Source organism: Nicotiana tabacum, chromosome 11 (genome assembly GCF_000715075.1).
Source record: "Nicotiana tabacum cultivar K326 chromosome 11, ASM71507v2, whole genome shotgun sequence".
Taxonomy (NCBI): domain Eukaryota; kingdom Viridiplantae; phylum Streptophyta; class Magnoliopsida; order Solanales; family Solanaceae; genus Nicotiana; species Nicotiana tabacum.
Genome location: NC_134090.1, coordinates 2,018,882 through 2,090,970, shown reverse-complemented (window position 1 = coordinate 2,090,970; position 72,089 = coordinate 2,018,882). Strand labels below are relative to the sequence as shown.

The 72,089-nt window shown below is 37.7% G+C and overlaps 2 protein-coding genes and 1 long non-coding RNA gene across 5 annotated transcripts; 1 reads left to right on the top strand and 2 right to left on the bottom strand.

Annotated features, from left to right (window-relative positions):
* Positions 1 to 8,659: 8,659 nt before the first annotated feature.
* On the bottom strand, positions 8,660 to 24,446 carry LOC142166169 (7-deoxyloganetic acid glucosyltransferase-like). The gene is made up of 2 exons (XM_075224627.1): positions 23,844 to 24,446; positions 8,660 to 9,739 (listed from the first exon to the last, which is right to left on the bottom strand). The coding sequence occupies exons 1-2, from the start codon at positions 24,406 to 24,408 to the stop codon at positions 8,808 to 8,810; spliced, it is 1,497 nt and encodes a 498-aa protein (XP_075080728.1). The 5' UTR covers positions 24,409 to 24,446; the 3' UTR covers positions 8,660 to 8,807.
* Positions 24,447 to 44,370: 19,924 nt separating this feature from the next.
* On the top strand, positions 44,371 to 47,806 carry LOC142166480 (uncharacterized). 3 transcript variants are annotated; one of them, XR_012696895.1, is made up of 3 exons: positions 44,371 to 44,512; positions 45,998 to 47,155; positions 47,241 to 47,806. It is a non-coding gene; the product is annotated as an uncharacterized LOC142166480 (long non-coding RNA). The 3 variants fall into 3 exon arrangements; XR_012696896.1 differs by having other exon boundaries at positions 45,715 to 47,155; XR_012696894.1 differs by having other exon boundaries at positions 44,371 to 45,907.
* Positions 47,807 to 58,144: 10,338 nt separating this feature from the next.
* On the bottom strand, positions 58,145 to 58,801 carry LOC142166464 (uncharacterized). Its single transcript, XM_075225848.1, has one exon. It carries the CDS (start codon positions 58,799 to 58,801, stop codon positions 58,145 to 58,147), a length of 657 nt encoding a protein of 218 aa, XP_075081949.1.
* Positions 58,802 to 72,089: the final 13,288 nt, after the last annotated feature.

Genomic DNA, 72,089 nt, shown 5'->3' with positions numbered 1-72,089 from the left:
CTTGAGGAACATTATGAGTGATTTGGGATGTAAAATGGATAGTGACTAGGTCTTCGGACTTAATTTAGAATATTGGCTGCTATATTGAGGAAGATTGGATAAAACAGGAGGGAGTTGCTTGATATAAAGAAGGATACAACATGACTTTGGATTGGAATGTATTGTCGCACCTTTAGTTGACGTCCATGAGGAGTGAACGGACTGGTGCAGCTGGTGAATGAGCTTGGACTCAGGATGATCTACTGATTTCGTAGTAATTGCACCCAGTGCAGCGACGTTGGAATATGTCGGCATGTAATTTCCACAGATGGGTTATCTCCTGTGATCAGGTTAGCAGTCGCGTGGTGTTGACGAAGCTTCTGCGAAGAATTATACTGCCTACCCGATAAGAGGTTTAATATGTAAATGTGGCTAGTGGTTCAGAGTGTTTATTAAAGGTTAATGAAAGGAATTCGAGGAAATTTGGTGAGTTGCGTGTACAGGATCATGTCAACGATAAAGAAAGAATCTCGGTGGATTCCAGAATTTTGTAATTGTAGCTTCAAGCTAAGTGGGAGAGCCCCATCGTCTATGATTGGATTGCGTAGTGTCAAGTTGTGCGGTTTCTGGTTATCGGTGTATTGGTGGGTCATTGCAACTAAGGAAAGAAAACATCAGTGGTAATTTGAGCAAAGGATTTGGGGAATGTGTGCCATATTTGGCCTTATCAATTCATATTCAGGTTTTTGGAAGGCTCAGAGTTTATGCTTCGTGTAGATGTAATGCACAGGAAAGTGAGACAGTCGGATATTTCCTTAATAAATTGCCCATGTGCTAGCAGGGACTTGGAATTGATCATGTTTGGGAACAAGTCAGAGTAAGTGACTCTCAATAACGGTCTTAGCAGGTTCAAAAATTTAAAGTGCGGTGTCTAAGAATCTCGAGTTCGTAGTATGGTTAGGTATCAAGCTTTTACAGCAGATTATGAAACAGGGCTTGGAGTACTCTGCGTTATCTTTAGGTTGTGGTGTATCATTTGAGAAATGGAAGAAAATAACTTCGGATTCATAAAAGAAGTATCAGAATGGGTGTAACAGTTGAAGATGAAAAAGTGCGCACAAGGAGGGGTATGAGATGATTTGTGGATTTTGAAACAGCGTGGTCTCGTGAAATAAGGTCACTTGGGATGAGTGCGGATTTGAGTTCGTGATGTAATGAATGAAGCTATTATTATTTCTAAGGCAAGTTGAGAATAAATTGAGAAAAAAACGGGTCGGCTAACAATGGTTGAATCGGCATGATGGTGGCAATGACCAGTTCCTTCAGCGCATAGAGTTATGCATGTAATTTGTGGCGGTACGTGCGAGGCTTGGCGGCCGCCGTAATTGATTTTATCTGGAGGAATTCAAGTATTATGGCATGTTATGTGTAGAGGGATCCCGGAAAAGTTATGGTGGCTTAGACCACTACTTGAGGTCGGTATTTTCTACGGATATGGAAATTCAGTCATGTGTTGCAATGGTTCTCTTGAAATGAGTTAAGAAGAAGGTTTATATATGATGAAGTGTTTACTCTATTAGTGATTCGGGAGTTATGATGGAATTCTTGTACTCCTGCGCATTGGCGTGGTTAAGTGCACAAACTAGCATGGGATTCGAAAGTTGAGGATTTAAGATTTCGGTTCGGTGTTGACAAGGATGTCATGAACTCGGATGAACAGGAAAGGGATTTAGATGTTTAAAGTAAGATGGTATTGTTTTTGGCATCATCTAAGGTCGATGTCAGGTGTAAGAGACCTTGTGTATTGATTTGTGGATTTTTGATATGCTTTACAACATTAGTGTAACCGGTAGCATGGATGTGCAGACTTGTTACCTGGTGCGAAAGGTCGTGGGAGCGTGTCTCACGAAAATATTGTGTAAGAGTGACATGTAGTCACTTGATTGAGTGAAGATTGTAACCAAGTATGAAAGCTCCCTATATCAGAGTGACATGTGTCTCTATATCAGGCCGGATGTGTTTATTTCAGCATAAAAGGTCCCTATGTTGGAGTATTCGGACGTGGGATGTCGTTTTGTCGACGGTTATTTCATGTAATACTATAGTGTGCCATGTGAGTTATGAAATGGCTTGATAAATTTCTTATATGATGAGGTTCCGCATAGCGATGGTGTTATGTGAGCAGGATGGCTCTCGAGATTCAGATCATATATCGTACCTTAGTTGTGCTTGAGTTTTGTAGCGTATGGCGCTGTCGGTTCTTCCAGGGATGATATTATGCACTGAGCGTGCTTATGTCCGATATTCGGATATTTTGTAGTAATGAGCATTTTAGCTCGGTAAGTATTTTCTTATAGATTCTTTTTGTGCGGATCGGGTGGCACGCCGCCACGGGTATGTTGTTTGGATCGGGTTGCACGCAGCAACGGTATCATGTGTGGATTGGGTGGCACGTCACAATAATGTGATGTTGAGTACAGTCTCCTATATTCTATTTTGTGTGTTTGTGTCCCTTTTTCTAAGGAAGGTTCATGACACCTTTTTCAGTTGTCTAATTAGTCACGTGGGTTGAGAAATCCTTTACAGAGTTCGTTTTTCTTATGTATCGCAATCGAGTCCGTAGCTTATTAGCTCATCGTGGCATCATATGAGGCTTATTGGTTCGTTTTATCGTGTCTGAGGTGGTTTATTGCCTGAGCAGCTTATACTTGGTGAGACAAGATTATTGGATTTTGGATATGTGCGATCAGATTATATGGAGTGTAATAAAGAGCAAATACCATTATTTGGTTATAATGAGACAATGGTTCTTGTCATAAGGAGAAACTCAATAATTGTTGACTCGACAGTTGATTATGAATTTCTGCACATTTCTTCTATCGTGGAAGAATTTCAAGAGTTCGAACATGACTTATATGTATCATGAGGTGTGTTGTGAACATCGGATTCATGAACTTTTGGCTATTATTATCGGAGGATGTTATTATAGTCATGTGAATGATGCGGTGCATGGTCTAAATTCAAAAAAAGGTATGCAATCCTGTATTAGTGCATCGTGTAGTGATTGATACGACATTCATAGGTTGGAGACAGGCATGGTGGAGAATTCTGGATGTTAGAATTATGCTCTAAGGCTTATTTGCTTAAATAAATGAGAGAATTTTAAGATTGGCTCGAGTTAATGTGCTCAACTAGGTGTGGTAGCACGGGTAGGTGCACGAGGTGTTAAACAGTAATTTTGGATAACTCCAGAATACTCCTTAGCACGTTCGAGGACGAACGTATATTTAAGTGGGAGAGAATGTAATGACCCAACCGGTCATTTTAACTTTTAGAACCCCGTTCCCTAAAATAAAACTTTCTGTAGGTGCTTGTAATGATTTATGACTTGCGAGGATGGTTGGTTCGGGAATTGGAAGTGTTTGAAGTGAAACCGGAACACTTGGTTCCTTAAGTTGGCCTTAAAGTGCTAAGTTTGACTTCGGTCAACATTTTGAGAAAACGACCCCGAAATAAAATTTTGATGATTCCAACAGTTCTGTATGGTGATTTTGGACTTAGGAGCATGATCGAAATTTTATTTGGAAGTCCGTAGTGAAATTAGGCTTGAAATGGTTAAAATAGGAATTTAAAGTTTGAAAGTTTGAAAGTTTGACCGGGGAGTTGACTTTTTGATACCGGAGTCGGAATCCAGTTCTGAAAGTTTTCATAGCTCCATTATATAATTTATGACTTGTGTGTAAAATTTGAGGTCAATCAGAGTTGATTTGATAGGTTCCGACATCGAATGTAGAAGTTGAAAGTTCTAAGTTTCATTAAGCTTGAATTGGAGCATGATTCGTGATTTTAGCATTGTTTGATATGATTTGAGGTTTCAAATAAGTTTGTATGATGTTTTAGGACTTGTTGGTGTTTTGAGTTAAGGTCCCGAGGGCCTCGGGTGAGTTTTGGATGGTTAACGGATCAAAAGTAGGACTTAGCTGCTGCAAAAGCTGCTGCAATTGTTCTGCTGGAAATGCTGTCAAAATCGGGCTGCCTGTCAAGATCGAACTACCTGACAAAAATCGAACCCTTGTCAAGATCGAGCTCCTAAGATCGAGCTCCCAAGATCGAACTCCCAAGATCGAACTGGACAGATCGAGCTCCCAAGATCGAACTGGGCAGATCTGTAAGTTATAAAAACAGAGGCATTCAACCCATTTGCAATTTTTGACAAACTTGAGCTTGAACAGAGGCGACTTTTGACATATTTTCAAGGAAAGACATTTGGGGTAAGTGATTCTAACTCGAATTTGATCAATATACACGAATATATCATTGTTTTTACAATTTAATTAGTGTTTTGAGATTGAAATTTAGAAAAGTTTAGAAATCTCATAGAAATGAAATTTTGAGATTTCGGTATCGATTCGGAGTCGGATTTGAGTGAAACTGGTATGGTTGGACTCGTAATTGAATGGGTTGTCGGATTTCATAACTTTCACCGGATTCCGAGATGTGGGCCACGCGAGCGAATTTTTAATTAATTTCGGATCTTTTCTTTAAAATGTAGTATTTTCTTATAGAATTGATTCCTATAAAATTTAGTGATTGTATCAAATTATTTTGTCTAGATTCGAGCCAGATGGAATTGGATAATCGTGGAAAAGGCCTTATAGTGGATTAAATTAGAGCAAGACGAGGTAAGTCTCTTGTCTAATCTTGTGAGGGGGAAATTACCTCATAGGTGATTAAGATTAAATAATTATTGCTAATTGTGGGGGCTACGTACACACGAGGTGACGAGAGTCCGGGCGTAGCTACTATTAATGCTAAAGTCCGGGTAGTTTAGGACTCAAAGCATGTATTACTTATGTAAATTGTATTCTTTGATTAATTAATATTAATTGATATATATGAATATATTGTGAATTGTTTGATAAAGATATTAAAGGATGAAAATCTCATAGGCTTGATTTCTATTTAAATCAATTAATTGTCAAAAGAAACTGTTCTCCTCCCAAATTTATCTTATAATAAACATACTGTCCTTCCGGAGGCACATAAGAAAATATCCTCCTTTCTTGTGGAGCGGGCCGAACGCCTCGGCAGGATAGATGCATCTATGGATCGCGCCGCATGTCCCTCGGCAGTGTACACGACACTCTGGATCGGGCCGTACGTCCTCGGCAGAAATCATGCTTAATAATAATAATAATTACACGATACTTGGACAGTTCATTACAGCTTGTAAAGCTATTTGATAAACTGGAATTTTTATTGAAATTGAAGGATTTACTTAATAGATTAGAAATTATTTGAATTGAAGAAATTTAATTATTATATTGAGAATTGTTAGAATTGAAGGAATTTAATTACTTCTACTGGTTCAATAAATTATTGTTAATTATGTGAATCATCGTTGATATAAATATTTCTATTTTCATGATTATTTAATATTACTAACCCATAGTGAGTGTCATAGTCGGCCATCTCGTCTCTACCTCTTCGAGATTAGGCTTGATACTTACTGGGTACACGTTGTTTTCGTACTCATACTGCACTTGGTGCACATTTTATTATGCAAGTACATATATGTATAGCGGCCTTGTGGGCGCAGAGGTTTTATAATAATTGTGAGGACATAGGTGAGCTGCATTCTATATTACGATCCGCAGTTAACAAAATCTCCTTCAGAGTTATTATATTTTCCTGTCTAATTTGTATTCTGGACAGATGCTGTATTTTATTTTAATTTCCTAGTAAATGCTCATGCACTTGTGACACCGGGTTTTGGGAATAGTTGTGAATTGTTTAGAAATTTAGCTGCAAAAATATTTATCATTTACTCTATGAGTTTTTATCTCTACAATTTTATTAAAGAAATTTTTATTTCAAAAATACTAAAATAGGTAATTAAGTTAATTGATTATGGTTGGCTTACCTGACAGTGGTGTCCGGCGCCATCACGACTTTTTGGATTTTTGGTCGTGACAACTGTACTTGTCATTTTCATCACCGCAGACTATGTACTTATTATGTTGATATTTTGTTTTAAAAGACTTATCACAGTAGCATGAAATTCAGTGTAATTAAAAATATGTTGAAAAGGGATAAATAAATAGTAGTTTCACTTATGGGCTTAACTAACGGCGGCGTTAGGTGCAATCTTGACCTAGCAAGGAATTGGGTCGTGACAATACCAATCCGAGGTCATTTACCAAAAACGTTGACTGTGGTCAACTCTACTTATTCTTAAAGCCAAAAATCATATTTTCTTTAAAAATTTACATATAAATTTTTCTGGAAACTGACACAGACTACGCACACAAATCATAAATTATCAAATAAAACTATGAGAGGTCTCGGAATGCTGAAAAGTTAGAACTCAAAATGACCTATCTGATCGTTACATAAAAGGACACACTTTAGCGATGAGCACCATTAGTCACACATACGTCCTCACCGCAGGGGCGGCCCGTCCATAAAGCGGGTAAAGCAATTGCTTTAGGCCCCATATTTATGGGGGCCCCATTTTTTGGTTATATCTATATTATATTTATAAATTAAAAAATATATAAAATGAAACGGGAAGTTTGAACACAAATTGAGATAGTGGACCACAAGTCCACAACTTTCTCAAACAAAACTTTGTTGAGCAAAGTGAACACAAGCAGACAACGTGTGCACTGTGCACTAATAGCTATGCCATTATATTATATATTATACTTTGTTCTTACTCACAAAACTTTGTTGAGCAAAGTGAAGACAAGTAGACAATGTGTGCATTGTGTACTAATAGCTATGCCACTATATTATATTTTATACTTTGTTTTTACTCCATTTTTCAACGGTTCATTAATCACACTCCATTCTTCATTCTTCATTCTTCAATAGCCAAAGATCAAAGCTTTATTTTGGATCTTCAGACTTCAGAGTTCAGTGTATTGATTCAAGAAATAGTGGAGTGTTTTGTTTGTTCTATTTTCATGATTCAAGTCTTACAAGTTACAACAAGCATACTCGAACAGAAAATTTAATTTCATATCAAGCTATCCATTTTTGAATCAGGTTCTATTATTCTATCTTTTATTATTTTCTCATCTAAAATTTAATATTTTGCTATTTATTCTATCTTTTTATTATTTTCTCATTTAAAATTTAATATTTTGCTATTTAGTGCATTTTTAGATTATTTATTATTATTAGAAGATAAGTATGTCAAATAGAAAGTGTGAATCTGGTTATGAAAAACTCAAGAAAAGAAGAAGAATTCAAAATCTAATACAATCTCAAAAAGGTGCTCTTGACAAATTTTTATTGAATAATAAAAATCTTGAATTAGAAAAGTTGGGAGAGTGTTCTCTAGATGAGCAAGTTAGTAATTCAGTTGAGTTAGATAATTCGAAAATTAATAATATTCAAGTAGAAAAAGAACAAGTAAGTGACAAGTCGGAAATAGATCCTCAAAATAATACATTGATGCTTATGAATGAAATAAATAATTCAACTCCTATAAATATATATGATCCTAGTCAATGGACTAATATAGATACAAAGTTGAGAGATCTATTAGTAGAAAAGGGGCCAATTAGAATAATTGACACAAATTTTCCGAGTGATACATTTTCAAAATATTTTTCTACTACACATTATATTCAAAAATTGGTGAATGGTGAAAGACATGATAGAAGATGGTTAGTTTATTCTAAAGACTTAGATAAAGTATTTTGTTTTTGTTGTAAGTTATTTAGTTTGAGTTCCGGAACTTGTAGTAGTAAACTAGCTAGTGAAGGTAGTAATGATTGGAGAAATATTAGTACTAAGCTCAAAACTCATGAAACAACAAATGAACATATTATTAACATGGCTGCATAGATTGATTTAGAATTAAGGCCCCTCATTAAAATTTGACTTTAAGCCCCAAAATACGTCGGGCCGCCCCTGCCTCACCGAAGTGTTGTTCCTCTGTGTCTGCACAACAGTATAAATTTTTGTTTTATGTCTATCAACAAAATATTTCACTGGAGAAGCCCCTCTAATATGGGAAACAGGTAATCCAATCGTAGGTTGAGAACTTGTGATGAATTATCACTTCAGACCCCGTACAAACACATGTCATGGTCACTCATGAATCTATTTATTTGGTGTAGACATTGTCGTGTGGACAAGTTTTTAACGGCAACACCGTATACATTTTCTTCAATAATTCGAGGATTCTCTTTAACAAATATATCTTTCTTATACTTGTCGCATATTCATTTCTTTCAATAGTTGTGGTCTCCTGATATATAACTTACTTCCACTTGAGAGAGCATTTGAATAACTTTCAACTGAGAAAAATCAGACTTATTTACCATTCAGTATTTTTCAAAATTTTCCACTCTCTTTTACATTATTGAATTTTTTACAAGAGTCGTCGTAATGACCCTCATGATAATAATTGAATAATATTGTGGAATATTTTCATATTCCACGTTTTGCCAATAACACTTGCACTGAGAGCCAGTCATAAATCAAATAATCATCCACAACCTAATATAGACGATGCAACACTCATATCCGAAAGAAGATATTACTACCTTTGTCTCAGTTTATATGATGGGTGTTTGAGTACTTGGACAGAATAAATAATAGATTATTGAACTGACTACGGACTACCTTAAGAATGACAAATCGGTCTCATACGGACAAAACAAAATTAAACCAAAGCCATCAAATTATCCATTTTAAGAGTTTGTAATTTAAAACAAAAATTCAAGTCATATTCAACACTATTTATACACCAAATGAAAGAAGAGTAGCCATGCACCATGAAAAGCCCATAGAATTCTAGATCCATAAGAGGGTTATATCCTCATCAGCCTAATATCCTCAACCAAACGGTCCAAATCTTTGTATGAAGAGCCACCTTCATTAACACTTTCTATTGCCAAGTTTCTCATCTCCCTTACCCTTTCCAAAAATTCAATTTTCCTCACTTCCATCATTTCTCTCACCATCTTCTCAACTATGGCTCTATCACATATATCTTTCATGTCTAACCCAAGCTTCCACACTTCCCCAACATATCTACTGTTCACTTGTTGATCAACAAAGTAAGGCCAACAAATCATAGGCACTCCCTCTACTATACTTTCCAAAGTTGAGTTCCATCCACTATGGGTTAAAAACCCACCAACTGATGGGTGAGCCAAAACTTCTTCTTGTGGAGCCCAACTAACAATACATCCCCTTTCCTTTGTACTTTTCGACAATTCCACTGGAACATCGTTGTTCTCTTCAAGCCCAATCACTGAACCAGGCCTTTGAACCCACAAGAACCGAGTCTTGCTGTTCACCAAACCATACCAAATTTCCAAGAATTGGGCCTTGCTAATGGTTGCAAGGCTTCCAATGCTGACAAATAGAACTGATTTCTTCGGGTGCTCATCGAGCCAATGCATACAACTCATATCCTCTTTCCAAATACTGTTGGATAGTGAAGTTTTTGGCACACTACATTTTGAAGATAGACTTTTCTTCAGGTGAATGTGGAGAGGCCCAACGGAGTAGATGTTTGGACACACAGCTCGAAATTGTGAGAGAATGGGCCCTTCAAGGCCCTCAAATGTGTTGAATATTAGACCTTGGGCTTGGAAAATATGTTTCCCCTCCTTGATAAAAAATTGGAGAGTGGGGTTATCAAGGTCAGGTACACGACAGAAACTGGGCAGGTCTCGACGCCTGATCACACCTTCCATTCCAGGCACATTATTTACTAAAGCATCCAAGTCATTTCCTGCATCAAGCAAAAAATATATAGAAACTAAATTATCATTTTAATAGTTTATGTACTTCCATTTTATCAATTGACGTGAACTTATATGATGGACATTTGAGTTTAAAACAATAAAGGATTTAAAAATTATTCCGTTTAAATATACTATGATATTGGGTGGGCATTAGTAGTTGAAAAGATCATAAAGATATATATATATAAGGTGTAAGAATGATTTTAATGATACGATGAATTTAGGAAAAATACATGAGAATTTGACCCAAAGCAAATAATATAATATCATGTGAAGAGCATATTTAAGGAGGCTTCTTAGCCCATCAATGTTGTATAGTTATAAGACTTTATTAAAACTCCCCGTATTAAATATTTAATAATATTTGTGTAGTTATAAAGTAAAAAAGAAAGTGTTTAAGTTATATTATTTTTAAATTTATAAAGATTTCAATTTTCTTTTAACATATTAAAAAGAAAACAATCACATAAACCAGAACAAATATGGTAGACTATATATAAGGAAAAAGCAAAAAATATATATAATATTATTAGTTAATTGTCAAAAGATTTAAGTAAATAAACTATAATTAATAGGTCAAGAAACGATCATGGATTGGGTAAACCAGTGTACTTACTCATTTCTACTATGGTGCTTTCGAAAAAGAAAACGACAATAACGTATGAACTCAAACAAATTAGGGATAATTCATACCCGAATCATACAATGTCGTGCTTATGTGATCTCCTACTCTCTTAAGTAAACATACAATGTCATCTTAAGTAAATACAATGTCGACAAACACATTAATTTATGTTATCACAGATGTCTTATCAGCCTTTGTGACATTTAAATATTCGTCTTTGTTGTAAGATATATGTCTCACGCATAAGTTGAGTTTAATAAATAAAATGGAAAAGGTCTAAAAATGCCACACAACTAATAAAAATGGCTTATCTATGTCATTCATTAAAAAAAAATGCCACACAACTAACAAAAATGGCTTATCTATGTCATTCATTAAAAAGTTGGTTTATTCATGCCACTAAGTTATACTTTTGGCTCATTCATGCCACTCAACTAATAGAAATGGCCTATTTATGCCATCCGTTTAAAGGTTGGTCCATTCATGCCACTAACATTATAATTTTAGCTCATTCATGCCACTCAACTAACAAAAATGGCCTATCTATGCCATCCGTTTAAAGGTTGGTCCATTCATGCCACTAACGTTATATTTTTGGCCTATTTATGCCAGCGTCTACTAATAGTTCTATTTTATGGTTTTTCCGTAATAAGAATTAATTTTTTGATCCTGGCTTTGCAACGTGTCTTTATATTACTAGTTCTTCTTTACTTGACCCTACATTTCTTTGAACTCTGATTATGTATAATTAACCATGCTCAAGCCGATAAAATCCAACTAGTCGTGATGACACCTAACCCAACCTGTTAGGTAAGCCAATTAACAACTATCCAATTTAATGAGATTTTTTTAAAGAAAAATAAATGATAAACTAAATGACTAGTTGAACTTTTTAAAAAAATCTCATTAAATTGGATAGTTATTAATTGGCTTACCTAGCGGGTTGGGTTGGGTGCCATCACGACTAGTTGAATTTTATCGGGTTGAGCATAGTTAATTATACATAATCAGGATTAAAAGAAATGTAGGGTCAAGTAAAAAAGAACCAGTAATATAAAGTGGCCTTAAGAAATTGGACCCTTTGATTGTTGTCTTAGAAGCTTAAGTTGTTTGTGTTGACCAATGGTTGAATTTTGTGAAAACGGCCCTGGAACGGTGTTTTGATAATTCTGATAGCTTCGTGTCGTAATTTTGAACTTGGGCGTATGCCCAAATTCGAATTCGGAAGTCCGTAGGTTGATTTGTGTTGTTTTGTCGAAAATTGACAATGTGAGGTTTATAAGTTTTACCGTAGGTTGACTTTTGGCTATCGGATTCATAATTTGATTTTGGGTCTTAAAATAGGTACGTTATGCTATTTAGAACTTTTATGCAAAATTTGGTTTCATTTGGAGTTGAATTGATAGGATTCAGACACTTAGTTGCAATTTTAGAAGTTCTTGAAATTTACTTTAAAATTCATATTTTTTGGTATCCGATTCGTAGTTCTAGATGTTATTTTTGTGTTTTGATTACGCGAGCGAGTTCGTGTGATATTGTTAGATCTGTGTAGATGTTTGGTTTGGAGCCACGAAGGCTCGGATGAGTTTCGGACATGTTTCAGAATACTTTGGACTGAAAAACAGAATCTGGTGTGATGATGCCTCTAGTGTCGCATTTGCAAACACCAGGGTCGCTATTGCGACCTTAGCAGGGGAGGGTCGCATTTGTGATGTTGACTTGGGCCTGGGCTAGGTTCGCTTTTGCGACAACTTTGTCGCTTTTGCGTCGGGAACATGCTTCGCAATGCGAACCCATCTTTGCATTTGCGAGAAATTCCCTAAGCATGTCCGTGCCGCAATTTCGAGCCTTTCTTCGCAATTACGAGGATTCGCAATTGCGAACCCATGTCACAATTACGACAACTGCAACTGAACAAAAGGTTAAAAAAATCGGGATTTAGTCTCATTTCTCTCATTTTAGAACCCAAGACTCGGTAGGAAGCGATTTGGAGAGGAGATTTTCATCTACAAATATTGTGTAAGTGATTCTAATCAATTTTTAACTATATTTAATGATTATATCTTAGATTTAACATCAAATTTATGTGAATCAAAGAGAAATAAATGGGAATTTTTGTCAAATGTTTGAAAAATGAGAAGCTGAGCTTTAAGAGACGATTTGGACTCGGATTTTGAAACTAATCGTATATATGGACTCGTGGGATTTTGATCGGGTGGCCCCCGAGTTGACTTTTATTGACTTTTGAAAAAAATATGTAAAGATCATAGCGTTATCCATTGTAATTATTTTTTCTTGCATTGTTTGATGATACTAAGTCAATTTTCGTTAGATTTGAGCCGTGTGGAGGCAGCTTTTAGGGGAAAAGTCATTTCCGAGGGTTGAGTTGGCCTAGTTGAAGAAAGTATCTTGCCTAACTATGTATGGGGGAACTACTCCTTAGGAATTAGGATTGATTGTGTTATTTGTATTATGTTAAAGCCGTGTACGCAAGGTGACTATTGGGTACACCGGATTATATGTAGTATTTGACCGATTTAGGTTATTTAGACTATTTCCATGCCTTTCATTGAATTTTCATATCATGTTTTAATTCTCATTGTTAATCTATTCTTATATGTGTTAGTCTATCCTTACATGCCTTATTTGACTTGTTAACACTTGTTCTACCTCTTACTTCTTGTTTTGCTCTTATATGTCTGGTTGAAGTTATTGTCTTCCATATTATGCCTTTAATTGCTGAATTACTTGTAATTGAAGTAATTATTTTGTGAAATGCCTTCTTGTTGAGTTATTGGTATTGAGATTGTGAAAGTCGTGATCACATTGACGTGAAGTTGTTAATTGTTGAGATATCTTCCTTATAGAGCAATTCACATTCATTGTTATAGTTGATATTCTTGTACACATTGTGGCAGAGCCATGAGCTATTGTTGTGGAAATATTGATATTGTTAATTTTTGGTAAGTTGTGGCATATGGGCACTTGTAGTGCGAGTTGTTATTTTATTGTGATATTTATGCACATGCGACGGTATAAAAATAGGGGTTAATGTGCATGCGGCGGCATAAGATGGGCTAAAGTGCATGTAGCTATTTCGGAAAAAATATTTTCAAAACTATCTAAATGTAAAGCTCATGGGGCGGTATAAGGAAAGATTGTAATTGAATTTGAGAAATGTGAATACGAGGCAGTACATCGGTTGCGATTTTTATTGTATACGAGGCGGTGCCTCGGTTGTGATTCTTGTTGTGCATCTCATGTTGGAAAGAGTTATTGATTGAACTATTCTTGTTGCTTTTATTCTTCCTTGTTTTATTAGTTTGTTCCGTATTTGACTAATTGTAGTTCTCATTCATTGTTTCCTTATCGTTGTCTTTATGCTAATAATTTTGTCATTACTTTACATTATTAAACTGCTTCGCTATTATTCATCTCTCCGTTTTCCATTACAGCTAGTTATTATATTTCTATTCTGTTTATCTTATCCTAGTAGGTGTCTTGACCCGACCACGTCACTACTCTACCGAGGTTAGGCTTGATACTTACTACGTACCTTTGTAGTGTACACATACTACGCTTCTGCACATCTTTTTATGTAGATCCAAGTACATCTGCCCGTGTTAGACATTAGTGATTGGCTGTTAGCTGCCTTCCGGAGACTTCAAGGTATACATGCTCGGCGTCCGCAAGCCTCGGAGTCACCATCCATATCATTTCATTTTGTTGTATTCTTAATCGTACAGTGTTGTAATAGACATTCTAGATTATTTTGTAGAGCTTATGACTCATTTCTACCGGTTTTGGAATTAGTATTGTTGAGATCATATTTTGGAAGTTTTTATGAGTTTATTAGTCTTGACTTAGTATTTCTGTTGATTATTTCTGTTAAGTTATTGTTAAATGTTAGGCTTGTCTAGTCTTAGAAACTAGGTGTCATCACGACATCCTAAGGTGGAAAATTGGGATCGTGACAACCCAATACTTTTACGTGTGTCAAATCAAACCTTTTAGTTTAAAGATATGTATAGTGTAGTCTTGTCCCACATTGGAAGAGGAGTAATATCTCCTTGTAGTGTATAACTATAAATAGGGACCTCTTATATTGTATTTATCATCTAATATCAATAATATATTTTCTCCCGTACTTTCTCACATGGTATCAGAGCATTAGTGAGAAAAGATCGTTGTGCGTCATTCCAGCGTTAACCGGGAAGAAAGAACTTATTCATCGTGCAATTTTTCCGGTGACCTAAGGCTTGTCTAAGTGAAAGTCATTTTTTTGTCGGTGTTGTGCTAAAACCAACACCACCACGAGGTAGATCACCCTCCGACTACCAACCCTTGAAATTTTATCCGGCAGAAAAGCCGTCACGCTCCTCCACGCACCGGCAACAACTTTTCCGGTGAGGATTCCGGCCACTTTTCGACCATTTTTTCACGAAGCTTCTTCAGGACAGTGTGCTCTACTCAAAATTCCGAGCCTACCCATCTAATTCAAATCAAATTCCGGCCACTTTTATATTTTTCCAGCGTGAACAATGACCTTTCCAACCATTTTTGAAAATATTTCTTCAAGACAGCTTGCTCGCAAAGGAATTCCGAGTCTATCCATCATGGTTACGATAAATTCCGACAACTTTGGAGTTTATTTGCGAGCTACAGTGTTTCCGGCATGAACAGTATTTCCGGTACAGAACAATGTTCGATTTTCCTGCTGTAAATAGTGTTTTTCAAGCTATTTCTTCAGTTTTTTCACAGGAGTTACTTATTTTCACTATTTCAAGTTAACCCTACTACTACAAATTGTAGCGACATGGGAACCGATGCTTTGAATAGTCGGATGGTTTCTTTAGCAGAGTATATTGAGTTCCTTCAGCATAAAACATGTAAGCAGATATCTTCTGAGATAGCTTCTGTTGTTCAAACAGGTAATAGCGTGACTTTTTTCTCCTAATCTTCATCCTCCGAGTCTTGGGTCATTGATTCAGGTGCATCAGATCATATTTCTGGTAATAAATCTCTTTTCACTACTATTTTATATTCTCAATCTCTTCCAAAAGTCACAATGGCCAATGGGACTCAAACCATGGCAACTGCAATAGGTCAAGCAAGCCCACTTTCTTCCTTACCTTTAGATTCAGTCATTTATGTTCCGAATAGTTCTTTTAATCTCATAGCTGTTAGTCGCTTAGCCAAATCACTTAAATGCACTGTTTTATTTCGTGATGATCATGTTTTTATACAGGAACGCAATACGGGGGGGATCATTGGTACCGGACGTGAATCAAACGAACTTTATTACCTTATCCTTGCTAAATCACATGGACTCACATCTTGTCTTCCATCTACAACTTGTCATGTTACTGATTCACTAGATTTATTACATAAACGGTTGGGACATCTCAGTTTGTCAAAACTTTAGAAAATGGTATCTGGTTTATTTCACTTGTCAGCTCTAGAGTGTGAGTCATGCCAGCTCGGTAAGCATACCCGCTCTCATTTCCCTCGGCGTCTTGATAATCGAGCAGAGTCACCTTTTACTTTAGTCCATTCAGATGTTTGGGGTCCTAGTCGGGTTAGTTCCACCTTGGGATTCCGCTGCTTTTGTCAGTTTCATTGATGATTATTCCAGGTCTACTTGGATATTTTTGATAAAAAATCGATCTGAGCTGTTTTCTATTTTCCAGACCTTCCATGTTGAAATTCAAAATTAATTTGGGGTTTCTATTCGCACATTTCGTAATGATAATGCCCGAGAGTATTTGTCTTTCCCATTTCAGCAGTATATGAAATCTCATGGGATTATTCATCAAATATCTTGTCTGTACACATCTCTACAAAATGGGGTAGCTAAAAGAAAGAATAGACATCTTATTGAAACTACTCGTATCCTACTCATACAATCTCATGCTCTGTTGCGTTTTTTGGGGGATGCAGTTCTTAAATCTTGCTATCTTATTAATTGTATGCCATCTTCAGCTATCCAGAACCAAGTTTCATTCTCTGTCATGTTTTCCCACTTACCTTTGCTTTCTCTTCCACTCCGTATCTTTGGAAGCACTTGTTTTGTCCATAACCTTACTCCAGGAACAGATAAGTTAGCTCCTCGTGCTCTTAAGTGCATATTTCTGGGTTCCTCGAGAACAAAAAAGGGGTATCGATGCTACTCTCCTGACCTCCAGCGGTACCTTATGTCCGTTGATGTTACTTTCTTTGAAACCCAATCATACTTCACAAGTTCAGGTCATCACTTAGATATTTCTAAGGTACTACCAGTTTTATCTTTTGGAGATTCAGTTACTCCAGTTCCACCACCTATAGCTTCAGTTCCTCCACATAATCCAGTTCAACCTTCTGCAGTTCCACCACTCTTGACTTATCATCGCCGTCCACATCCAGCATCAGGCCCGGGTGATTCACGCCCCGCATCAGATTCTGCACCTACTGCGGACTTGTCTCCTCTTAGTCAACTAATTGCACTCCACAAAGATGTACGATCCACACTTAATCCTAATCCCCACTATGTCAGTTTAAGTTATCATCATCTGTCGTCACCTCATTATACTTTTATATCTTCTTTGTCCACTGTTTCTATCCCTAAGTTTACAGGTGAGGCACTATCTCATCCAGGATGGCGACATGCTATGATTGACGAGATGTCTGCTTTACATGCGAGTGACACTTGGGAGCTTGTTCCTCTTCGTGCAGGTAAGTCTACTGTTGGTTGTCATTGGATTTATGCAGTCAAAGTCGGCCCGGATGGCCAGGTTGATCGGCTTAAGGCTCGTCTTGTTGGAAAAGGATATATTCAGATTTTTGGGCTTGATTATAGTGATACTTTCTCTCCCATGGCTAAAGTAGCATCTGTTCGTCTCTTTTTGTCCATGACTATTGTACGTCATTGGCCTCTTTATCAGTTAGACATTAAGAATGCTTTTCTCCACGGTGATCTTGAGGAAGAAGTTTATATGGAGCAACCACCTGGTTTTGTTGCTCAGGAGGAGTTTAATGGTTGTGTGTGCAGATTGCGCAGGTCACTATATGGTTTGAAACAGCCCCCCCGAGCTTGGTTTGGTAAGTTCAGCACAATTATTCAGGAGTTCGACATAAATCGTAGTGAGGCTGATCACTTTGTATTTTATCGGCATTCTGCTCCTAATCTGTGTATTTATCTAGTGTTTTATATTGATGATATTGTTATTACTGGTAATGATCAGGATGGTAATACTAATCTGAAGCAACATCTCGTTCAACACTTCCAGACTAAGGATCTGGGCAGATTGAAGTATTTTCTAGGTATTGAGGTCGCTCAGTCTAGCTCAGGTATTATTATTTCACAACGGAAGTATGCCTTAGACATTCTTGAGGAGACTGGAATGATGGGTTGCAGACCTATTGACTCTCCTATGGATCTGAATGCTAAGCTTCTGCCTGGAGAGGAGGAGCCTCTTAGAGACCCTACGAGATATAGGAGGTTGGTTGGCAAATTGAATTGCCTCACAGTGACTAGACATGACATTTCTTTTTCGGTGAGTGTTGTAAGTCAGTTTATGGATTCTCCCTATGATAGTCACTGGGATGCAGTTGTTCGCATTCTTTGGTATATAAAGTCAGCTCCAGGCAAAGGATTACTATTCGAGGATCGAGGCCACGAGCATATTGTTGGGTACACAGATGCTGATTGGGCAGGATCACCTTTTGATAGACGTTCTACGTCTGGATATTGTGTTCTAGTAGGAGGTAATTTGGTCTCGTGGAAGAGCAAGAAACAGAATGTAGTTGCTCGATCTAGCGCCGAAGCCGAATATCGGGCCATGACTATGGCGACGTGTGAGTTAGTTTGGGTCAAGCAGTTGCTCAAGGAGTTAAAGTTTGAAGAAATCAGCAAGATGAAACTAGTATGTGATGATAACCAAGTTGCTCTTCATATTGCGTCAAATCCGGTGTTCCAAGAGAGGACTAAACACATTGAGATCGAATGTCACTTTGTCAGAGAAAAAAATACTTTCAGGAGATATTGTTACAAAGTTTATAAAGTCAAATGATCAACTAGCAGATATTTTCACTAAGTCTCTTATTGGTTCTCGTATTAGTTACATGTGTAACAAGCTCGGTATGTGTATGCACCGGCTTGAGTGGGAGTGTTAGTTTACAAATATGTATAATGTAGTCTTGTCCTACATTGGAAGAGGAGTAATATCTCCTTGTAGTGTATAACTATAAATAAGGACCTCTTGTATTGTATTTATCATCTAATATCAATAATATATTTTCTCTCGTGCTTTCTCACAAAACCTAATTGAAATTCCTTACAATACTTGGTGGATTGACTCTAGTTGTACTGTTCATATTTCAAATATGATGCATGAATTTCTTACAACTCAAGCCATATATAAAAAATAATTATGTACATGGGGAATATAGTGAAGGTTCCGGTTGAAGCTATCGGAACTTATCGTTTAATCCTTAATACTCGCATCACGTAGACTTGTTTGAAACTTGCTACGTACTTTCTATTTTAATAAATTTAATTTTCTTTTCTAAGTTGGATTAAGCCAGATACCTTTTTATTTTTGACAATAAATATATTAGTTTGTCTAAACATAATCATCTCATTGGGTCTGATATTTTGTGTGATAGTTACACAAACTAAATCTTGATAATCTATTTTCTGAAAATCTTGGAATCAAATGTAGTCGGTGAATGAAAAGTTCTACTTATTTGTAGCATAAACATCTATGTCACATATCCAAAGAAAGACTTGTAACGGACCGACCGGTTATTTTGGGAGAAATATGCACTCCCCCGTTGTGACACCTATTAATTTTCCTCAATTCCATCCACGGCGAGGCTAACCCGAGCTCAAATCTTGGACAGCCATCACTGCGAAAACACTTGTACTCTCACAAAAATCATTGGATGCCATCAGAAGGCCCCTTTGGCCGAGAGTCAGCAGACCAAAGGAAAAACAACCGAAAGTGGGAGAGTATCTTTGACATTCTGGGCCATGGTTGATAGCAAGATCCCTCTAGGCTGCCTTTCCAGCTTTGCTAGGATGGAATGCACCAGGAAGCTGGCAGCTTTCCAAGCTGGAATGCACTAGGCTGCTGGATAGCCTTGCCAGCCCTGCCAACCCCCCCCCCCTGTACAACCCCTTTTGATTATATAAATAGCTTTTAGGCTCATTCATTGTAATCAGTTCATAATTGATAAATACAACAGAAAAGGGCACTTGCCTCCCATATCTTGATCTTTTTCTTTCATAGCTTTCTTACTTGTTTCGTGTGATTGTCATTGCTTCAACATGATTGTGTTGTTTATTGTTTAGGACTGAAGCTAAGAGTAGCATACAAGCTATCTTTGTTGTCCGCACGGAGCCCTCAGAAAACGGTCTCGTGACAATTGGTATCAGAGCCTAGGTTCTTATATGGCTAAGAACTCACATCACAACGTATGAGAAACCACCGTTGAAGAGAACCCGGAAGCACAAAGAGGCATGGGCCTAAAGTGCGACAAAAGTAGGGTTAGAGACGCATATCCACCACTTGATAGCGAGTTGCTTCCCTACGTGGAAGCCAAAACTTCCGAAACCAGAACTCTCGATGAGAGGATTGTTATGGTTGATAAGGGTCCGACGGCCTTACACTGTCACCACTGTAGAAAGCGATTTCTGTTCCCTTGAGTATATTGCCCTTGATAGACTTGGCAAGTCAAAGGGAACATTCAGGAGCAAGACGAAGGGCTAACCAACCATGAACTCAAGCTCACTGAGGCTTTGTCTGCAATGTAGGCAGAAGTTGAGGCGTTAAAACTGCGTCTAGAAGGGACAGCAGAAGCTAGCGGGCGAGGTTCCGCCACTGTCCGAGAAACACGTATTGAGGCTCCTAAACCCAAAGATTTCGGGGTGAATGAAGTACTCAAGACGTGGAAATCTTCTTGTGGCAATTGGATGCTTATTTTGAAAATATGAGCATAGCCAACGATGCTGCCAAGATCCGAATGGAAGCCATGTATTTGACAGAGACCTCAATGCTTTGGTGGCGCAGGAAGAAGACAAATATGGAGAAAGGAACATTCTCCATTGACACATGGAAGCAGTTTAAAGAGGAGCTAAAATGACATATTTACCCTCAAAACGTTGTACACGAGACTCGCCGACAATTAAGGGAGCGTAGGCAAACATCCTCCATCCGTGAGTACGTGAAGGAGTTCACCAAACTCTCCATTCAGATCCTCAACTTGACCAGTGAGGATCTATTGTTCCATTTCTTGGATGGCTTATAGAATTGGGTCAAACAAGAGTTACATAGGCGACAAATCGATATCGTCGATGAAGCTATCGTAATAGCCGAATCATTGTCAGATTTCTGGACCGGAGCATCTAAGGGAAATAACAACCAGAGCGAAGTTGTTGCTGCTCCCAAGACGGACACCCACTGAGGTAAAGGCAAATATGTTCCCAATTGGAAAAATGATAACACAGGCAACCGCAACCACTCTTCCCACTTGCACGAGAATTATAAGGAGAAGACAAAATGAGGTGCGCAACGGGATGTTTGCTACCTTTACGAAGACCCTTCTCATGCTGCTCGATTTTTCCCTACACTGAGCAAACTAGGAGCAATCGTTGGAGCCTACCAGCAGCAAGGACAAACAGCTGCGCCAACTAGCAGGCAACCCGAGGAACATGGAGCACCACCTGATGGTGTAGGACAAGGGAAGAACAAAGTCATGGGCTTGTTCAATCATATGGCCTTATTCAACCACACGACCCTTGCTGCTATTGCTGCCAAACTGCCTCGTGTGAAGCCACGTGAATCATTATTTGTCGATGCCAAGTTGAACGGCAAAGACTTGCACATCATGGTCGACACAGGTGCGACATATAATTTCGTGATAGAGGAACGAGCTAAGGAGCTTGGACTTGTCTTTGTAACCAGCGACACGCTGTTGAAGACCGTCAATACCTTTCCCACTACCGTTCACGGCTTTGCTCCTAACGTGCACATTGCATTAGGAGGCTAAGGATTAACGGACTTCAGTGTTTCCCCCATGGACGTCTTTGACATCATATTCGGATTATATTTTTGGTACGAGATCAACGCACTTATCGTGTCGCGTATAAACCAGCTTCACATAAGTGATCTTAGAGGCTCGTGCGCAGTGCCATTTGTTCGAGTACCATAAAATAGAATGCATCTGTCTGCGATGCAACTTGTGAAAGGTTTCAAAAAGGGGAACCAATATTTCTTGCAACTTTGACGGGACTCGTAGAGAATTCCCTTGAGGTAGTAGCATTGCCTCCCCGCATTGAACAAGTCCTTGATGATAATAAGGACGTAATACCGGAAGAACTTCCCAAACAGTTGCCACCACGAAGGGAAGTTGATCATCAGATCGAGCTTGTTCCAGGGGCAAAGCCACTTGCCATGTCGCCTTATCGCATGGAACCCCCGGAATTAGAAGAATTGAGGAAGCAACTCAAGGAGTTGCTAGAGGATGAGCCCAAAACTTGTGTTACACGCTATAGGGCTTTCGAATGGTTGGTAATGCCATTTGGGTTGACCAACGCTCCTGCAATATTCTGCACCTTGATGTACAAATTGTTCCATCCCTTTTTAGATCAGTTTGTTGTCATCTATTTGGATGACATTGTCGTTTACAGCAACAATATGGAAGACCATGCGGACCACCTTCGTAAGGTATTCAAGGTACTAAGGGAGAACGATCTGTGCATAAAACGTGAAAAGTGCATCTTCGCACAGCCCATAGTACAATTCCTTGGGCATACCATCAGCCATAAGGAAATTCGGATGGATAGAGACAATATGGTAGCTATCCAGAACTGGGAAGCTCCGACGACAGTACCGGAACTTCGGTCTTTTCTAGGCTTAGCCAACTATTATCGGAGATTCATCTTCGGTTACTAGGCTATTGCAGCCCCACTCACCGACTTGCTGAAGAAGGACCGGGAGTGGGAATGGAGTGACATATGCCAGAAGACATTTGAGAAACTTAAGGAAGCAATCACCAAGGAACTCGTATTGGCCCTGCCTGATTTCTCCAAAGTCTTTGAAGTTCAGACTGATGCGTCTAACTTTGCTATAGAAGGCGTACTGATACAAGAGGGCCATCCTATAGCATTTGAGTCAAAAGCTGAACGACGCCGAAAGGTGTTACACTGTCCAAGATAAGGAAATGACGGTCGTAGTCCACTGCCTAAGGACATGGCGTCACTACTTGTTGGGCGCTCATTTTGTTGTCAAAACAGACAACGTCGCAAAAGGAAAAATACATAAGTTACTCCTTGAACTTGTGCTGAAAAGTGAGTTTTCATCCCAACCTTTACGGGTGTTATTTTTCCATCCTATATTTGTGCATACTGAATTTAATTCCTCCATAAAATACATAACCATTCTTGTGGAGAGTAGACTTGTGGAGAGTAGAGTTTTACACGCTCTGCCACATCAGAACTATGTTAGAGTCAAATGCTTTTTTGTTTTATAGTTATTTTCCTTTTTTATGTCTCACCCCTTTATTTACTTTTTTTTTACACAATCCCCCCCCCCCCCCAAACACATATAGTGGCGGTTGCAGCCATCTCTATTTTTCCGGCAAGCGAAGAAAAAAAACCTATAAAATGATCAACTAGTGTTGTTATTTGAGTTTGAATTGAAGTATAGTTACTTAAATTGTTGGACCACCATAGCATGCCCCAAAACTCCTTTCCACCAACAAAACACAGCTTCCACCATAGACAGATCCAGCAAAAGGACCCAACAAAACAACACTCATTTTTATTCCTTTTTTCTCCCTGTTCTGGTTAATATTCAGTACCGGTATGAATGAATAAAATATTTCTATAGAGTTGACTAGCTTTTGATTTTATGGAAAAGACAGTAAAGAGGGTTACGAGAGTGACAATAGAAATTTGGAGAAGAAGCAAAGTAAAAAAAGAATACTAAAAAGTTGCTAAAAAAGAGAGGATGGAGCCGGGACAGTCTGACAAGGTGGACAATTAAGCTACTTTTAAGGTTTTTTTTTGCATTTTATCCTATTTGAAGAGAGTAACTTCACTTAATCACCTCATTATTTAAGGAGGAATTAAATTAGTATGAACAAGTATAAGATTGAAAAAACGACACATATAAAGGTTGAGATGGAAACTCACTTTTCGATACAAATTCGGCAACAACTTATGTATTATCCCAAATTAAAAAGATAAAGTGGTACTGGAGCAGAATTTAGCTTTTGCACAATCGGACACCTCGGACATGAAAAGAGTCTTCGATAAAATCTCTATAACACTAATTAAATTTGTAGAATTCAAATATATAGTGGAGAAAGCAGTAAGCAATTAAAATTCAAGGGTCTTTGACAAAGAACAAGTCAAAACGTTTTAAAAAAAATATATATATATATATCAATCTGTAAATGAAAACCAAAAAAGCTTAATCACTGACCTTTGAAAGGAATTTCTCCAGCTTCAATGAGTTTTGGAATACATAAGTAAGTCCAAAGAGCACAAGGACTTATAGTATCAAAATAAAGAAGTGGGATCCCAATCTCTTCGGCAATATCAACAGCAAAGGGAAAAATTCCATCAACCAGAAGACAAGTCACTGGCTTCTCAGAATTTGGACTTAGTGAACCAGAAGTTACCATCTCTCTGAACAGTGGGCTGCTCACATCTTCTACACCTTTCACCAGATTTCTTACTTGATCTCCAGTTCTTGGATTATCTTCTGGTAATCCATCCGGAATTGTCATAATTTTGAAGTTCGGGTATTTCTTGAAGCGGATTTGAACATCCGTGCAATTCAGCAGACGTTGCTGGATATGTTCAGAATTGAGAAAAGTGACATGAATATCTTGGTGAAGGCAGAAGAGCTCAGCTAGTTTTAGCATGCAATTCACAGGACCTTGCAAAGGTAAGGGGAAAATGAGTACATGAGGAACTGCCATTCTTTCTTCGCCACTCAAAAATCCCGATTGACCCTTCAATAGATATAATCTTGATATGCTCATTATTAAAGGAGCTTTTTTGTCCTGTCGGTTTGGTGGTTTCGATGAGTTGTTGAAGTTGTGAAAAAAGAATCTCAACATAAAATAATACTTAGTAGGTGAATCAATAATACATAGTTGTGATTTGTGAATATGAATAAGAAAAACTCTTGCTAATAATGTTCTCCATTTTATTTTTTCACTGCGTGATAATTCCTAAATTATCATAGCTAAACACTTAATTATTTGTGCCCAATATTTACATTAAATCAAATGAAAGCAAGACTTATATATACATATTTATCACCCCATCATGGTTAGATGATGTGTATTATAAAGGTTAAAACTTAATTTGGTGTAAATATTGAGTACAAATAAATTTTTATCATTATTATTCATCATATAATATTTATTTGTATATAATTCATCACAAAAATAATCTCTACATTATAATTCTTCATACCTAGTTCGCTAATCAAATGACAAAAATGAAATATGACCTGCACCATATATTTTTATGGTTCAAATCTTTGTAAAATATCTGCTCCAACTCTTTGACAATATGAAAAACTCAAAAGCTTTGTCCTCCCGGCATTGAAAGCCAACAAAACACACTTCTTTTTTTCCGAATTTATATGATACTTTTCTACTTTCGAGATTCATACTTCTTGATTTTGATAAATATATGAACATAAAAATTTTAAATTTTTAAAATAAAATTTATATATTTGAAAACTACGTAAAAAGTATTATAAGTTACAATAATTAATGTTTCCAAATATTACGTTCAAAGAATAACTCTTTTGATTCTCGAATTCCTAACACCTCCATAAATTAGAATGGAGGGAGTAATTGTAATCAAATAGAGTGGAAACATCAAGATAAGGTCATAAATTGTTTATAATATGGACGCAAAATTCGACCGTGCTGTTTTATACTTCAATGCCACGCAAAAGAGGGGGTAATTTATGTGGAGTCCAATTTTTGCGTGCATTGATTATAGAAGGACCTGGTTTTTCTATTTGTTCCTTATACTACTATTGCGGAAATAGTAAATGCGGAAAGTAAAGAACACAAGTATTTTACGTGAAAAAATCTCGGCTCATAAGGTAAAAAAAAAATACAACCTATTACTCAGTAGGATTTTTCTCAACACTTCACTCAATCACTAAGCCAAAACAACATTTACAAAACTCTTTGTAAACCTAAGGATTACCTCTAATCCCGTTGTGACAACCAACCTCTAACTGTTGCGACAACTTCAAGTTAACTCTAATTTGAACACTCACAATGCCTAATACAATTGCCTCTAGATAAAGAACAAAGGTATAATTTGAAAATATCTACTATAATGAAACTAGAATAAAAGACAGAAACTTGAAACTGGTTTTTCTATCAGATCATGTAGCTTCAAGTTCGCACACTTGAATCACATAGCAATTGCTTGCAAAATGCCTTGCTATTTTTCTCTCAACTCAAGTTTAACTTTAGCGTTTGTGTGTCCTCGTAAAACGAGAACATCCTACAATTTATAGAGTTAGTAGAATAGGAAATAACTAGAGTTCTAATGTTATACTCTTCCATGGTGGAAGAGTTCTAGTTATCTTCAACTTCTAACTCCTCCCTTATCTTGGATAAAGTTCTCTTCGAATAAGGAGTCTTTTTCCTTATCATTTATGCAACATTTTTTATCATGAGATATTAGATATAACAACTTAAGCTTATCTCCTTCACGTGTATCCCTTATGCTCGAATCTACTCGTGTCTGTGTACACTGTGGATAGACCTCGTTCATGTTTAAATTTTTTTTTTTTTGTCAATCATAAAAACAAATTTCCGTGCAATTCAGCAGACGTTGCTGGATATGTTCAGAGTTGAGAAAAGTGACATGAATTTCTTGGTGAAGGCATAAGAGCTCAGCTAGTTTTAGCATGCAATTCACAGGACCTTGAATAGGTAAGGGGAAAATGAGTACATGAGGAAGTGCCATTCTCTCTTCGCCACTCTAAAATCCTGATTGAGCCTTCAATAGATATAATCTTGATATGCTCATTATTAAAGGAGCTTTCTTGTCCTGTCGGTTTGGTGGTTTCGATGAGTTGATGAAGTTGTGAAAAAAGAATCTCAACATAAAATAATACATAGTAGGTGTACAATATTTTATTGGAGGAATAAAAACTAATATTCGCATAAGCGATGCATTATTTAATTGGTCGTATAAAAAATTAATTTTGGCGTAACATGCAACATTTAGTAAACGGTATCAAATAGTGCTCGCATTACGTTATGTGAAAATTTAATTTATTATTTTATGTGTAATAAAGAATATAAAATATGAATATGCATGTAAACAATATGAAAATAAAAATATATAAAGTGAAAATATAGTTATTAAACTAGTAGCACTTCATAGAAGCATCCCCTAGAGTAGTTTTGATTTGTGAATATGAATAAGAGAAACTCTTGCTACTAATGTTCTCCATTTTATTTTTTCACTGCGTGATAATTCCTATATTATCATATCTAAACACTTAATTATTTGTGCCCAATATTTACATTAAATCAAATTAATGCAAGACTTATATATACATATTTATCACCCCATCATGGTTAGATGATGTGTATTATAAAGGTTAAAACTTAATTTGGTGTAAATATTGAGTACAAATAAATTTTTATCATTATTATTTATCATATAATATTTATTTGTATATAATTCATCACAAAAATAATCTCTACATTATAATTCTTCATACCTAGTTCGCTAATCAAATGACAAAAATGAAATATGACACGCACCATATATTTTTATGGTTCAAATCTTTGTAAAATATCTGCTCTAACTCTTTGACAATATGAAACACTCAAAAGCTTTGTCCTCCCTCCATTGAAAGCCAACAAAACATACTTCTTTTTTCCAAATTTATATGATACTTTTCTACTTTCGAGATTCAAACTTCTTAATTTTGATTAAATATATGAACATAAAATCTTTAAATTTATAAAATAAAATTTATATATTTAAAAACTACGTAAAAAGTATTATAAGTTACAATAATTAATGTTTCTAAATATTACGTTCAAAGAATAACTCGTTTGACTCTCGAATTCCTAACACCTCCATAAATTGGTACGGGGGAGTAATAGTAATTAAATAGAGTGGAAACATCAAGATAAGGTCATAAATTGTTTATAATATGGACGCAGAATTCAACCGTATTGTTTTATACTTCAATGTCACACAAGAGAGGCGATGATTTGTGTGGAGTCCAATTTTCGCGTGCACTAATTATAGAAGAACTTGGTTCTTTTATGTGTTCCTTATACTACTATTGCGGAAATAGTAAAGGCGGAAAGTAAAGAACACAAGTATTTTACGTCGAAAAACCCCGGCTCAAAAGGTTAAAAAATATGACCTATTAGTCAGTAGGATTTTTCCCAACACTTCACTCAATCACTAAGCCAAAACAACATTTACAAAACTCTTTGTAAACCTAAGGATTACCTCTAATCCCGATGTGGCAACCAACCTCTAACTGTTGCGACAACTTCAAGTTAACTCTAATTTGAACACTCACAGTGCCTGATACAATTGCCTCTAGATAGAGAACAAAAGTACAATTTGAAAATATCTACTATAATGAAATTATATTAAAAGACAGAGACTTGGAACTGGTTCTTCTATTAGGTTCATGTAGCTTCAAGTTCGCACACTTGAATCACATAGCAATTGCTTGCAAAATGCCTAGCTATTTTTCTCTCAACTCAAGTTTAACTTTAGCGTTTGTGTGTCTCCGTAAAATGAGAACATCCTACAATTTATAGAGTTAGTAGAATAGGAAATAACTAGAGTTCTAATATTATACTCTTCCATGGTGGAAGAGTTCTAGTTATCTTCAACTTCTAACTCCTCCCTTATCTTGGATAAAGTTCTCTTCGAGTAAGGAGTCCTTTTCCTTATCATTTATGCAACATTTTCGATCATGAGATATCAGATATAACAACTTAAGCTTATCTCCTTCACGTGTATCCCTTATGCTCGAATCTACCCGTATCTGTGTACACTGTGGATGGGCTTCGTTCATGCTTAACTTTCTTTGTCAATCATAAAAACAAACTTCCGTGCAATTCAGCAGACGTTGCTGGATATGTTCAGAGTTGAGAATAGTGACATGAATTTCTTGGTGAAGGCAGAAGAGCTCAGCTAGTTTTAGCATGCAATTCACAGGACCTTGAATAGGTAAGGGGAAAATGAGTACATGAGGAACTGCCATTCTTTCTTCGTCACTCTAAAATCCTGATTGAGCCTTCAAAAGATATAATCTTGATATGCTGATTATTAAAGGAGCTTTCTTGTCCTGTCGGTTTGGTGGTTTCGATGAGTTGGAGAAGTTGTGAAAAAGAATCTCAACATAAAATAATACGTAGTAGGTGTACAATATTTTATTGGAGGAATAAAAACTAATATTCGCATAAGCGATGCATTATTTAATTGGTCGTATAAAAAATTAATTTTGGCGTAACATGCAACATTTAGTAAACGGTATCAAATAGTGCTCGCATTACGTTATGTGAAAATTTAATTTATTATTTATGTGTAATAAAGAATATAAAATATCAATATGCATGTAAACAATATGAAAATAAAAATATATAAAGTGAAAATATAGTTATTAAACTAGTAGCACTTCATAGAAGCATCCACTAGAGTAGTTGTGATTTGTGAATATGAATAAGAGAAACTCTTGCTACTAATGTTCTCCATTTTATTTTTTCACTGCGTGATAATTCCTATATTATCATATCTAAACACTTAATTATTTGTGCTCAATATTTAACATTAAATCAAATTAATGCAAGACTTATATATACATATTTATCACCCCATCATGGTTAGATGATGTGTATTATAAAGGTTAAAACTTAATTTGGTGTAAATATTGAGTACAAATAAATTTTTATCATTATTATTCATCATATAATATTTATTTGTATATAATTCATCACAAAAATAATCTCTACATTATAATTCTTCATACCTAGTTCGCTAATCAAATGACAAAAATGAAATATGGCACGCACCATATATTTTTATGGTTCAAATCTTTGTAAAATATCTGCTCTAACTCTTTTACAATATGAAACACTCAAAAACTTTGTCCTCCCTCCATTGAAAGCCAACAAAACATACTTCTTTTTTCCGAATTTATATGATACTTTTCTACTTTCGAGATTCAAACTTCTTAATTTTGATTAAATATATGAACATAAAATCTTTAAACTTATAAAATAAAATTTATATATTTAAAAACTACGTAAAAAGTATTATAAGTTACAATAATTAATGTTTCTAAATATTACGTTCAAAGAATAACTTGTTTGACTCTCGAATTCCTAACACCTCCATAAATTGGTAAGGGGGGGGAGTAATAGTAATCAAATAGAGTGGAAACATCAAGATAAGGTCATAAATTGTTTATAATATGGATGCGGAATTCAACCGTGATGTTTTATACTTCAATGCCACACAAGAGAGGCGGTGATTTGTGTGGAGTCCAATTTTCGCGTGCACTGATTATAGAAGGACCTAGTTCTTCTATGTGTTCCTTATACTACTATTGCAAAAATATTAAATGCGGAAAGTAAAGAACACAAGTATTTTACGTGGAAAAATCCCGGCTCAAAAGGTAAAAAAATACGACCTATTACTCAGTAGGATTTGTTCCAACACTTCACTCAATCACTAAGCCAAAACAATATTTACAAAACTCTTTATAAACCTAAAGATTACCTCTAATCCCGTTGTGGCAACCAACCTCTAATTGTTGCGACAACTTCAAGTTAACTCTAATTTGAACACTCACAGTGCCTAATATAATTGCCTCTAGATAAAGAACAAAGGTACAATTTGAAAATATCTACTATAATGAAACTAGAATAAAAGACAGAGACTTGGAACTGGTTCTTCTATCAGGTTCATGTAGCTTCAAGTTCGCACACTTGAATCACATAGCAATTGCTTGCAAAATGCCTTGCTATTTTTCTCTCAACTCAAGTTTAACTTTAGCGTTTGTGTGTCCACGTAAAATGAGAACATCCTACAATTTATAGAGTTAGTAGAATAAGAAATAACTAGAGTTCTAATGTTATACTCTTCCATGGTGGAAGAGTTCTAGTTATCTTCAACTTCTAACTCCTCCCTTATCTTGGATAAAGTTCTCTTCGAGTAAGGAGTCCTTCTCCTTATCATTTATGCAACATTTTCGATCATGAAATATCAGATATAACAACTTAAGCTTATCTCCTTCACGTGTATCCCTTATGCTCGAATCTACCCGTGTCTGTGTACACTGTGGATGGACCTCGTTCATGCTTAACTTTCTTTGTCAATCATAAAAACAAACTTCATTTGAGCCAACAAATTTCCCCTTCTTGATGTTGACAAACTCTGTGCTTTTTCATAAGCATAGGCCCTGTGTCAACTCAGCTCAACATCAACACAATATTAGAACACTTTCCATTTTAAGTCATAAATTATCAAGGACGTAGTTTATTAGGTTATAAACATCACAGTCCAATGTAAGAGGCACGGCCTATCTCCCCACTTTTGGCATCATCGAAAAGTTGCATAATTATGTTAGATAACCATATTTTAATAGAAATTACTCATAGCCACTTGGGCTACTTCAAATGTAATCATGGAGTCAAGCATCATTTATCAAGCTAATAATATTAGTCATCTAAGAAGCATCAACAAGCAGTTAGAGCACAAAAATAATTGATTATCATTGATACTAGTCATCCACAAAGCATAAAGAGAAATAAAAATACTAGATCATGAGCAAAATGATCAAAAAGAAATCCATCTGGGTCACTGGTTTGTTTAACTAGGCTAGGAAGGTTTTAAGGATGGGAAGGACTAGGTTCTTGATTTTTGGCTTGAAACAGTTTCAGCATATCATGAAGAATACCATCATTCTTCTCCTTCTCCTTTGTAAGCTCATCTCTAAGAGCATCTCTCTCAGTTTTTACTTCTGCCAACCTCTTCTTCAGCTTTTCAATTTCAGCATCCTTAGCCCCACTCTCTTGCACCAAGGCTCGCACTTTGCTATTCACAGGTATATTTTTGGATGAACCAGGTTCTTTAGGAGTGGTGTGGACTTCATAGTCACAAACAGTCAAAGTGTTTGTCCCAAAATGATCTTTGCTTGTACCAACTTCCCATTTCTTGATAGGTACCTTGAAGTGTGCAAGTACGGACGTGAGAATGAAACCATAGGGTATGGCATGAGTTTTGGTGCCAGTCAGAACCCTATCGAGAAGTTGGATGATAAATTCATGCCAATTGATTTGCCTTCCACTATCCAGACATTCCATAAGGACCAGGTCCATGAATATGGAAATGTGCCTCCTTTCCTGCCTAGGCAGCAAAACTTTATTAACAAATTCGAACAACACTTTGTGGGGTGACTTCATCTCACTTTTGTATATAGCCTTGGGCTGAAACTCTTCTTTATTGTCACCAAACTTTTGTATATACCATTGGGCTGAAGCTCTTCTCCATTGTCCTTGTAATGGCAAGGGAAGAAGGGAGATTTTCTAGACTTGGCCATTTGAGTTCTTGTAATCATTGTACCCTTCAACAGGTACACCTAAGATCTCTCCCAGTTCCTTGTCATCAATACTCAGTGTCACCCCATGACCATACTGGTGACTCTGCCATTTTTGATCTTACAATTTGACATGAACTCCACAATCTTAGTTCTAGCAAGCTTTCCATCAATCTGAAGGACCATGTCCTTCCAATCCTGCAGTTGTAATTTTTCCAGCAGCAGCATTATGTCTTCCTCCTCTAAGTCCTTGAGGAGTCTACCTTTCAAGATGGTTCTTTTTTCAAACTTAACCATCTTTTCCTTCTCTACATCAGATTCTTCTTCTCTTTAACTCTCTTCTTCTTCCATCATTTTCACTTTTCTAGAATTCAAGCGAGACTTGGTTCTTTTAGCCAAGGTAGAGGGTCTGCAGACTTTGTCTTTGAAGCATACTTCTTTGTGGAAGTCTTGATTTTCTTTGAATTTGGAGTCACAACCTTCATTTCTTCTGCCTCATCTTCATCACGAAGAACCAGGTCCATCTCCTCAATTTCAACTACCTCAACAAGCTCAACCACCTTCTTTTTTCCCTTTGCAGCGACTTTTCTCTTACTTTCTTCTAGGGCCTTTTCCAGTTCAACCTCACTCTGCGTCTTCTAGCTCCTTATAGATCTTCCTATTGTAGGAGGAGTCTCTACAGGGATAGAAGAGGCAGCCTTTCTCTTCTTGTTTGCCCTAGCAGTACCAGTGACTTTAACTCTTGAACCCTTTTTCTTTTTAGGATTGTAACTTTCAGACACTTTTCTCAGTAGGTCCTCGAGGAGTTTCTACACAGATGGAACATGATCTTGAACATTCTTCCCCAATCTAACCAACCCCTCAATAGCTTCTCCAGACCCGCTTCCCCCTTTTTATCTCACATTTTCTTCTTCTCCAGCAGATCTCTCACTCCATACTTCTGTAACTCTTGTTTCTTCAGTCAAACTAATACTTCTGTAAACCCTAAACTCTTGTATACATGGTGATTTTCCGTTGTTTAATTATTGTAATTAGTGAAAATGAGGGGTTAGGTCTTGGAATTATTAAGAGTTTAATTCAAAGATTTGAAGGACCAAACGATGTCGGACTTTGATGAATTTGGTGTGGCTAGACTCGTGAGTGAACGAGCTTTCTAGTTTTGTAAATTTTGTCGAATTTCGAGACGTGGGCCCGGGTTTGAGCCAATTTCGGATTTTGGTCTAATTTGATAGTTTTTCTTTTGGAATTATTCCATTAGCGTATATTGATGGTATTGTACTAATTGTAAATAGATTTGGAGCATTTGGAGGTCGAGTCTAGAGACAAGAGCATTACGGGGTAGAGATTTGACCGGTTTGAGGTAAGTAACGATTGTAAATCTAGTCCTGAGGGTATGAAACCCCGGATTTCGTATCATTCTACTATTTTGAAGTGACGCACATGTTAGGTGAAGTGCGTGTGGGCGTGCACTGTTGGGGATTGTGACTTGGTCCGTCCCATAGCAACTGTAAAGTTGCATATTTTGTGGAAATTATATGACACTTATGTGTTTAATGAAAGAGTTTATGTTAATTAGGTTGAATGCTATGTTTGGGCCTTGTGCCAGTGTTGTTTGGACCCTTAGGGGCCTTTTCTTACTATCCTCTCACTGTTTTCGATTGAAAATCTATACTTAGTCATGTTTATACTTGTTTACCGCATAACTCAGATTTTTGACTCTATTTTAATGCATATAAATGTTTTGGGCCGAATGCCCTGTTTTACTGAAATTCCCGAGTGGCTTGAGAGGTTTATGACTGAGTGAGGCTGAGGGCCTGATTTGTAAGAATATTTATGGGATCGGGTTATACGCCGCAGCATGTTGCATATTTATGGGATCGGGCTACACGTCGCAACATGTTTGATATAGGCCGAGGGCCTAAGTAATTATGCCATAATTTGGCTTGATATAGCGCTTGGGCTGAAGGAGCCCCTCCGGAGTCTGTACACACCCCCAGTGAGCGTAGGTACCTACTGCGTACGAGTGCCGAGTGCTGAGTGACTGAGAGGCATGAGTGATTGTGAGGTCTGCCCAAGTGGCAAAGAGTGATTGCGGGGCATGTCCGAGTAGCACGAGTGACTGTGAGATTTGCCCGAGGGGCTGTATATGAGTGATGTTTTGCCCGAGGGGCTATTTATGATTTTATCATTTTTTCTCACATTTGCATTCTTCCTCTGTTTGAAAATTGTTGAAAAATATCTTTAACTGATTTTTTTTCTGGAACTGGGTTTAAACGAGATGTTTTGATTCAAATCCTAATTTTAAAAGCATGTGGTATTTTACTGAGATTTCCTGATATGGATGTTATATGCTTTATTTCTCATCACTACTGTTCAGTCTTTATTTGTTGTTGTTACTTATTGAGTTGGCGTACTCATGTTACTCCCTGCACCTTGTGTGCAGATCCAGGTGTAGCTGGACACGGTAGCGATTGTTGATTGTTCTGATTACAGATTTTCCCAGGGATAGCAAGGTAGCTGCCTGGCGATCGCAGCCCTGCTCTTCTCCCTCTTATCTTTCTCTAGTTGTATTTAACTATTTTCCAAGCTGAGTTAGCCTTGATATTGTTAGACGGATTGTAGTAGATGCTCATGACTAGTGACACCCCAATGTCGGGCTTTTCCTTCCGCACTTTTGTTTTAATTTGAACTCCCTTGCGAAGGTTTTTATGTTAAATAACATTGAAATTATCTTTGAAATGAAAATATCGGTTTGTTTTGGAAATGAGTCGTCTTGCCTAGTCCACGATAGATGCCATCATGATAGGGGTTTGTTTGGGTCGTGACAGATTGGTATCAAAGCCTAGGTTATATAGGTCTCACGAGTCATGAGCGGGTTTAGTAGAGTCTTGCGGATCGATACGGAGACGTCTGCACTTATCTTCGAGAGGCTGCAGAACCCTTAGGAAAATTTCACTTTCTTGTATTCTATAATGCGAAATTGATTCACCTTGAAACATAACTCTTTGAATTCCTTCCACGTATTCATATACGCATATGAGCGCTCAGTATCAGTTGTGCGTCGTCGTCTTGTGATTCTATGAATGAGGTTCGAGATGTGTATTATGTGTTTTGGTGATGGGCTAGTCTGGAGGATTTGAAGTCAGGTTTAAACCGTAGTTTTGGCTCGGTAGCTTCAGTTGTAACCTGTATATTTGGACTCATATGTCTGGTAATGCCCCTACAAGTAGAATTCGTGGCTCGATGAGCGGTGGAATGGGTTTGTGATGAGTATGATATAACTGCGGGATATGTTAAGACGATTTGAACATGACGAGAAGTGTTTCCTTGAAATGTAAAGGAAGGCCATTGGGCGCTTGATTTTCGTTTTGATGTGACGTACGGTTTCGAGTATGAATGTTTTGAAGGATCTTTCACGTTGTTAAATTTTGGGGCAAATTAAATTCTCATATCTTGTCGATGAGTTTGGACTCAAGAAGAGTAAGTGATTGTGTAGTAATTATGGTTGCGAATGGGTATTTTTGATATTGATAGCTCGAGAAAGATGATATTCGAAGAGACTTAGAGTCTGTAACATTTTATTGGTTCAGGTGCGACAGAGATACATTTTGATTTGATACAGCAGTTGGGTAGCAAATTATGAGGGAAGACATGATGGGAAGTGTTTCGTAGTGGTTGAAGTACTAGCAGGTCAAGTAGGAGAAGTAGAGGTTGAGAAGTTTCTTAAAGGAGATGATTTAACCGAAGTAAGAGTGGCAGATTAGCATATGAATTCACTAGTAGAGTAGTCGTGTGCCTTGAGAAAGTGTAGAATGGTTTGGAATCGTGTCAGTATATGAATTAGCTTGCAAACTCTATTTGGAGTGATGGTTAGTGTACAAAGGAAAATTGAATATGGCAGAAAGGAGTGTGTTTGAAATGAATAGAGGCGTGAATAACTGATTATCGTGTCAGGTGAAATATGACTTGAGTTCGGAAGGTATTGTTATCGTACAGTTGATGTCAATAGGGAAAGTGCAGACTTATACAAATGGTGGGCGAGCATGAACTCAGGAGAATTTACGTATTTAGTGGTCGTTGCACTCAGTGCAGTATCATTGGAATATGTCGGTAAAGAATTCCACATGTGGGTTATCTCCTGTGTGTAGCTAGCGGTGGCATGATGTTGATGAAGCTTTTGCGAGGAATATTACTTGTTACCCGGTAGGAGGTCGCGTGTGTGATTTTTGGTTGGAGATTCAGAATGTTCATGAAAGGCTTAATAAAAGACTTCGAGAAGTCTGGCAGGTTAACAGTGCGAGACCTTGGTAATTGAGAAGGAGAAATCCTTACGGGTTCTAATTTTATATAATTACAGCTTAAGGCTAAGTGGGGGAGTATGATATCGACGAGTTGATTGCACGGTTATGAGTCGTATTAGTTTCTGTTTAGTGTATACCGGTGAATCCGTTATGACTTACAGAGGTCGAGATCGAGGATGACTCGGGTAAAAGAATTTCTGGACACAAGTTGTATTACACTCTATGGTTATAGGAGGACAATAAAATAATTGAGTGGTTATTCACGAAGAATGTAGTGTACATGGAGCGGGAATTTGCTCGGTTGCGTAGGAATGTGGGTTACTCTTTATTTCCATTGGATTTTGGTGTGCCAATGGGGCACAAGTCGTTTCGGTCCGTTTGGTTGGTTAATTCGAGATTTAAGTAGAGTGGATGACTCTCGAGAATGGTTTCAATGGATTCAAGATTTATAAATATGGCTAGAAAACTGGGAGTTGCATTGAACGGTGTTGAGACTCGTGGCATCATATATCATTGTGAATTATGCATTTTAGTACCAAGAAACTGAAGGAAACAGTTTTAGGTTCACATAAAGTCTCTTCGGAGTAAGCATTTTTCATTGTGGAGCCTTTGGGATACATAAAAAGGGAATTCTGCGGCATATAAGCCTTAGGGCGGCATGATTCTATGCTAGAGTTCGTGGGTTAAGTTTTAGTTAAGGATAGTAGTGTTCTAGCAAGGAAAAAGTAGCAATTTGAAGGCAATTTAAAAAGAACTTGGAGAAATAGGACAGCTTGGTAGTAGGTTAGGTTAGCATAGTAATGGGTATGATCGGTTCTTTGGGTACTTATGATGTGGCTAGTATCTACACGTGTTTCATGGCAATGCTCTCGAATTTGGCAACCTGTGTGGCTTGGTGGAGTTAGAGGAATTCAGTTCAGATAGCTTGGTTATGGGCAAACGGATTTCAAAGTGTTCATGATGGGTTCTACCATGGTTTGAACAAGATATTTTCTACCGATGTATGGAACGTGTTGTGTGTTATGATTTCCTCCTAGAAAGAAGCAAGAAAGAGGTTTCTAACTAATAAGGTATGTAATTTGCTAGTGACTCAAAGTTGATAATGGAATTCTTATGCTTGTCACATGATGGCATAATAGATGTGGTGTGTTGTGCGGGAATAGGATTTACATGTACAAGGTCATAGTTCAGTTTTGAAGGGAAGGACATAAATTCTTAGGCAGCATGAACGGTTTTTGATGACTAGGTAAATGATATTACTATCTGGTATAACTTGATGAGAGTATACATTTCAGAAGGGGCAGTGTGTTTTGATTTATAGGTACTTCGCTGATATTGCGGCACTCTCCTGGTTGATCGACTGTTGATATTCAAAATTTTGCCAGGTGGCACGGAAGATTTTATTTTATTTTATTTGTATTTCTCGTAGGATGATTGTGTATGAGAGAGGTGTTAGGCATTCGGGCGGTGGAGGTGGAATCAAATATGGTTATTCATGTATTCTATGGAATTGGAGATTGGGAGTTCTTAGGAGCAGATTGTTTCATGGTTGTGGACTGTGAAGTTGTGGCCGGAGCTACCCAGATGATAGAAGGTGTTATGATTCCATCATTGTAGACTTTTAGATGTTGTTTATCTATTGGTGGCTGACCATAGTTGATTTGGGGCCCATTGGTAGGCCCAATTAGGATGTGTATTCTACAACGATTCGGATTGATTGGCTCCATACTGGTATTGTTGAAGGATGTGCCATTCAATTGATGTGAAGCTTATTAGTGTTCTGAAATGATCTGTGAGTTACTCTTCTATGCTACGAGGAGTTGTGATTCGTTGGTTATATGCACATATGGTGCGGTTCTATTGTGGCCTTATAGCGGAATTTGAGCGAGAATAGTATTGGATATTGCTTGGTTGATGACGTATTGGTTATGATCTTTTGGGTTTTATGTGACATGGTGTCGTTTGCTTCTCTGTGGTTATGGTTATGCACTTTGGGTACTTGATGTCGAATTGCGCATGGTTATTGATTTTAGTAGTGTGGCTTGAGGTGTTTCATATGGACCAGTATTTGGATAGGGTCGCGTATTGCGGCAGAGTTATGTGAAAATATGATCCCTTATGTAAGATTCGTGTGTTATGGTTCTGTGGTGTGTGATGGGTTCTTAGCATTGCGTCGGGGTGGTACTCGTCGAGTTGCGGAACGGTTCTCCTGTTTGGGTCATTGTTACGATTGGGTACATTTGGAATGTTGCTATCTGGTGCACGTATTGCACGGGTTGTGGCTCTAGATTGTATTGATGTGTCATGTCACTAGAGTGATCGTATTGGATGAGACGAGGTCATTGGGCCTAGAATGGATGCTATCAGATTTGATTGTGGTATAATTGGGAGGATAATATCGGAAGTTGGCTTTGAAATTGGCTATAGTTCTTGTAGAAGGAACGAGAGCTCCATGACCTGTTGGTGTAATGAATGGTTATGAATTCGGTATGTTTCTTTCATCATCGACAGTGTACGAAGGTTTTAAAATGAGGTTTTGTCTGATATAAGGTTTATTACCAGCACTGGGTTGATTTGAGTCGATACCGTGATGTGAAATCATTGCTTCGAGCATTCGAGCTATGCGGTATTTGAATTTAAGTATTTGAGTTATGGTTACGGCTTTTCGTACAGCTTGTTCAGACTTATACGGTATGTAGATGCGAACTTCTGATCTTATAAGAAATTTCAGATGTCGGAAATTTGATTCGAAGGCTTGTAGGCTAGGTTGAATTGAGGAATTTCAGTTATGATGTGCTATCGGACCTATATGGGATAGGATGATGTTGGATCACCCCCGGGTATGTGCATGGGAAAGTTACACACCCATTTCTTGGCTTTTGGAACAACTCTCGGCATATTCGAGGACGAACGTATGTTTAAGTGGGGGAGGATGTAATGACTCAGCCGGTCATTTTGGGAGTTATAGCCCCGTTTCCCACATTTCTATTTTCTTTATTCCCTTAAGCTATATTATGATATACAGGGTTAGTTGGTTCGGGCCCGAAGTGGTTTCAGAGTGAAATGAGACACTTAGTCTCTTATTTAGAACCTTAAGTTGGAAAAGTCAACCGGATGTTGACCTATGTGTAAACAATCTCGGATTTGAATTCTAATGGTTCTGTTAGCTCAGTTAGGTGATTTTGGACTTAGGAATGCGTCCGGAATGTGATTTGGAGGTCCGTGGTAGAATTAGGCTTGAATTGGCGAAATTGGAAATTTGGCGATTTTTGGTCGGCAGTGGAAAATTTGATATCGGGGTCGTAATGGAATTCCGGAGTTGGAATGGGTTCATAGAGTCATTTGTGACATGTGTGCAAAATTTGAGGTCATTCGGACGTGGTTTTGTTGGTTTCGGCATCGGTTGACGAATTTGGAAATTTAGAAGTTCTTAGGCTTGAACCCGAGGGTAATTTGGTGATTTGATGTTGTTTTGAGTGATTCAAAGGTTCGACTAAGTTTGTATGTTGATATATGGCTTATTGATATTTTTGGTTGAGGTCCCGAGGGCCTCAGGGTGATTCCGGGTGGTTAACGGATTTGTCGAAGTTGGAAAATGCAACTGAAGCTGCTGCTACTGCTATTTTCGCACCTGCGGAAGGAGGAGTCGCAAGTGCGAGGTCGCTGGTGTGCAAAGGGAGTCCGCAGATGCGGAAAAGAGGGCGCTGGGCATGCTTCGCAGAAGCGGAAGGAAATACGCAGGTGCGCTACCGCAGGCGCGAAGGATTTGGACGCACCTGCGAGCCCGCAGGTGCGAGACCTGGGCGCAGGTGCGGAGGCTGAGAGTTTAAGTGAATCTCACAGGTGCGAGGATTTTTGACCGCAGGTGCGGTCCCGCAGGCGCGTGGAATAGGCCGCAGGTACGAAAATCTAGGCAGGATGTATAGATAGCACTACGCGAATTTTGGTTCATTTCCACCATTTTCAAGTCGGTTTTTCGAGCTTTTGGAGTGATTTTCGAAAGGTGATTCAAGGGCTATCAGTGAGGTAAGTTTCTTATGCCCTAATACTTGTATACATGGTGATTTTTAGTTGTTTAATCATTGTTATTAGTGAAAATGAGGGGTTAGGGCTTGGAATTATTAAGAGTTTAATTCAAGGATTTGAAGGACCAAACGATATCGGACTTTGATGAATTTGGTATGGTTAGACTCGTGAGTGAATGAGCTTTCTAGTTTTGTAAATTTTGTCGAATTTCGAGACGTGGGCCCGGGGGCCGGGTTTGAGCAAATTTCGGGTTTTGGTCTAATTTGATATTTTTTCTTGTGGAATTCATTCCATTAGCATATATTGACGGTATTGTACTGATTGTAAATATATTTGGAGCATTTGGAGGCCGAGTCCAGAGATAAGAGCATTACGGGGTAGGGATTTGACCGGTTTGAGGTAAGTAACGATTGAAAATCTAGTCCTGATAGTGTGAAACCCCGAATTTCGTATCATTCTACTATTTTAAAGTGATGCACATGCTAGGTGAAGTGCGTGTGGGTGTGCACTATTGGGAATTGTGACTTGGTCCGTCCCGTAGCAACTGTAAAGTTGCACATTTTGTGGAAATTATATGATACTTATGTGTTTTTAGAAAGAGTTTCTGTTAATTGGGCTGAATGCCATGTTTAGGCCTTGTGCCAGTGTTGTTTGGACCCTTAGGGGCCTTTTCTTACTATCCTCTCACTGTTTTCGATTGAAAATCTATACTCAGTCATGTTTATACTTGTTTACCGCATAACTCAGTTTTATGACTCTATTTTAATGCATATAAATGTTTTGGGCCGAATGCCCTATTTTACTTAAATGCCCGAGTGGCTTGAGAGGTTTATGACTGAGTGAGGCCGAATGCATGATATGTGAGGATATTTATGGTATCGGGCTGCACGCCGCAGCATGTTGCATATTTATGGGATCAGGTTGCACGCCTCAGCATATTTGATATAGGCCGATGGCCTGAGTGATTATGCCATGATTTGGCTTGATATAACGCTTGGGCTGAAGGAACCTCTCCGGAGTCTATACACACCCTCAGTGAGCACAGGTACCTACTGAGTGCGAGTGTCGAGTGCTGAGTGACTGGGAGGCATGAGTGATTGTGAGGTATGCCCGAGTAGTAAAGAGTGATTGTGGGGCATGCCCGAGTGGCACGAGTGACTGTGAGGTTTGCCCGAGGGGCTGTATATGAGTGATGTTTTGCCTGAGGGGCTATTTATGATTTCATCATTTTTTTCTCACCTTTGCATTCTTCCTCTGTTTGAAAATTGTTGAAAAATATCTTTAAATGATTTTTTTCTGGAACTGGATTTAAACGAGATGTTTTGATTTAAATCCTGATTTTAAAAGCAAATTGGTGTTACTTACTGAGTTGGTGTACTCATGTTACTCCCTGCACCTTGTGTGCAGATCCAGGTGTAGCTGGATACGGTAGCGGTTGTTGATTGTTCTAATTGCAGATTTTCCCCGGGATAGCAAGGTAGCTGCCTGGCGATCGCAGTCGTGCTCTTCTCCCTATTATCTTTCTTTAGTTGTATTTAGCTATTTTTTAGACTGAATTAGTCTTCACATTGTTATACAGATTATAGTAGATGCTTATGACTAGTGACACCCCAATGTCGGGCTTTTCTTTCCGCACTTTTATTTTAATTTGAACTCCTTTGCGAAGGTTTTTATGTTAAATAGCATTGAAATTATCTTTGAAATGAAAATATTGATTTGTTTTGGAAATGAGTCGGATTGACTAGTTTCACGATAGGCGCCATCACGACAGGGGTTTGTTTGGGTGTTGATATGACATGAAGACACATTTTGTGCCAATTACTGATTTGTCCTTGGGTTTTGGTACCAGATGCCAAACTTAACTTCTCTCAAACTGGTTGAGTTCATCTTGCATTGCATTCACCCAGTCTGCATCCTTCAAATCCTCAACAACATTTTTAGGTTCAATAAGAGATACAAAAGGATAAAAAAACACAAAGATTTTTCAAAAAAGATCTGTTTTTGATTCTAGAGGTTGGATCAGTAATTATGTTCTCAATGGGATGAGAAATCTGATACTTGTAAGGTTTCACAACCAGTTGGTTTTCCCTAGATGTTCCTTCAATATTTTGTTGGTGAGGAACATGTTCATGGACAAGTTCCCTCAAGGTTTGAGGATCAGTTCCTCTTTGTTCAGTTCCCCCTATCAAGTTGACCTGGGTGGAAAGACATGTTCCATCACTTGTTCCTTTATCTGATGCAGCTTCAGTATGAGCTGTGGTTGCATTTGAGTTTCTTACCAGCCCAATTGCTTCATCATCATGTTTCTGCCTCTCAGAAAGAATGTTAGTTTCATCAAAAACCACATTTACACTTTCTTTTACACACATAGTTCTTTTGTTATAAATCTTACAAGCTTTACTATGTGAAGAATATCCCAAAAATACTCTCTCATCACTTTTATGATCAAACTTACCTAGAAAGTCCTAACCATTATTGTTCACAAAGCATTTGCATCCAAATACCCTAAGATGGGATATATTTGGCTTTCTCCCTTTAAGTAATTCATAGAGAGTTTTCTCAATAAGAGGTCTAGTCATGCACCTATTTATGATGTAGCATGCATTGTTCACAGCTTCTGTCCATAAACTATGGGCCAGTTTACTAGAAAGAAGCATAGTCCTAGCCATTTCTTCCAATGTCCTATTCTTTCTTTCAACTACTCCATTTTGTTTGTGGAGTTCCAGGAGCGGAAAAATTATATTTTATGCCATGCTCATCACAAAATTCAGTAAATTTAGCATTCTCAAATTCAGTACCATGATCATACCTAATTGATGCAAGTTGATTACCTAGCTGTTTCTGAGTTTTTCTAACAAAAGAAGTGAATATGTCAAATGCTTCATCTTTAGATGTTAAAAACAATGTCCAAATAAACCTAGAGTAATAATCTACAAGCACCATAACATATCTCTCAGATCCACAATATATATGTTGTTCACTCTTTTTTCCTGCAAAACTCTTTTGTCAGTGGTAAGATTAATCACAAAGCATTTTGTAGAGGTGAATACTACCATGTTACCTCTATCACATGCTACCATGTTACCTCTTTTGTCAATGGTAGCATTTTGTAATATATGGTGAATGCTACCATTTTGTAGAGGTGAATGCTACCATGTACTTCAGTCCATCTATCAAGTAGACGCTTTCAATGGAGTGAGAATCAGTCTTACCTACTTTTCCAACCCCAATGATCTCACATTTCTTCCCATTTCCAAAGGAGACATTATCTCATTTAAGGTCCTCAAGTGAAAGAAACTGGTTCTTGCTTCTTGTCATGTGCTTTGAGTAACCATTATCTATATACCATATTTGGTAGCTCCCCTTCACTTGGAACTGCAAAAAGAAATCATAGGCTAGTCTTAGGAACCGAAACTAGTTTGGGTCCCTTTCTATAGGCAAAAGGACGAATCAAATTCTTTTTAGCCCAACTTGGTAGCTTATTCTTCCCTTGAACAAATTCTTTGTTCTTTTGACTTGCCTTTTCTTTTGCAATGCATTCACTTTTATAGTGACCTGTTTTACCACAGTGTGTAGAAATCTTGTTCTCAGGAAGTGTGAGGTACTTGCTTTGGGGATCCCACTTAGGTGTCAGGTTCCCAAAGCCAAGTCCTCTTCTATTGCTATTATGGTGTTCTTGTAGCCATGAAAGTGCATCGGAGGACCCGTTCCATTTACAAGTTCTATCTACACTACAAGAAATTGGATTATTAGTGGCAACATATAGCAGCGATTCTATAGGTTTCTACAACAACTATATTATTACCAGCGATTTCTAAAGTCGTTGCAGAAGGATAATTTTTAGCAGCAACTTATTTTAGATTGCCTCTGACGTGGCTGAAATTTTCAGTCCCGCTAAGAATAGAATTTTGGCTCCATAATTTTTGTGGCGACTTTGGCAAAGTCGTCGCTAAAACTCTCTTGCAGTGACTTAGTCGCTCCTGTACCATTGATTTTCACTTTTAAAATAATAAAGTTTTATCCTAATTAAAACTTGTCTAGAACAGAAGCCCACAAAGCTAGAGAAAGAATTGAGGAGTACAAAACTCTCTCTAGAATCGACGCTATCTCTCTCTACAAATCATGTCTCCTCATCTAAAATTAAACCCAAATCAAAACCCCTCAAATCAAAATGTGAATCTCATTTGTCAGGTATGTTCAAATCCCTAATCTTTTATTTTTTCTTTTGGATAAGAGGTTGCCCCGCTTTAATCGATTGATTTATTGGAGGAAAAATCAAAGAAACTATTTCTGTTCCTAATCGATTTTGTGCATCCTTTCCTTCTTATTTGTTACTATCTCATATCTAACTAAAACCCCATAAAGATTTGTATAAGATATATTTATATTTGGGTATTTTCGTATAATGATTCTGTAAGACAAAAGTTTCAATATGCAGTTACGGATAATTATTTTTTTAGCAGTTTCACATTTGTATTCTCATATTTCATCTCGAATTTCTTTGAGCCATTTGATAATCTACATGAATACCAAACAAATTCACACAGAAAGAATCATTTGAAGCGTATTTGGTATTGTTACTGTCAATTCTCGGTCTTAACAGAATCTCGGCTATCTCTTTTTCTGGGTAAGTTAAAATCTTCTTCTTGAGAGACCTTTTACATGTCGGCATTCTATTTAGTTTGAATTATTATATGAGCTTCGTAGGTTCTTTCAGTTATGTCTCCTTACCAGTTAGATCTCGACTTTGATATCGCAGTAGTGTGATTTTCTCTTCCTAGGATATGAAAGGGAATTGTTTTCAGTCCTTGCCATAGTTCTGTTGTTATTGCATTTGACATGAAATCTGAACAGAATTGCAAAGGAGCACTCTATTTTCTGGTTATTTAAAAACCTTTTGTCCTACATTTGTTATCAAGAATCCATATAGAAAAAGTTATTTTGTCCACACAAAAGATTTATGATATTGTATTCAAATGAAAAATAGTTAACTCATCATTCGGGACATCAAGCCCCAGCCCATTTTAGAAAAGTTGGAAGCTTCATGAATTCTATTCATATTCATTTTTGGCTGATCTTTACTACTCTTCATGACTTGTGGTTTTTGTTTATTAAATGTCTTTCTTGAATTCTTAAAACTTCTTATTTCGTAGTATCTGTTATATTTTGAAACATAGTGACTGTCCTTTACTTTTCTTCATGGCTGGTGACATTTTCTCTTGTTGATTCTTATTTTGTTCTTATATAGTTATGTGCCTAAATTAGTAGACATGAAATATTTAATTTTATAAGGCACGCATATGTGACTATAATAGTAGTATCTTATTTGCTCTAAAATGTATAATATTTGATGTGATGATTGATTAGTTGTCTTTCCTTTGATATTTTTTTAGATGAGTAAAAATATTAATATGATTGAAGCATAACTATGTCGGCAAAACTTGGACTAATCATGTAATCCGAGTCAAGAACCTTTACAGACTGAACGAGTATTTAGTAACTCTCTCCAAAGACCTTTAGAAACACAATCATCATGAAATGAAGCAGAAAATGTGCATCGCTCTCTAGAGACTGAAAATTGTGCAAGTTAGTTTTCTGTTTTTTGGTATTTTGTGAAAATTATTTTTACTGATTGTGCGGAACTAGTAATGAACAACAATATCCTTTTACTTGCAGTTTCTTCCAGCAATAAAAAAAGAGGAAGAGGAAAATACAAATCTAAAAGTTTAGATATAAAAACTAAGTATGGTGGCAAAATCAAAATTCTGATTCCAGATGACATTGATAGAGCAGTAGGTTCCGGGGTTAGAGATATTATTAATTACTACGGTTTGATCATGAGGAGCACTATCTCGTTCCAAGATGGAAATTGGCAAAAAATAGTTCTCAAACACGGAGAAGCAATGTGGTTAAAGGTAAAGGTAGTAAATTACTTTCAAGTTATTATTCTTTCTTATGTGATCTTGTGACACATCTTAACCTTAACACTACAAAATGTTTCAGTAATCACCAATGAGTTATGGGAGTACCCTATTTTGGAATCACATATCAATTGATATCAGTTATTCAGTGATGTGATAATAGGGTTTTTCAGGAATCTTGGTACATCTTAAAATTATTGCTTCTCTATAGTTGAAGTTTATATCAGATATAAAGCTTCATTTGTCCCTTTTTTATGCCGCAGACGTAGAGCTTTTACAAATATTCTGGTATTGTATGGATGGAAAGACTGGTTTATTGATAAATTAGAGAAACTATGTAAAAGAAATTAGGGTGGGGGGTGGGAGGTGGGGGAGGGTATGTATTGTAGAATAAGGGTGTAAAAAGTTACACCTCACTGAGCAGCACATAATACTCTTCAATATTGTATTGACTTTAAGTTGCAAGGTTTATTTATGTGGTTAGGATATCAAATATAACGTTACATTTATTGTTAGGATAAATTTAAAGTTTGCAGCGGGCTGCAAGAGCATAGGTTTCAAGCATTTGTAATTAGCACTATGCAAAGGCTTTTTAGAGCATGGAAAGCTCGACTCAGCATTTTTGTACTTTGAGTACGCTACTACTGAAGAAAGATTGTCTCATCGACCTGAAGATGTTGAGTTTGAAGACTGAAAATACCTAATACAATATTTTGGAAGTCCGGATTTTAAGGCATTAACTTGATACCTGAAGATTCTGCCAACCAAAGGGCAATATTCACATCTTTGAATGGTGATTTATTAATCTGTTGACTTACATGTTGTAAGTGAGAGGAACAAAAGAAATAGAGCAAAGCAAATAACTAAGCATACTTGTGGTACAAGGTCTTTTGCAGAAGTAGAGGAATCTACGGTAAAAATATATTTAGTCTCCTACTATCAAATATGCTTCTTTGTTATTTACATATTTATATATTTTTTATCCGAAACTATTACAGAGAAATTCTATTACTGGAGAAATAGATACACCAGATAAAGTTTGGGAGATCCAACATATACGCAAGGATGATAGAGGAGAGCTGCTCCAGGCACTGCTGTTGCTGCTGTTTCTGCTGCGAAACAGAGGATAGCAGAGTTGGGATTTTTTGTGTGATATGTTCAATTACTAGGTGTTGTATGATATGGTTGATTACAGAGTATATGGTTGCTGCTGTTAGGTCTTCTTGGGACTATTTTGGGTAAAAGGTTGTTAGGTCTTCTTTGTTATGATATGTAAATATGATTGAAGTTACTGGAGAAAACAAGTCCATTAACTTGATTTCTCAATAGTAAAAATCAAATCTTGATCTTAGGGGTTGTTGTTGGATGAAAAAAACTGAAAGATTAAATTAGGTGGAAGTTAGTGAAACTTTAATAATTGAGAGATATTCTCTGATTTATGCTACTGGAATTTATTATTTCATCAGACCACAAAGCATAGAATGATGGCTAGGAGAGGTTTCCATTCAGAAAGTCCAATAACTCTTTTTAGATAAAAAGAAGCACAACGTCTTTAAACCTAATAGACCCCCTTTTGTTATCCTTGAAGTTTTTCTATGCATGTTTTTTGATATAAAAAATCTCATGCATATATATATATATATATATATATATATATATATATATATATATTATTTTTGTCTAGCAGGGACAAGGCACTTAAACAATGGTATCGTTCAATGATGATGTCAACTAAGAAGCAGTTACAAGGCACTTAATATTTTATCTTTTTAGGAATATGTATATGCATACAATTACAATTCAAAATGAAGTGTCGTGTAGTATGTATGTAGTTGACTTTTTAGTAATGAAAATATTTCTAATATTTAGTTTGAGAAATTCTTTTGGTGTTATTTAAATATTATTGGTTGCTTTTAATGTTGGTAGTCAATTGATATGAATATCCAGATATTAAAACTTAGAAAATTAGGTTCCTACAAGAAATGCATATAATTTTGATCATTATAGTTTTTGAGAAAATAAATTTTAGTGGTGACATTATTTTGTTACAAATATTAATAATTGTTGCGATGTTAAAGTTGTCACTGTTGGGTTATTTCTCTTGCAGCAACTTTAGTCGCTACAGAAAGTTATTGTGTCTTTCATGATTTATTATTTTGTGACGGCACGAGTCGCTACTAACACTCATTTATAGTGGCGACATAAACTTGCCACTAAAATTAATGTTTTGGCAGCGATAGTAGTCGCCGCTAAAGGTGAATAGCAGTGGCAACCCAACTAAAGTTTTATTCTTGTGGAACCATTTTTGTAGCGGGTTTTTTCATTTTTTGTGGCAACTATGTCGCCACAAAATATGCGCTTTTAGCGGCGACCTTAAATGTCGCGACAAATACCTTTCAGTTACGGATTTGCTTGCAGCAACACATATGTCACCACTTATAAGATGTAGCAGCGACTTTCAGGGTTTTTGTAGCGACTTTGGTCGCCACAATAAGGCTGATTTCTTGTAGTGCTAGCTCATGATTGACCTTTCTTAGATTCTCCTTTAGGATTCTTACCTATCTATCCCTTTTGTACAATTCATCTTTCATTTTCCTACATTTTCTTATAAAGTGAGTTGTGTGTGATCAACTATCTTTTTACCTATTCCTAATTTTAGTTTTAGATTTACAGATCTAAGCTCTAGGACAGTTGAGTCAAGTGCATGAATCTGGTTCTTCAACACAGTATTTTCACTTACAGTTTCACTAACCCTAGGTTCCAAGTTTTTGTATTTAGCCTTCAAAATCACATATTCTTTAGACAGTTGTTCCTTTTTGTTGTTAACATCCTCAGATTCATCAATTAGTTCTAGTAGTAACTTAGATAACATTTCTTCAGACAACAATTTAATCTTGTCTTTAAGATGAATTACACTTACCTCAATTTCTTCATCAGATTCTCCAATGGCCATAAGTGTTTGTTCATCCTCCTCCTCATCATCATCTGAGCTTTCATCTGAGCTTTCTCCCCAAACAGAGACCATAGCCATGGTTGATCCTTTGTTGTTACTTTTCTTGGCTTGAACCTGTTCCTTCTTCAAGTTCCTTCGTTCAGCTCTTTCCTTCTTCAATTCAATTTCCCATAAAGGACAGTTCTTGATGTGGTGATCGGTCTTTCCACACTTATAGCAACCATCATTGGTTTGCTTCTCAGGAGCTTTTGACTTGCTATAGCTTCCACTTCTTGAAGAACCTTTTCCTCTCCTCAGGTAGTTCTTGAAATCCTTGGTGATCATAGCCATTTCATCATCTTCTAGATTAGAACCTTCAGTGATTTTGAGTGCCAGACTCTTTTTCTTCTTAGATACATCCATTTTCATGATTTGTCTCCTAAGTTCATAGGCAGTGAGATTTTCAATTAATTCATTCAGTGGGAGAATGGAATATTCTTTGATTCCTGAATGGCATTGATTTTGCTCTCCCGAATGATAGGCAAACCCTAGTCAGTATCTTCTCGACTCTATCTTCTTTAGAAATAATCCTTCCAAGAGACTTTAGCTCATTTGTCAGTATAGCGAATCTTGTGTACATATCTTGAATGGTTTCTCCTTCCTTCATAGCAAAGTTCTCATATTGAGAATACAGTAGAGTTCCTCTAGATCTCTTCACCCAAGGTGTTCCTTCATGAGCCACTTGCAATGTGTCCCAAATTTTCTTAGCAGTGGTATAACTTTGGATTCTGGTGTACTCATCTAGACCAAGTCCACAAATAAGTCATTTCTTGGCTATAGCATTCTTCTCCCATTTCTTCAAGTCCTCGGTAGTGCAATCCGCTCTTGTCTTTGGCATATCTACTCTTTCAGTATTTTTCTTCAAGGTAGCCAGTGGACCATTGGTAACAATATCCCATAGCTCATAGTCCTCTCCTATAATGTGATCTCTCATCCTGTTTTTCCACCAAGAGTAATACTGACCATTAAAGAGTGATGGTCTAGCAGTGGATTGCCCTTTCAAGTTTCCAGGTGGTGCACTCATGTTGATCTTCTCCTAAGGTGTAAGCCTTTTCAAGGAGAATCCGCTCTGATACCAATTGTTGTTTTATATTTCAATGCCACACAAGAGGAGAATGATTTGTGTGATGTCCAATTTTCGTGTGCACTGGTTATAGAAGGACATAGTTCTTCTATGTGTTCCTTATATTATTATTGCAGAAATAGTAAATGCGAAAAGTAAAGAACACAAGTATATTACGTGAAAAATACCCGGCTCAAAAGGTAAAAAAAAATATGACCTACTACTCAGTAGGATTTTCCCCAACACTTTACTAAATCACTGAGCCAAAACAGCATTTACAAAAATCTTTTTGTAAACCTAAGGATTACCTCTAATCCCGTTGTGGCAACCAGCCTCTAACTGTTGAACAACTTCAAGTTAACTCTAACTTGAATACTCATAGTACCTAATACAATTGCCTCTAGATAAAGTTGAAAGGTACAATTTAAAAGCACATACTACAATGAAACTAGAATAAAAGACAAACACTTGGAACTGGTTCTTCTAGCATGTTCATATAGCTTCATGTTCGCACACTTGAATTGAAAAATGTCTCACTCAAGTTTAACTTCAGCGTTTGTGCGTCCCTGTAAAATGAAAACATCTTACAATTTATAGAGTTAGTAGAATAGGAAATAATTAGAGTTCTAATGTTATACTCTTCCATGGTGGAAAAGTTTTAGTTATCTTCAACTTCTAACTCCTTCCTTATCTTGGATAAAGTTCTCTTCAAGTAAGGAGTTCTTCTCCTTATCATTTATTTAACCTTTTCGATCAGGAGATATCAGATATAACAACTTAAGCTTATCTCCTACACGTGCATTCTTTATGCTCGAATCTGCCCGTATCTGTGTACATTATATATATACCTAGTTCATGCTTGAGTTCCTTTGTCAATCATCAAAACAAACTTCACTTGGGCCAACGGACCGCATAGCAGTTGAAGAAAAGCTGGAAAGTTAGCTGGAAAGTTATGCAAAAACTTGACCTGGTATGTGGTTTTGTTGGGTTCTCCATCATGAAAAGATTAGATTTTGCCTCTGTTTAATGTTTTTGTCTCCAAGGAAAGATTGGGAAGCTTGTTTTATTTTTTCCGTAGGAAGTTTGGGTCCACTAGGCGGAAATGATACTGTTTCTGACTTTCCGGAATCCTGTAAATAATAATTCTACGTTATCTTGCTTAAAGTTGTAATTGAAAAAACCAAAAAACTTGAGTTCATCTTTCGACTATATTTTATGGAAAGACATAGGTACTCCTATAAGTTAAAAAATTGCCTGGCCTCTTTTACTTTTGAATACAGTAGGTAAAATGACATATTCTTATCAATATTTTAAACAAAGATAATGATGTCCTACTGAAACTTTAGATGGTATTTATTATTGTAATTTTCTGTTTTTCCTTTACATTTGTAAATACACGCCTTGCCTTTTTACGTTTCTACACAGTAGGTAACTAAAATGACATTTATTCTTATCAATATGTTTCAACAAAGAAAATGTTGTTCTGCTGGAACTTTGTGGTTGGTAGTGAATATATTAATTACATTTAATGGAGTTAATTTAGGGAAGATCAAACCGAACAAGAAAATCGCGCCAAATCGAAAAGTCAATCAAAATCGATTAAAAATTCCGATTAAGTTTGGCATTTAGCAAAAGAACTCGAACAAAAAACCGGCGTATAAATATATAATTTTATATATATTTTTAGTCTATATAGATTTTTTTTTTTAAATGTCTAAAAATATTTGTGATCCCCTCATGGGATGTAATATTGAAGAGAACTATAAGTGCATTCATTTTTATTTACTTTAAATAATGGTTTATATTACCACTTTCTTATTAGATGTTACTGCGTCAATCTCTTTGTTCTTCCATATTCGTATGTCAAGATCTATTAAACTCTTATATCTTTTTAAAATTTAAAATAGTGTTTTATTGGTAATTTTAAAGTTTTTTTTTTTTTTTTTGTAACTATCAACTTTCATTAATTACCAAGTAGAATATTTACAAATCCAGCTAGACTTTATACTCAGTCTGTTATTCATATGGTAAACATATCCACACTAAGAGAAACTATCCTATACACATTAACTAGGAAATCTAAAATTCTGTAGAGTCATCTTAAGGTTCTCAGCAGCACGAACATGACAGGTATATGCTATTTCTCTACCTACAACATCAATAGTTTTCGCTTTCTACATAAACACTTTGTTGTTTCGTTCAATCCATATTGCATAGATGAACTCTGTATATACCAGCTTCAATATTTTTGCTTGCTTTGCCTTTCCTCTTGTTCTCTGTTCTATCCAGCTCTATAGTTGTCCCCATGTCATCATTGATGGCCAATCAGTTTGTATCCATGCCATTAGTTTACTCCACACTCTTCTGCTAACTCCACATTCAGCAAATAGATGATCCTTGCTTTCCTCTGCTAGTTTGCACATTTGACAATTTGTATCTATCTGTATACCCCAGCTTTGTAGTCTTGTAGCTGTGAGTAATCTGTCTTGAAATTGAAGCCATGTTATGAAGATTGCTTTTGGTCTTGCTGCATTCCCACACATTAAATTCTTCCAGGTGACTTTTGGTAGATCTCCTATCATTTTCAGATAGATGCTCCTAATCATGCTCCTATTCCCTGGTGACTTATGTTCCACATTACCCAATTCCTCTCTTGCCTTGAATATTTTTCTTACCATCCAACTTGCTTGCTAGGGTATAAGCATATTTGCTAGTTGCCTCCCTTTTATATAATACTCATGTATCCATTTGATCCAAAGAGTATCTTTCTTGCTATGTAATTCCCAGCAAGTTTTTACTATAGTTGCTTTGTTCTAGATCTTCAGATTTATGAGGTTAAGTCCTCCAGCGGACTTTGGCACACACATTCTGCTCCAGGATACCGATGCTTTTCTAGTTATTTCATTTGCTCCTGACCAAATATAACTTCAGCAGTAAATTTCTATGGCCTTCATCACTTTGGCAGGTATTATGAACATCTGTGCCCAATAGGATTGAACTCCAAATAGAACTGTCTTCAGCAACTGGACTCGGCCAGCATATGACAACTTCCTTGCTACCCATGAAGCCACCTTTGCAGTGATCTTGGATATTAATGGTTGTCATTCTACCATCTTCAGTTTCCTTGTAGCCAGTGGGATCCTTAAATACCTAAAAAATAATTTCCCTTGTCCATATCTAAGTAGTTGTTGAATTTCATGCCTAAGAGGATCTGGTACTCCACCAAAATATATAGCATCCTTCGACATGTTAGCTTGTAAACCTGAGGCATCTGTGAAGTTAGCAAACTTTTTGTATAGTAGTCTTACAGAAGTTAGATCTTCTTTAGCATTCATTAGTAGGTCATCCACAAAGCTCAAATGAGTGATATTCATTTTTGAACACTTAGGATGATATTTGAATTGCTTCTCATCTCTCAGTTCACTAAGATTTCTAATTAAGTACTCTGTGACTATGGCAAATAAGAAAGGTAACATTGAGTCCCCTTGTTTGAGCCCTCTTGTAGCATCAAATGGTTTGGTTGGTTCTCCATTGATTACTATGGAGTAGTTACAGTTGACACATATTCCATCACCCATCTAGTAAACTTTGAAGGAAAGTGCAGCTCCTCCAGCATCTGTTTCAAGAACATCCAATCTACTGTATCATAAGCTTTTTGGATATCTACCTTAATCATGCATCTAGGTGATGTATTTCCTTGTGTATGCTTTTACCAATTCATGTGCCAAAATCACATTATCTACAACTCTTCTCCCAGGAATGAATCCAACTGTGTTTCCGTGATGATGCTAGCAATAACCTTTTGTATTTTCCCTACTAGGACTTTAGCAATGATTTTATATAGGACAGTACAACAAGCACTGGGCCTATACTCTTTGATTGTAGCAAGACTAGCTACTTTTGTAATCAAAGTTACTGCAGTACAATTGATGCCTCTAAACATAGTACCTGTTATAAAGAACTCATTCACTGCTTCTATAACTTCATTCTTGATAATTGGCCATGCTGTTTTTTTTTTATAGAATACTGCATTGTATCCATCCACCTCTGGTGCTTTGTCATCTCCTATAGAGCATAATCTATCATAGATTGCTTGTTCTGCTACTGTTTCACATAGCTGAAGTTGTTGATCATGCTCTAGCTTTTTGCCTCTTCTCATGGTCTTCTTATTTAATGTTGCTACACTTGGGATTGTTGTGCCCATGAGTGATTTGTAGAATTGAGTAATCTCTTCCCTTATATCTACTGGATCAGTCAATCTCCTTCCATCTAGAGAATCAATCTCAGTGATTTGTTTCCTCTGTTTCCTATCTTTCATGACTGTTGAGAAGTAGCTAGTGTTAGAGTCTCCAAGTTTTATCCACATTGCCCTAGCCTTCTGTTGCATTATACTTTCTTCAATCAAGGACCACCTTTCAAGCTGGCATATTATATTCTTCTCTTCTGATGCAAGTGCATCTGTATAATGTTAACTTATCTAAACCTCTTTCAGGTCTTCCCTTGCTTGTTCAATCTTCATAGAGATACCCTTGAACTTAGCTTCATTTAGAATCTTCATTTTTCCTCGTAAGTCTTTCTGCTTCAGCCAAATATTTCTCATTGTATCTACATGCAGGTTCTGTGCCCGACAGTCCTCCACCATCTTAGGAAAGTTCTCATGTGTTGACCAAACATTGAAGAATTTGAATGGTGTCTTGATCTTTGGCTCCCTCAGGTTAGTATTTATCATCATAGGGCTATGGTCTGATATGTGAGGCAGAATGTATTCAGTAGTGAGATGTCCCAACTGCATCATCCATTTTGCATTTCCCATTGCTCTGTCAATTCTACTCCAAATTATGTATTCTTCTTGTTGTTTATTTGTCCAGGTATAGTAATCTCCCTTCCATGGTAGCTCATTCAGCATCAGGTTTTGTACACATTCAGCAAAGTCCTTTATCTCTATGCTAGTTACTGTTGTACCATATAGTCTATCTTGTGGGCAAAATATGGAATTGAATCCACCCCAGATAATCCAGGGTTTAGTTACATTCTGTGAGATTCCTGCAAGTCGTTGCCATAACTCCTTTCTTTTTTCTATTGTGTTATATCCATACACCACTGTCATATCACAATCAATGGCTTGGTTCGTACTAACCACATTACAATGTAGTAGTTGTGCTTCTTGTTGTATACTCTTGATATGTCACGACCCCAAATTCTCTCCGTAGGATGTCGTAATGACACCTAGTCTCTAAGACTAGGTAAGCTTATCAATGCAGAATAATAATAATATCTGAAATAGATAAACTACAATTCAAATAATTTCAACTCCCAAAACCCAGTAGAAATAAATCACAAGCTTCTAAGAATTTATTCTCAATGTCTCTATATGTCAAGGTCTAAATAAAATATAAGGAAGCAACATAAAATGATAGAAGGGGACTCCGGAGTCTGCGGACACTGACAGATATCCCTCGAAGTCTCCGTGCGCAGGTAACTCACTGACGTCTAGGCTGGTAAAATGTATCTGGATCTGCACAAAAAAATATACAGAAGTGTAGTATGAGTACACCACAGCGGTACCCAGTAAGTGCGAAGCCTAACCTCAGTAGAGTAGTGACGAGGTCAGGTGAGGCCCTACTGAAATATAGTAATGGCATGGAAAAATGTTTAACAATATAGTAAAATAAAATGACATTGGAAATAAATCAAATAGTATGTCATATTTAATGACACCAAATAATTGCAAATAATATCTCGTGGAATCAAAACAGAATTTTCTTCAACTTTATGAGAATCACAACAATTAATCGAAAGCAATTATGGCCATAAATCAATATCAACAAGGGCACTTCCGAGGTACCGCCTCGTAGTACCAAATCATAAACAAATTCGCACGACAAGAATCCAAGAATGTGAAGTTTCCTAAAGGTTCTGCATCCTCCTGAAGATAAGTACATACGTCTCCGTACCGATCCACAAGACTCTACTAAACCCGCTCTTGATTCGTGAGACCTATGTAACCTAAACTCTGATACCAATCTGTCACGACCCCAAATTCCCTCCGTAGGATGTCGTGATGGCACCTAATATTTAAGACTAGGTAAGCCTATTAATGCGAAATAATAATAATATCTGAAATAGATAAACTACAATTCAAACAATTTCAACTCCCAAAACCCGGTAGAAATAAATCACAAGCTTCTAAGAATTTATCCTCAATGTCTCTATATGTCAAGGTCTAAATAAAATATAAGGAAGCAACATAAAATGATAGAAGGGGACTCCGGAGTCTGCGGACGCTAGCAGATATACCTCTAAGTCTCCGTGAGTGCAGGTACCTACTGAGTGCGAGTGCCGAGTGCCGAGTGCTGCGTGACTGGGAGGCAAGAGTGATTGTGAGGTATGCCCGAGTGGCAAGAGTGATTGTGAGGTATGCCCGAGTGGCACGAGTGACTGTGAGGTTTGCCCAAGGGGTTGTATATGAGTGATGTTTTGCCCGAGGGGCTGTTTATGATTTCATCATTTTTGCTCACCTTTGCATTGAGCCTTTGTTTGTAAAATTATTGGAAAAATATCTTTAAATAATTTTTACTGAAACTGGGTTTAAACGAGATATTTGATTCAAATCCTGATTTTAAAAGCATGTGGTATTTTACTGAGATTTCCTGATATGAACGTTATATGCTTTATTGCTCGTCACTACTGCTCAGTCTTTATTTATTGTTGTTACTTACTGAGTTGGCGTACTCACGTTACTCCCTGCACCTTGTGTGCAGATTCAGGTGTAGCTGGACACGGTAGCGGTTATTGAGTGTTCTGGTTGCAGATTTTCTTGGAGATAGCAAGGTAGCTGTTTGGCGATCGCAGTCCCTGCTCTTCTCCCTCTTATCTTCCTCTAGTTGTATTTAGATATTTTTCGGGCTGAGTTAGCCTTGATATTGTTAGACAGATTATAGTATATGCTCATGACTTGTGACACCCCGATGTCGGGCTTTTCTTTTCCGCACTTCTATTTTTCTTTGATTTGAACTCTTTAAATGGAGGTTTTATGTTAAATAACCTTGAAATTATCTTTGAAATGGAAATATCGGTTTGTTTTGGAAATGAGTCGGCTTGCCTAGTTCCACGATAGGCGCCATTACGACGGAGGTTAGTTTGGGTCGTGACATGATATAATATACTGCACTATCCCAAAGCATTCAAACTCTTCCATTGACTACACTTGCATAGTTGTTTTCAAATTCCCATCCATGAGCTATTTTTCTACTAATTTTGACTGCATTATGTTCTTTGACTCTTGTTTCCACTAATCCAACTAGCTTACTTTATTCTCTTTAAGGTATGTAGCAATTTCTTTTTGTTTATACCTCTTATTTAACCTCATCCCATTCCATGCTAGCCAAGACATTATTGATGGCATATGTATCCCCCTCCTAAATCAGAAGGAATAAGGTTGCCACCACAGCATCATCTTGTTGTAATATGTCAAACTCATTTCTCACAGGTATAGCAACTTCCACTATTTGATTCATAGGTCTGCCATTTATTTCTTTAGCTGCCTTTCCTTTCAATATTTGCTTCTCTTTGGCTTGAGGATCTATCTCTTCATTTGCCATTATTTATGCTTCTTGTTGTGTTTGTTTGGTTGCCCCTGCATAGCTAGTACCTTGCTGATCACCAGTAGAGGTAGCTGGCTTATGAGTATCTACCTTTGGGACCCAAGTTGAAACCAGTTTTTGAGGTCTCTTCTTCCTCTCAATTGGCCTAGTTTGCTTTTGTTCCTCTTTCTTCAATCTATCCCTTCTTTGCTTATCACAATTATGACCTATCATTAAGCATTGTTCACAGTATTCATGTTTCCATTAAAATATCACTCCCTGCTGAAATGTTTTCCCTGAAGGATCCATCACTGTTATTTCAGATGGCAAGGCCTTGATGACATTAACTTCAATGATCATTCGAGCAAAGGATATTCTAGTCTGTTTTGCTGTGCATTCATCAGCATATTTAGGAACACCAATGGCACTGGCTATCCTAATCAATAAATCCCTGCTCCAACAACTCATGAGCAGATTTGGGAACTTAACCCATAGAGGTAATTCTGTGAGGAACTCTGCATTGAAATCAAAGTCTGGTGTCCATTGCTTTAAAATCATAGGTCCGTTGTTAATGCTATAAGGTCCTGCATACAATATTTCATTCATATATGCTATTCTTTGAAATTTAACAATATAATATCCCTCCTCATGATAGTAGATTCCAGGTTCCGATACAGTATTCCAGTTTTGTTGCACATATTTGCTCATGTAGTTATACCGAGGTGTATCTCCTACTACATACACTATTAGTGCCGACTTCCATTTATCAATCTCCTTTTCTGTTTCTCCTTTGTCAAGCTTAACAATTATAGACCCCTCAACTAATTCCGGGGGAATGTAATCAAGAGACATACCATTAGTTGCAACACGATTACGGTTGAATAGTCCAGTCCAAGTAGTCGCTGGATCTTGTTGCTTCATTATTGCTTCAACATTCTCCTTTGTTGAATCATTGGTGCTTATACCTCCTTGTGGGCTTTCATTTCCAGTCAATTACATCTTTTAGTCTCCGTTGAGGTTCAATAGTTTAATCCAGAGTTCGATTTCACTGCCGACGCCAATGGTGAAAGTGCCGGAAAATGAATTGCTATTGGTGCTGAAATTCTCTGTTCTCCTCTATTTTCTAGGGTTTCAGCAATTACTCTAGCACTTACCGAGCTCCCTACTGTAATAATTGATTGTTTCTTCGGTCGACCTCACCCTCTGGCTATGGCTACCACTGTCGGCGTACGTTATCTTAACGTGCGCCGAGAGCCCTAAGCTAGAGAGAGTGAAAATGGCTAGTTTCTCCTCACGTAATGGCTCAATGTAATTTTAAAGTTAAATAGAACATATCACTATTTAAGTTTCATATTAATTTTTGTGTTTAATTATTAAATTCGATTAACCTTGAAAGCGTACATCCATGAAACATTTACTGTTAAACGACTAATAAAATAACTATCATGTGTTAATAAATTAGTTCTCCCACAATAATATTTTAATAGATCATATATTTTTTAGTTGTTTTTAATTTTTACTTATCAAAACTTTATCTATAACTTTTATATCAAAGTAAGATTGAAATAACATTCATATAACAAACCAACTCGAAAAACTGAATACTCGAACTAATTCAAACTGACGTAGTTGGTTTGGTTTGTTTTAATATAAATCAAATCAACCCAACTCATCTACACGCCTAGGAGTTATCGTGTAGTTTTGTTTCGCCGATATGTTTCCTAGAGTACGCACTTGATTACACAAACGAGCTTTTATGTGTACACGGGAAGGTATTATTTTTATGTACTAGCTTTAGTGTACGTGCGTTACACGTATGGTTAGAATCAATCAGTAAAATATGTATATATGAAGAACATGTAAATCAAGTTATCAAATGCTAAGTTTTAAAAATGTCTACATTAAGTTAATATTTTAAAATAAGTAACTTCGTACAAAGAAAAGTATAGGGAGTTGTCATTTATTTGAACGAATACGAGAAAGAAAATTAATTAATGACAACTAACTTAGAATATACTTTGCCTTCTAATGTTTCATTCTTATTGTTTTTAACATTTGCATTTTTAACAGTTTGACTATTACTACCATATTATAATCTATTTTATTATAAATTTTGAAAAGAATAACTTGGACTTTTCACAAATTAATTAAATTAAAGACTTTTTGGTTTAATTAGGATTGTTCTTAACGTTAAAGAGATTTTTTGTTGTTGATTCAAATCATAATAATAGCTCATCCAAAGTTTTAAATATTTAATTGTAATTATAATTTTTATCCAATAAGAATTTTACATTCAATATAATAAAAAACTCATTCAGGGTACGCGCATCGCACGTGTATCCTATCTCAATGAGTGTTTGAGTTATAAAATAAAAGTATAAGTTCCTGACAATAGTCATTAATATTGATATTGTACATATAACTAACTCAATTAAGAAAAAAACGTCTCATAGAAATCCTCAATCATCAGTTAATAATTCTAACTAAAAATTTATACCACTTTTTTAATAAATAAAGTTAGCATGCTTCCTTTTCAGTTTCAATAGTACACGTAATCATTGAAAACATAAATAGTAGATAGAACTTCACACATATAGCAAGCAACTAATAATCCACGAATTTCATATGAACGCAAAATCAAAGTGCCCTGAAAATGAGAAAAGACATTCAAAAAGAATACTAAAGTAAGCTAGTAAAATACATCGGAGAATGACTCAGAATTATATTTGAAAGAGTATATTTAGTTTCGATATATCGTTATTCAAGTGGAATTAGTATTTAAATAATTACAATATTGATTAACTCCATTTGTCGTTATATTTAAAAATAATTAGTTTTATAACAATTCTAAAATTTATTTTTAAAAGAAAAAATGATCGGAACACATTTCGATTGGAGAACACGTATTTCTTCTTAACTTGAAGGGCATCTATTTGGAAAAGATCTTACGAAAGTTATAGTAATTCCAGTAACATAATATTGAATCTAAAATGATTGATATATCTATTTTTTTGATAATTAAATTCTGGTATTTATTATATATTTTTATTATGATTCTTCAAAAAGCCATCAGGAAAATAATTATATTTTTTTTAGAGATTTGCAATAAAGAAGGTTGTCACATAGTTTTTAGAAGAAACTGATCCACACGTAAAACACTTGAGCATATATATTTTATATTAATTTGAAGGGCATATCCTTTGAGGTAAGCTTACAAAAATTGTAGTCATTTTTGTCACATAATATTAAATCTAACATGATCGAAATTGTTATATATTTTTATTATAATTCATCAAACAGTCATCAAATTAACACTAAATAAAAAAATTGTACCTTTCTATTAGAGCTATTGGAATGAAAGGCTAGGTCATATAGTTTCTAGGGAAAAATGAATAATTAAGTAACAATGTAAGGTCTAAAAATGACTAATACTGAATGTGTATTTTACCACCAATAACTTATTACGTATACAAAAAACTATAGGGGGTCATTTATTGGAATAGATGAAAAATAAAAATAATAATAATTGTCAGCATATTTTGAATACTTATTATTTCATTCTTATTTCTTCTATTTTGAATTTTAACGAAGTTAATTTTTAATACTATATTATAATTGATTCAATTTTATTTTCTAATTTCTTTCATCATCGGTGGTCTTTTTTATTGAAATATATCTATTTAAGCCAAGATTTTTGTCAACTTGAAAATAGTTTTACTTGTATGATGAATTTGAAAAATAATGAAATTAAATTTTTTGGCTAATTAGCTATTCCAAATACTTAATTATTTATTTTCAGAAATAAAAGATATAAATTATATTTTATTGATTTAAATTCTTAATATTAGCTCATACCAAATTTTAAATATTCGAATATAATTATATTATGTGGAATAAAAATTGTAAGAAAATCAAATGAGTGGGAAATAGTTTTGTATATTTTAAAGTACTTTAGTATATAAAAGAGTTTCACCTAAATCAAAACATAAAAAGAGTTACTCCGTCATTTTTCAAGAACGTCGTACGTCCTCTTTCTCTTTTGATTGAATTCTTGGTATCTGTCCAAACGCATAAACTTCTAAATACCAAGTGGTTACGTCCTATTTAGTTAGTAGTTTTAATTCTTCGCTTTTCTTGCCATTTATATTGTAACGACCCGGTCGATCGTTTTGAGAGTAATAGCCCTGATCCCCTGTTTACTGTTTTCCCCGTACTTTTTTCTTCTGCTTATGTGACTTACCGGGAGGTTGTTGTTGTGGTTTCAGAGTGATTTTGGGACACTTAGTCCCTAAACGGAAGTTTAAGTCTTAGAATTTTGACTGTAGTTAGAATTGTGTGAAGATGACTCCAGATTGGAGTTTTGTCAGTTCTGTTAGCTCCGTTGGGTGATTTTGGGCTTAGGAGCGTGTCCGGACTGTGAATTTGAGGTTTGTAGCTGATTTAGGCTTGAATTGGCGAAAGTCGAATTTTGAAGATTTTGACCGGTAGTGAACTTTTTGATATCAGGGTTGGATTTCGATTCCGAAAGTTGGAGTAGGTCCGTAATATTAATTATGACTTGTGTAAAAATTTTGAGGTCAATCGGACGTGATTTGATAGGTATCGGCATCGGTTGTAGAAATTTAAAGTTTCAAGTTCATTAAGTTTGAATCAGAGGGTGAATCGTATTTTTAGCGTTGTTTGATGTGATTTGAGGGTTCGACTAAGTTCGTATGGTGTTATAAGACTTGTTGGTATGTTTGGTTGAGGTCCCGGGGGTCTCGGATGTGTTTCAAATGCTTAACGGATTGCATTTGGACTTATGCAAATTGCTGAAGTTTTATGGTTTCTGGTGTTTTCACACATGCGGTGGGGAAACCGCAGATGCGGACTCGCACGTGCAGAAGGAGGAGCGCAGAAGCGGAGTGGGGGGGGGGGTGTGGTCAGGGGTCACAGGTGCGAGAAAAATGCCGCATCTGCGCTAGATGAACCGCAGGCGCGAAGGAGGACCGCAGAAGCGAACCATTTGTCCACATGTGTGCACACGCAGGTGCGACCAGCTGATCGCAAAAGCGGTCCCAGTCACCTTAAGCTATTTCCGCACCTGCGATGGATTTTTCGTAGGTGCGACTAGAGGTCCGCAGGTGCGCAATTTCTGGACATAACACTTAAATGCAAGGGTTCGCGATTTTTGCTCATTTTACACATTTTAAGCTCGGGTTTAGTGATTTCTTGAGAGCATTTTCGAGGGATTTATCGAGGTAAGTCCCTTGTGCTTATTTTTTATCAATAATCTTGCTTCCCCATTTATTTTTTCCCCAAGTTAGTGTGTATTTAAGGTAAAAATTGGGAGTTGGGGGTTAGGGATTTGGTGAGTTGATTTGAGGAATTGAGTGGCGATTTGGTATCGGATTTTGGTAATATTGGTATGGGTGAGCTCGTGAGTGAATGTGTGTTCATATTTCATGACTTTTACCTGATTCTGAGACGTGGGTCCGGGTCAACCTTTTAGGATGATTTTCAAATGTTTTGTTAAAGTCTTGATTTCATTAATTAGATTAGTTTGTTATATTGTATTTATGATATGTAATTATTTTTGGCTAGATTAGGTCCATTCGGAGTCGGATATTCGTGAAAAAGGCATTATTACTGATTGATTGAGCTTAGTTCGAAGTAAGACGCTTGCCTAACCTTCTGGGGGGAGAGAATTCCCTTAGGATTTGGTACTGTTGTGATATGTGAGCGCCGTGTATGTGAGGTGACGAGTACGTATACGGGCTATTTGTTGAAAAGCCCGTTTTATTTTATTGAGACGAAATCTAAGTGTCACGACCCCAAATTATCCCTCCGTAAGGTATCGTGATGGCACCTAGTACTTACTACTAGGTAAGCCTAATATTGCGAAAAAATATATATGTATATATATATATAAAGAAATACAACATTTTAAAGATAAACAACATATTATAAATATCCAAGAGTAGTACCACTCGGCATATATAAAATAATTTTCCAAGACCCGGAATATCACAAAGTCACAAGCTGCTATAATCTATGTAGCTCTATACAAAAGTCTGAGGATAATAAAGAAAGTATCTAGGCGAGGGAGTAGAAGGGGACTCCGAAGATCTGCGGACGCAAGCAGAAGTACCTTGAAGTCTCCTAGAATCAGCAGCATGTACTAACCCCGAGGCTGATAGCTCGCACCTGGATCTGCACACGAAAACATGTACAGGGAAGGGCATGAGTACACCACAATGGTACCCAGTAAGTGCCAAGCCTAACCTCGGTCGAGTAGTGACGAGGCCAGATCAAGGCCCTATCGGAGTAAATATAATAAATTAAACAGTAAAAGATATAAGTGGAGCCCTCGGCTCAAAACAAGGTAAACACAGTGGGAAAATCTCTCGGGATACCATCCCGTAGTTTCAAATGAATATGCAGTACAGGGGGATCTACCGGAATACGTCTGTAGTCCCAAAGTAAATATGCAGTACATGGGGATCTCCTGGAATACGTCCGTAGTCCCAAAGTATATATGCAGTGCTGAGGGATCTCCCGGAATACGTCCGTAGTCCCAAAGTAAATATGCAGTACATGGGGATCTCCTGAAATACGTCTGTAGTCCCAAAGTAAATATGCAACGCAAGATGAAATGACAGGTATGACATCGAGTTATATAGTTTATACTGGACACAAATAAGGCAAATGAGGAGTTAGCTAAACATGACGCACAGAATGTCAATTAGGCAGTTAAAACACGTAAATATGCCTTTCTAGTCTAAACTACACAATTAAACATATTAGTACGACTTAATAAGAGAAACAATTTATGATTTAAAAAGGTTAAACATGATTTTTGCAATAATAGCCCGTGTACGTACTCGTCACCTCACGTACACGGCGCCACGCACCAAATAATATCAAGATATCCTAAGGGGAAAGTCCCCAACACAAGGTTAGGCAAGTCATTTACCTCGAACCGCTCAAATCACCTCGAAAACATGTTCTTGCCACTAGTATCCGACTCCAAATGTCCCGAATCTATTCAAATAAATTGCATAATGTAAATATAACTACGAGTAATTAATTTAGCTAATTAATTCAAAGCTAAAGCGTGAAATTAGGGAAAACGCCCAAAAAGTCATCCCGGGCCCACGTCTCGGAATCGGGTAAAAGTCGCAAAATACGAACACCCATTCACTCACGAGTTTACTCGTACCAAAATTGCTCAAATTCAATACCAAAATATCGATCAAAACCCAAAATTTCGGCATAAGAATCTTTTTCAATTTTTCACCCCAAATCCGAAATTAAATGATGAAATCAACCATAGATTAGTGGAATATAATAATAAAGGAGTTAGGAATCATTACCCAAAAACTTCCTCCGAAAATCTCTCCAAATTTCGCCTTCTACCGAGCTCTCAATCAAATGTTTTTGTGTTATGAACTCAACCCTCGTTTTTGAAGCTTAAATTCTGCCCAGGTGCGTTCTTCTTCGCGAACGCGACATCACAATCGCGAACGCGATGAACAATCTTCCACTAGCCCAAAATTCCTCCTTCACGAATGCGAGGGGACTCTCGCGAATGCGTACCTTCCACTGACGGACCCTTCGCGAACGCGGGAACCTCTTCGCGAATGCGTAGGCTTAATGCCCGAAGCTTCCTCTGCCCCGTTCCTCTACGCGAACGCGAGGACCATATCACGAACGCGTAGGCTTAAAGTCCCACACCTTCGCGAACGCGGGAACAATATCGCGAACACGAATAACAACTTCGCTGCCTTTCCCAGATACACTATGCGATTGCGAGGCACCTCTCGCGAACGCGATGAAGGATTTTTCTACAATAAAACACCAGAAATCTGCCACTTCTCTAAGTCCAAAGATGACTCGTTGAGCATCTGAAACACACCCGAGTCCCCCGGGACCTCGACGAAACATACCAATCAATCCTAAAACACCATACGAACTTAGTCGAGCTCTCAAATCCCATCAAACAACGCTAAAATCACGAATCACCCTCCAATTTAAACTTAAAGAACTTGAAACTTCAAAATTCTACAACCGATGCCGAAACCTATCAAATCACGTCCGATTGACCTCAAATTTTGCGCACAAGTCATAATCAACATTACGGACCTACTCCAATTTTGGGAATCGGAAAACGACCCCGATATCAAAAATTCCACTACCGGACCAAAGCTCCAAAAATTCGACTTTCGCCATTTCAAGCCTAAATGAGCTACAAACCTCCAAAACACAATCCAGACACGCTCCTAAACCCAAAATCACCTAACGGAGCTAACAGAACCAACGAAATTCCACTCCGGAGTCGTCTTTACATAGTTCTGACTACGGTCCAAATCTTAAGGCTTAAGCTCTCATTTAGGGACTAAGTGTCCCAAAACACTCCGAAACTCAAAACCAATCATCCCGACAAGTCAAAATAGCAGAAAAAGATTTGGGGAAAGCAGTTAATAGGGGATCGGGACTATCACTCTCAAAATGACCGACTGGGTCGTTACATCCTCCTCCTCTTAAAACAATCGTTCGTCCTCGAACGAGTATAAAGACATACCTAAAACTGTGAAAAGATGAGGATACTGGCTACGCATATCCTGCTCGGTCTCCCAAGTCGCCTCCTCGGCCGGCTGACCCCTCCACTGGACCTTTACTGAAGCAATGTTCTTTAACCTGAGCTTTCTGGCCTGCCTGTCCAAAATGGCTACTGGCTCCTCAACATAAGATAGATCTTTGTCCAACTGGACTGAGCTAAAATCCAATACATGAGTCGGATCACCGTGATACTTCTGGAGCATGGACACGTGGAATACCGGGTGAACTCCTGCTAGGATGGGAGGCAAGGCAAGCTCATAAGCAATCTCCCCAACTCGCCGCAATATCTCAAAAGGACCAATGATCCTCGGGCTCAGCTTACCCTTCTTCCCGAACCTCATGACACCCTTCATAGGCGATACCCGAAGCAAGACCCGCTCACCAACCATAAATGCCAAATCACGAACCTTACGGTCTGCATAACTCTTCTGCTTGGACTGGGCTGTGCGAAGTCTCTCCTGAATCACCTTCACCTTATCCAGGGCATCCTGGACCAAATCTGTTCCCAACAATGGGGCCTCGCCCGGCTCAAACCATCCCACTGGGGACCGGCACCGCCTACCATACAAAGCCTCATACGGTGCCATCTGAATGCTAGACTAGTAACTGTTGTTGTAAGCGAACTCTGCAAGTGGCAAGTATCGGTCCCATGACCCTCCAAACTCCATCACGCAGGCACATAGCATATCTTCAAGAATCTGAATTGTGCGCTCGGACTGCCCGTCCGTCTGAGGGTGAAAGGTTGTGCTAAACTCCACCCTATTATCCAACTCTTGTTGTATGGCTCTCTAAAATTGGGATGTGAACTGTGTACCTCTGTCTGAAATGATGGATACTGGAATACCATGAAGGTGGACAATCTCTCTGATATAAATCTCAGCCAACCTCTCAGAAGAATAAGTGGTCAACATTGGAATAAAATGAGCTGACTTGGTTAGCCGATCCACGATCACCCAAATAGCATCGAACCTTCTCAAAGTCCATGGAAGTCCAACTACAAAGTCCATGGTGATCCTCTCCCACTTCCACTCTTGGATCTCTAACCTCTGAAGTAATCCACCCGGCCTCTGGTGCTCATATTTGACTTGCTGGCAGTTGAGACACTTGGCCTCAAACCCAACTATATCCTTATTCATCCTCCTCCACTAGTAGTGCTGTCTCAAATCCTGGTACATCTTCGCGGCACCATGATGAATGGAGTACCGCGAGCTGTGGGCCTCCTCGAGAATCAACTCCCGAAGCCCATCTACATTGGGCACATAGATCCGGCCCTGCATCCTCATCACACAGTCATCACCAGTAGTCACATCTCTGGCATCACCTCGCTGAACCCTGTCCTGAAGAACTAGAAGATGAGGATCATCATACTTGCGCTCCCTGATACGGTCATAAAGAGAAGACCGAGCAACCAGACAAGCTAATACCCGGCTAGGCTCTGAAATATCCAATCTCACGAACTGGTTGGCTAAGGCCTGTACATCCAAGGCTAAGGGCCTCTCAGCTGCCGGAAGATATGCCAAACTCCATAAACTCTCTGCCCGACGACTCAAGGCGTCGGCCACTACATTGGCCTTCCCCGGGTGGTACAATATAGTGATATCATAGTCTTTACGTAGCTCCAACCACCTCCGCTGACGCAAATTAAGGTCCTTTTGACTGGATAAGTACTGCAAACTCCGGTGGTCAGTGTAAATCTCACAGGGAACACCGTACAAATAATGATGCCAGATCTTCAGGGTGTGAACAATAGCTGCTAACTCGAGATCATGAACTGGATAATTCTTCTCATTCACCTTCAACTGTATAGACGCGTAGGCAATCACCCTACCATCCTGCATCAATACCGCTCTAAGGCCAATCCTCGAGGCATCAAAATAGACAGTGTAGGACCCCGAACCTGTAGGTAATACTAATACCGGGGATGTAGTCAAAGCTGTCTTGAGCTTCTGAAAGCTCTACTCACACTCCTCGGTCCACTTGAACGGAGCGCCCTTCTGGGTCAGCCTAGTCATAGGTGCTGCAATGGATGAAAATCCCTCCACAAAGCGACGGTAATACCCCGCCAAACCAAGGAAACTGCGGATCTCCGTAGCTGATGACGGTCTGGGCCAACTCTGCACTGCCTCTACTTTCTTCGAATCTACCTTGATCCCATCACAAGACACTATGTGGCCCAAGAATGCCACTGAATCAAGCCAGAATTTACACTTAGAAAATTTTGCATACAATTTCTTCTCCCTCAAAGTCTGAAGCACGGTCCTCAGGTGATGCTCATGATCTTCCCGAGACCCGGAATATACCAGGATGTCGTCAATAAACACAATGACAAAGGAATCAAGATAAGGCCGGAATACACTGTGCATCAAATGCATAAAGGCTGCTGGGGCATTGGTCAGCCAAAATGACATGACAAGAAACTTATAGTGACCATATCTGGTCCTGAAAGCAGCCTTCGGGATATCCGGCTCCCGAATCTTCAACTGATGATAGCCAGAACGCAAGTCAATCTTGGAAAACACACTGGCACCCTGTAACGGATCAAATAAATCATCAATGCGAGGCAAAGGATACTTGTTCTTCACTGTAACCTTGTTCAGCTGCCGATTATCAATACACATATGCATAGAACCATCCTTCTTCTTCACAAATAAGACCGGAGCACCCCAAGGTGATACACTGGGCCTGATGAAACCCTTATCAAGCAACTCCTGCAACTTCTCCTTCAACTCCTTCAACTCAGGAGGAGCCATACGGTATGGAGGAATAGAGATGAGCTGAGTGCCCGACAACAAATCAATGCCAAAATCAATATCTCTATCAGGCGGCATGCCCGGAAGATCAGCTAGAAACACATCTGGGAAGTCCCTCACTACTGGAACCGACTCGACTGTAGGGGTATCAATACTGACGTCTCTCACATAGGCCAAATACGCATCACACCCCTTCTCAACCATTCGTTGAGCCTTAAGAAATGAAATGACCCTGCAGAGAGTATACTCTAAGGTACCTCTCCACTCTAATCTCGGCAAACCTGGCATAGCCACCGTCACGATCTTAGCGTGACAATCAAGAATAGCATAATGAGGCGACACCCAGTCCATGCCCAAGATAACATCAAAATCTACCATACTGAGTAATAACAAACCGGCTCTGGTCTCAAAACCTCTAAGAGCAATCAAACACGACTGATATACGCGGTCCACAACGAGAGAATCTCCTACGGGAGTAGATACATAAACAGGGGAACTCAAAGAATCCCGAGATATCCCCAAATGTGGAGCAAAATAAGAAGATACATATGAATACGTAGAGCCTGGGTCAAATAATACTGATGCATCCCTATGACAGACAGGGACGATACCTGTGATGACTGAATCTGAAGCAACGGCCTCTGAATGGGTTGGAAGGGCATAGTACCTGGCTTGGCCTCCCCCTCTAGGGCGACCTCGACCTCACCGACCTCCACCTCAAGCTTGCTGGCTGAGGAGGTAGGGTAGCAGCTAGTGCTGAAAGAATGGTCGGAGGACCCGGTGGAGCACGTGGAGGCTGATAAGTTTGTGGAGGTGCACCCCTCCTGGCTCTGGGGAAATCTCTAACCAGGTGATGAGTGTCACCACACTCAAAACAACCTTTCGGAGGATGCAGCGGCTGAGACTGACTCGGACCTGGCCTGCTGGACTGGCCGGTAATAGCACCTCGAGTAGGAGGCATACTGGATACTGGCGGTGCATAATAGGGCTCCTGAGGTCTAGGAGGAGCTGGAACACCGCTGGCTGCTGGAAGAGCTGAATGAACAGGGCGACTCACAAAACCCCTACCATAGCGTGCTGCTGGTGCACGAGCTCCTGAATAATGACCAGTCTCTCGAGACCTCTTGGTTTCAATAACTCGCACGACAAGGAAATCAAAGAAATATGATTGTTCTTAACAATTACATAGCCTCCCGAAGATAAGTATGGACGTCTCCGCACCGATCCGCGAGACTCTAATAAACCGGCTTGTGACTCGCGACTCCAAGACCCGGAATATCACAAAGTCACAAGCTGCTATAATCTATGTAGCTCTATACAAAAGTCTGAGGATAATAAAGAAAGTATCTAGGCGAGGGAGTAGAAGGGGACTCTGAAGATCTGCGGACGCAAGCAGAAGTACCTTGAAGTCTCCTAGAATCAACAGCACGTACTAACCCCGAGGCTGATAGCTCGCACCTAGATCTGCACACAAAAACATGTGCAGGGAAGGGCATGAGTACACCACAATGGTACCCAGTAAGTGCCAAGCCTAACCTCGGTCGAAGAGTGACGAGGCCAGGTCAACGCCCTACTAGAGTAAATATAATAAATTAAACAGTAAAAGATATAAGTGAAATTTACGGTAACATAGTTAGAGAAATGCTCGAAAATTTAACAGTTAAGGGAGCCCTCGGCTCAAAACAAGGTAAACATAGTGAAAAAATCTCTCGGGATACCGTCCCGTAGTTTGAAATTAATATGCAGTACAGGGGGATCTCCCGGAATATGTTCGTAGTCCTAAAGTAAATATGCAGCGCAGGGGGGTCTCCCGGAATACGTCCGTAGTCCCAAAGTAAATATGCAGTACAGGGGGATCTCCCGGAATACGTCTGTAGTCCCAAAGTAAATATGCAACACAAGATGAAATGACAGGTATGAGGACTTAGCTAAACATGACGCACAAAATGTCAATTAGGCAGTCAAAACACGTAAACATGCTTTTTCAGTCAAAACTACACAATTAAACATATTAGTATGACTTAATAAGAGAAACAATTTATGATTTAAAAAGGTTAAACATGATTTTTGAAATAATAGCCCATGTACGTACTCGTCACCCCACGTACACGGTGCCCACGCACCAAATAATATCAAGATATCCTAAGGGGAAAGTCCCCAACACAAGGTTAGGCAAGCCACTTACCTCGAACCGCTCAAATCACCTCGAAAACACGTTCTTGCGACGAGTATCCAACTCCAAATGGCCCGAATCTATTCAAATAAATTGCATAATGTAAATATAACTACGAGTAACTAATTTAGCTAATTAATTCGAAGCTAAAGCGTGAAATTAGGAAAAACACCCAAAAAGTCACCCCAGGCCCACGTCTCGGAATCAGGTAAAAGTCACAAAATACAAACACCCATTCACTCACGAGTTTACTCATACCAAAATTGCTCAAATCCAATACCAAAATCTCGATCAAAACCCCAAAATTCGGCCTAAGAATCTTTCTCAATTGTTCACCCCAAATCCGAAATTAAATGATGAAATCAACCATAGATTAGTGGAATATAACCACAAAGGAGTTATTCTGCCCAGGTGCGTTCTTCTTCGCGAACGCGACATCACGATCGCGAACGCGATGAACAATCTTCCACTGGCCCAAAATTCCTCCTTCGCGAACGCGAGGGGACTCTCACGAATGCGTACCTTCCACTGACGTACCCTTCGCGAATGCGGGAACCTCTTCGCGAATGCGTAGGCTTAATGCCCGAAGCTTTTTCTGCCCCATTCCTCTACGCGAATGCGAGGACCATATCGCGAACGCGTAGGCTTAAGGTCCCACACCTTAGCGAACGCGGGAACAACTTCG

Bases quoted from the DNA above. Each gene is read 5' to 3' on its own strand.
- LOC142166169 (XM_075224627.1), bottom strand. From the start codon at position 24,408: ATGAGCATATCAAGATTATATCTATTGAAGGGTCAATCGGGATTTTTG. The intron at 9,740-23,843 runs GTCAGTGATTAA...TGCTTGATGCAG, and splicing joins TGGAGAAATTCCTTTCAAAG to GAAATGACTTGGATGCTTTA.
- LOC142166464 (XM_075225848.1), bottom strand. From the start codon at position 58,801: ATGAAGCAACAAGATCCAGCGACTACTTGGACTGGACTATTCAACCGT.